Genomic DNA, 66,102 nt, shown 5'->3' with positions numbered 1-66,102 from the left:
CAATGTTTCCTTCTCTTTCTCTCTCCCTTTCACTCTCCCTAAAAATAAATAATTTAAATCTTTTTTTAAAAAAAGATTATTTGAACCCTGGCTGGTGTGGCTCAGTGGATTGAGTGCTGTCCTGCAAACCAAAGGATCGCCAGTTTGATTCCCAGTCAAAGCACATGCCTGGGTTGCTGGCCCAATCCCCAATAAGGGGCACATGAGAGGCAAACACACATTGAAGTTTCTCTCCCACTCTTTCTCCTTCCCCTCCCCTCTGTCTAAAAATAAATAAATAAAATCTTTTTTAAAAAAAGATTGTTTGATGTGTTTCAGAACCTCATTGTCCTAAGGACTTACTGCTTAAGGGAGTGGTTGTGCAAGGGCTTATATGGGAGTCATATGAGGCTATTCTCCAGCCCCCTTCTTTCTCCTCTAACAATATGCCAGGGGAGGAAAGGTCAGGGGAGGGTCCAAACCACATGACCAGTGATATGCTAGGGGAGGAAAGGTCATGCTGGGGGTGAGGTCCCAGCCCAATTTTGCCCATTGCTAAGTACCCAGGGCTTTCCACCCTCATGACCGTTCCTATTCTGCTCATATCTGTCTAACTGCCTAATGTACACACAACACACACACACACACACAGTGGTACCTTGGTACTCATTAATTCACTCCCAAGAGTGGCAGGCAAGTGATGATTGATGTGGGGAACTGTTCCAAGCGTGGGAAATGTGGCTCAGCCCCCACTCGGAAAAGCCAGTGGGGAGCGAGGTTGGCGGGCAGGACCCACGTCCATGGATAGGTTCTCCAGTGGGAAATCAGGCCTGCATTGTACCAAGACTGCTATGAGACTTGCTCTTGCTAAAACTCCCTCACCCTGAATTGAGTCAGCAAATGTTTACTGACTATCTTTAACTTCCTAAAGTCTGTGCTAAATCACCCAAGTATGGAGTGTGAGCAGTTTCCCCCTTGAGCTGTAACATCCTTCTCTTTGAAGTAATTAGCAGTATTCTGTCCTTTGTTGTCCTTAAAAGGTAATCACCTGTGGTGAACTTGTGCATGGTAAATGAGGATCACCCTCGATGTAACATGCCCAGAAAAACAATAAAAGCCTGTCCTGCGGGGATCAGGGGCCCTCTCTCTAACTTGGAGAGCAGCCATACAGCCCGTTTTTCTCCACAGGATTTCTGTAGTCCGTGTGTATTTGCATATTGCAGCCACAACAGCAGATCCTGCGGGCCGGGATCTGCGTCAGATTGAGGAAGCATTTTCTCTTGTGGGGTGGTGGTGTGGTTCATACAAGTGTGATGAGTGGCGAGCAAGCACCAAGTGCTGAAACAGAGTTTTCTTGTAAAAATGCGACAAGTGCCAGGTTTGATGAGTTCTGCAGCCGACAAGTACTGAGCTATCACTGTGTATGTATATGTGTGTACATATATATGTATATAAAACATATATTTGTATATAAAAGGAGAGATTGAATATATAATTCTTTTGTTCCTGGGTCCAGAGGCATGGGAGCAGTAGAGTAAAAATGGCCATGTAGGATCCTTGGTGGTTGGAGACTAGAGGGGATAGATCCCAACCATGGTTTGGGGGACCTGTGAGCTGGGCTGTGTGTCTGAAATGGCCAAGTGGGGGTGGGAGTACGGTCATCTCAGGGAAATCATGACAGCTGGCCTTCCCCAGACTGAGAGTCTCAAGAGAACCAAGCAGAAGCTGCCTCAACCTTTTCTGACTCAGGTTCAGAGGTCAGGCAGCACCTAGAGTTACACATGAGCCACTAAGGCCAGCCCAGATTCAAGGGAAGGGGACAGACCCCCTTCTCAGTGGGGAAAGTGTCAGACTTGAAAACTTATTTATAAATTACAGTGTACCCTCTGGCCACACAGTATTTGCATTTCTTTCACATGGAGAGTTCACTCATCTTTTCCCTTAATCTCAAAAGCCTCACGTATTTTGCACCAGGCTCACTGTCAAGGTTCCAGACCACATCACCTAAATGAGATCCTTGTGTTGGGGAGGCCACTCTGTTGGGGGGAGATAGAGGAACTGTCCAGCACTTCCGGAGAGAGGGAAGCAGGTGCCACCACATGGGAGAGCAATAGATGAGTACTCAGAGCTACACTGTCCTTTCCGGTAGCCACCAGCCACACACAGCTGTTCACTGAAGGAAAACTGAAAGAAACGGAACATTCAGGTCCTCCATTGCACTACCAGATTTTAAGCACTCAACAACCGCACGTGGTTGGTGGCTACTGTATTGGACAGTGCAGGTGTAGAGTGCATGGTCCATCATCGCAGGGAGTTCTGTTGAACAGCACTGCCCTGGGGCCCAGAAATCCTATTCCTGAGTATATATATTCTGGATGCATAGATTCTGAATGTATATGTATATCTTAGGGTATATATTCTTAGGGGGTATATATATATATTTTATACTAAAAGCAAGCCCTGAGTCAAGGGTACAAGTGGTTTATTTGGGAGGTGACCCCAGGAAGCAGAAGTGAGTGGGGAAATTGGGATTGGAAGGGAAAAGAGCCAAAAAATAGTGCAGAATCTGGACTAGAGGGAGGCAGGTGAGGTGCCTAGGGCACTTGCCTGAACCTGAAAGTGAAGGCCTCCTTAAGTTTTGAACCCAGGCACCCTAGCTTTCTTACCCTAGTTCCTGCCTCCAAAGGTTACTGCTGTGAGCAACTAGATCCAGTCATTCACACAGGGACTCTCCAAGGACTTGAGAAATCATGGAGAGCACACCTCAGACTTGACCCACTGAGGGAAAGGGGAGCAGAGTTTGTTTCCTGGCTCCCTACCCGCATCGGATGTGAATTGCCTTTGAGGAATTAATCCTGGCACTTCCGCTCTGTTGTGCATGCAGACAGGAGAAAGAACTCGAAGGAGAAGCAGAACAATACCAGAACACGAGGTGGGGAGCTGTGGACGTGTGTGGGAACTACCTACCATATCTGCATGCAAGTGAAAAAAACGAGCTGAGGGGATGTGGTAGGGGGCACCAGCTGGGGTGCTCTGATATACCCTAGAAAATTCCCCACAGAGAGGACATGTGTGAGCCTTATACTAATGGGGAGCTGAAGGCAACTGAAGTGCGCCTCACCGGGGGACTAGATAAGAACAAATAAAAATTGGGTTGGACAAAAAGTTCATTTGTGGTTTTTCATAAACTGAAAGACACATTTTTTTATTTTCACCTATAACTTTATTGGCTTGCATATTTTGAGTATGTCAGCTGTCACCTGCATAGCATAGCATTGATTGTTCTCAATTAATGTCTCTATTTGATTGCTACCAACTTCAACTTTTCTACCTGACCATGGAGCATCGTCCAGTGAGAAATCTCCAGCATGAATGCTCACAAATCACTTTTGACACATATGATCAGTCACAGATTCTTCTCCATACCCTGCACAAATATTTTTTGCACTTCAGTTGCATTTTTACCTTTCTTGAAATAATAAAGCATAATATGCAGAAAATGTTGCATTTCTTCCACCTTTAATATTAAAATGACTACACAAAAATCCACCAATTTTAATAAATTTTTTAATGCACGCTGATATGACAGTTGTCACAATACAATCTAACAAAATTGTTTCAAATGAAGTTAAAGACAAAAGCTCTACTGGAGCCGTCGTATGGAAAAAAACAAATGAACTTCTTGGCTAACCCAATGAGAGTGCTCTGGGGACACCGTGGGACGCAATGCAGCAGTGGGAGGCAGAGCACTTGGTGCACACAGCTACACAACAGCTCAGAAATGTACTGCTAAGTTTTTCTTTTTTAAGGAAGAAATAGAATGAAATTTATAACACAATCCTATTTATGTAAATTGGAAACACATACATGCACAAAATTGCAAATTATAGAAATACACCTTTGCAGTTATAGATCAAGTGCATTAAAGTGGGTGCCTGTGAGGGGAAAGGGTAGGAGTGGGGATTGAGCAAGCGGGGCTGGGGGCTGCGGGTAGAAACCTAGAGGGTCCCTCATGGGCCTGTTGTGATTCTGTTATATCTGAAGAGTATGATTTATAATTTTCTGTACTTAAGAGCCAAGAAAAAAAGTAATGAAAAATAAGTGCCCATACATCAGAGCAATTTTCTACCTGCTACACAAATATTGTTACCGTGGGGAAAGTGGCGGGGTCTGATAGCAAAGCAACCAGACTCTGTCTGCCTTCTGCAAGCCCTCCTCAGGGTCTTCACCCCAGGCAACCCCTCCCATCCCCAGGAAGCGCTCTTACCCCCCTGTGAATGAGGAGCTCCCTACCCTGTCATGCTGCCCAGAGGGAGGGAAAAGAGAGTTCGCTGTCTGTGACTCACAGGGGTTCCCAGCTTCTGCTTTGACCAGATGGAGAATAGGGGTATGCACAGGGGACTCCATTCAAGGCCCAGCTCTGCCATGAACCAGCTGGGGGATCTTAGGCAAGTCACTTTGCCTTCCTGTTCCTGTTTCCTCACAGGCAAAATAGGGGATGATCCTGAAAATAACTATAGTGGTCCTCTAAGAACGTTGTTTTATTCAATGTCATTTTGTCATAATGTTCATTGATGAAAAACAAAATTGACCCCCTGCTGGGGGCACTGTCTCTGGGGACATTGGTCGTTCTCCCCACGTCTAGGTGGGTGTTCTCCAGCGACTGGATTCCCTCCCACATCCCAAAGATGTGCTTATCAGGTGAGTAGTCGTGTCCACATCGGCCCATCTGAGTGGGAGTGGGTGTGTGTGAGTGGCCCTGCGATGCAGGGCTCCTGTCCTGGATGGGCACCGTCCTCTGCCCCAAGGGGCCAAACTGGCTCTGGCCACTCCATCCTGGATGGAAAAGAGTCTGGAAAGTCATGACCTGGCCCGTTTTTATGAATCTTCCTTCATTTGGAACTTTGGTGATGTTTTTGTGACCAGAAACATGCTGTAGGAACTTAACTCTCATTTATACCAATCAGCCGGTGGTCAAATTGGTTTTGTTATACAGGATACAAGAACCTATTGAGGACATTAAGTGAGGACTTCCTGCGCTCAGGAATGTTCAGAGCATAAAATGAGTTAGTGGAACATGCTTAAACCAGTGGGGGAAGCTCCCTGTCTGGCACTCAGGCATCCTCACCACCATACACCCTCGCCAGTCCCTGTCCTGCTGGATAGCTGCCTATCCTTCTAGTGGGCACAGCCTCAGTGAGGGGCTCCCCAAAGTCCCAGGAACTCTTAAATTGGCTTGGGGATTTCTCAGAGTCCCTCTTGGGACTGATTTCATTTTCCGTTTCCTCCTCTTAGAGCTCTGGGCTCACCTGGCGCTATCCACACCTGTGAGCTCACCTGGCTCAGCAGTGGGCCCCACCCACTCATGCCTTTTGAAATCGCAAATCCATTTGCACATTACACACATCAGCCACCACTGCCCATTTAGCGTGGTTATAAAGTGGAGCCATGCAGCAGGGGAAGCGGTCTCAGGTGGGCCATGGCTGCAGCGTTGTTCCTGGTGATGGTGGCCTCAGGCCTGGGCTTGGCCAGAGCAGGTCCTGTCCCCACCTCCAAGCCCCACTCAACAGGGAGGGGCTGTGACAATGGAAAGTTCGAATATCTGCCACCAGTGGAGTGGGAGGCCTTCAAGACAGCCAAGGATGCTTTCGTGAGTACCTATTGGTTTTCTTTTTTCAATGGAGGTACAACTGATATACAACATTATATTAATTTGAGGTGTACAACGTAATGATTGATAATTGTATATATTGCTAAATAATCATCACAATGTCTAGTTAACATCCATCACTGCACATAGTTACAGAATATTTGTTCTTGGGATGAGAACTTTTTATTTCACTTGAAGCTAACCCTCTTGTTAAATTCCCTTATTAATGGTAATAGTTTGCCATAGATTGTTTTAGTTTTCCCCCATTTATAGGTATTTAAATGCAAATAACTATTTCATTCTTCCTTCCCACTCTTTATACCTTTTATTTATCTTACCTTATTAAACTGACTGTAAGTCCAAGGTGTGTTGAATCGAAGTGTTACTAGTGAACTTCTTCGTCTTATTCCCAAACTGAGGGAGAAAAGTGTCATCTCGCTACACATTCATCTATGATGGGCACCTAGGTTGCTTCCATATCCTGGTTATTGTAAGTAATGCTAAGATGAACGTGGGGGTGCACACATCTTTTCAAATTAATGTTTTGGTTTTCTTCAGATAAATACCAGAAATGGAATTGCTGGATTGTATGGCAGCTTTATTTTTAATTAATTGAGGAAATCCCATACTGTTTTCCAAATGGCTGCACTAATTTACAATTGCACTAACAGTGCACTAGGGGTCCCTTTTCTCCACATCCTCACCAGCACTTGTTGTTTGTTAATTTATTGATGACAGCCATTCTGGCTTGTGTGTGGTGATAGCTCATTGTGGTTTTAATTTGCATTTTCCTGACGATTATTGATGTTGAGCATCTTTTCATATGTCTGTTGGCCATTTGTATGGCATCATTTGGAGAAATGTCTATTCAGACCCGTGTGGCTCAGTTGGTTGGGTGTTGTCCCACAAAGCGAAGGGTCTCTGGTTCAATTCCCAGTCAGAACTCATACCTGGGTTGCGGGTTCAGTCCCTGGTCAGGGTTCAAGCGAGAGGCGACTGATCCGTGTGTCTTGCATCAGTGTTTCCCTCCCTCTCTACTCTCTCCCTTCCTCTCTGTCTAAAAATAAATAAAATCTTGAATTAAAAAAAATATGTCTATTCTGGTCCTCTACCCATTTTTTAATTAGATTGTTGTTGTAGCAGTGGGGGGGCGGGGTATTATAAAGTTGTCTGAGTTTCTTATATATTTTGGATCTTAACCCCTATTGGATGTATCATTTGTAAATAACTCACTCTCAGTAGATTGTCTTTTTGTTCTGTTGATGGTTTCCTTTGCTGTGCAAAACTTTAGTTTGGTGTAGTCCCACTTAATTTTTTCTTTTGTTGCCCTTGCCCAAAGTCAATATAGCCAAAAACATATTGCTACATTGACGTCAAAGAGTTTACTGCTTATGTTTCTTCTAGGAGTTTTATGGTTTCAGGGTTACATTTAAGCCATTAATCCATTTTGAATTTATTTTTGTATATGGCATAAGAAAGTAGTCAAATTTCATTTTTCATTTTCATTCAAATTTCATGTATCTGTCTATTTTTCCCAACACCACTTATTGAAGAGACTGACTTTACCCCATTGTGTATCCTTGCCTCCTCTGTCGTGGAATTATTTACCACACAAGTGAGGATTTATTTCTGGGGTTTCTACTCTATATCATTGATCTCTACATCTGATTTTATGCCAATACCCATTTTCTTTTGATTATTGTAGCTTTGTAACATGGTTGGAAATCGAGGAGCATAAAACCTCTCACTCTGTTCTTTCTCAAGGTTTCTTTGGCTATTTGAGGCATTTTGTGGTTCCATGTAAATTTTAGGATTAGTTGCTCTAGGTCTGAGAAGAAAGCTATTGGTGTTTTAATAGGAATTGTATTGAATCTGTATATTGCTTTAGGTAGTAAGGACATTTAACAATTTAATCCTTTCAATCTCTGAGCATGGCATACCCTTCTATTTATTTGTATCTTCAATCATTTCTCCAATATCTTATAGTTTTCCATATACAGGTCTTCTACCTCTTTGGTTAAATTTATTCATATGTATTTTATGCTTTTTGATGCAATTGTAAATGGGATCGTTTTCTTTTTTTTTTTTTTGACTTTTTTTTTAAATATATTTATTGATTATGCTATTACAGTTGTCCCATTCCCCCCCCACTTCACTCCGTCCTGCCCACCCCCTCCCTCCCACATTCCCCCCCCATAGTTCATGTCCATAGGTCATACTTATAAGTTCTTTGGCTTCTACATTTCCTACACTATTTTTACCCTCCCCCTGTCTATTTTCCACCTATCATCTATGCTACTTATTCTCTGTACCTTCCCCCCCCCACTCCCTTAATGACAACCCTCATGTTCTAGTTGTTTGCTTAGTTTGCTCTCGTTTTTGTTTTATGTGTGGCTGTTAATAACTGTGAGTTTGCTGTCATTTTTACTGTTCCTATTTTTGATCTTCTTTTTCTTAGGTAACTCCCTTTAACATTTCATATAATAAGGGCTTGGTGATGATGAACTTCTTTAACTTGACCTTATCTGAGAAACACTTTATCTTCCCTTCCATTCTAAGTGATAGCTTTGCTGGGTACAGTAATCTTGGATGTAGGTCCTTGCATTTAATCTTGGGTAATGTAATTATGATGTGCCTTGACGTGTTCCTCCTTGGGTCCAGCTTCTTTGGGACTCTCTGAGCTTCCTGGACTTCCTGGAAGTCTATTTCCTTTGCCAGACTGGGGAAGTTCTCCTTCATTATTTGTTCAAATAAGTTTTCAATTTTTTGTTCTTCCTCTTCTCCTTCTGGCACCCCTATAATTCGGATGTTGGAATGTTTCAAGGCGTCCGGGAGGTTCCTAAGCCTCTCCTCATTTTTCCAAGTTCTTGTTTCTTCATTCTTTTCTGGTTGGATGTTTGTTTCTTCCTTCTGGTCCACACCATTGATTTGAGTCCCAGTTTCCTTCTCATCACTATTGGTTCTCTGTACATTTTCCTTTGTTTCTCTTAGCATAGGCTTCATTTTTTCATCTGTTTTTCGAATAGATTCAACCAAGTCTGTGAGCATATTGATAACCAGTGCTTTGAACTGTGCATCCGATAGGTTGGCTATCTCTTCGTCGCTTAGTTGTATTTTTTCTGGAGCTTTGAAGTGTTCTGTCATTTGGGCCATTTTTTTTTTTTTTTTTTTTTTTTTGGTCTTGGCGGGTCTGTTACTTTAAGGGGTGGAGCCTTAGGTGTTCACCAGGGCGGGGTAATGCTGGTCGCAGCACTGTGACGCTGTACGTGGGGGAGGGGCTGAGCGGGAGCAATGGCGCCCGCCTCACTCTCCTCCGGATTTCAATCTTTCACTCCGCTACCCACAATCAAACTGGGCCACTCTGGTGCTGGTTCCCGAGTGGGTGGGCCTGTGCACACTCTAGGCCCCTGTGGGTCTCTCCAACAACCTCTCCTGTGAGGCTGGGAGTCTCTCCTGCTGCCGCCCCAACCCCCACGGGCGTTTTCAATCAGAGGTTTGAGGCTTTATTTCCCTGAGCTGGAGCCCTGGGTTACGCGGTCTGCTTCGCTCCCCACCGTTTGTCCGGTTTATCTGTGGGCAAATGTGGTGCCGCGGGGTGCTACCCGCTGCTCTGCCTGCCCCATTCTCCGCCACTCTGAGTCCGGCCCTCTGGGTTTATCTGTGCAAATGTGGGGCCGCAGGGTCTGCTAGTGCTCAGACTGCCTGCTCCATTTGTCCCACACTCCGCCAGTCTCAGTCCCGCCACAGCCACGCAAGTCCTCTCCACCCCGGTGCCCGTCTCCGCCCCTCCTACCAGTCTGGATGAATGGTTATTTTCTATTTTCTTGGTGTTGGTCCCCCTTGCTGTTCGATTCTCTGTCAGTTCTGGTTGTGCGAGGAGGTGCAGTGTGTCTACCTACGCCGCCATCTTGGTTCTCCCCGGGATCGTTTTCTTAATTACTCATTTTGATCATTCATTGTTGATGTATAGAAATACAACAAATTTTTGTATGTTGTTTCATATCCTGCAACTTTATGAAGTTTACTAATTATTTCTGATAGTTTTTTGGTGGGTTCTTTAGGGTTTTCTATATATAGTATGATGTCATCTGCAAATAATGAGAGTTTTACTTCTTCCTTTCTGATTTGGATGCCTTTCCTTTCTTTCTTTTTTAATTTTATTTTAATTAATTAATGAATTAATTAATTTATCTCCTGTGGCTAGAACTTCAAAACTATGCTGAATAGAAGTGGTGATAATGGGCATCCTGGTCTTGTTCCTGATTTTGGCAGAAAAGCTTGCAGCTTTTCACCACTGAGAATGGTATTGGCTGTAGGTTTATCATGTATAGCCTTGACTTTGTTGAGATATCTTTCTTCTATATCCCCTTTGTTGAGAGATTTTATCAAAAACATCCCTGGGATAATTCCACTTGGTCATGGTGTATGATCCTTAACTATATTGTTGAATTCAGTTTGCTAATATTTTGTTTTGGTTTTTTAAATATATTTATTGATTATGCTATTACAGTTGTCCCATTCCCCCCCCCTCACTCCACTCCATCCTGTCCACCCCCTCCTTCCCACATTCCCCCCCTATAGTTCATTTCCATGGGTCATACTTATAAGTTCTTTGGCTTCTACATTTCCTACACTATTCTTTCCCTCCCCCTGTCTATTTTCCACCTATCATTTATGCTACTTATTCTCTGTACCCTTCCCCCTCTCTCCCCCTCCCACTCCCCTGTTGATAACCCTCCATGTGAGCTCCATTTCTGTGGTTCCGTTCCTGTTCTAGTTGTTTGCTTAGTTTGCTCTTGTTTTTGTTTTAGGTGTGGTTGTTAATAACTGTGAGTTTGCTGTCATTTTTACTGTTCCTATTTTTGATCTTCTTTTTCTTAGGTAAGTCCCTTTAACATTTCCTATAATAAGGGCTTGGTGATGATGAACTCCTTTAACTTGACCTTATCTGAGAAGCACTTTATCTGCCCTTCCATTCTAAATGATAGCTTTGCTGGATAGAGCAATCTTGGATGTAGGTCCTTGCCTTTCATGACTTGGAATACTTCTTGCCAGCCCCTTCTTGCCTGTAAGGTCTCTTTGTAGAAATCAGCTGACAGTCTTATGGGAAGTCCTTTGTAGGTAACTGTGTCCTTTTCTCTTGCTGCTTCTAAGATTCTCTCCTTCTGTGTAATCTTGGGGAATGTAATTATGATGCGCCTTGGTGTGTTCCTCCTTGGGTCCAGCTTCTTTGGGACTCTCTGAGCTTCCTGGACTTCCTGGAAGTCTATTTCCTTTGCCAGACTGGGGAAGTTCTCCTTCATTATTTGTTCAAATAAATTCTCAATTTTTTGTTCTTCCTCTTCTCCTTCTGGCACCCCTATAATTCAGATGTTGGAACGTTTCAAGATGTCCTGGAGGTTCCTAAGCCTCTCCTCATTTTTCCAAATTCTTGTTTCTTCATTCTTTTCTGGTTGGATGTTTCTTTCTTCCTTCTGGTCCACACTGTTGATTTGAGTCCCAGTTTCCTTTGCCTCACTATTGGTTCCCTGTACATTTTCTTTTGTTCCTCTTAGCATAGCCTTCATTTTTTCATCTAGTTTTCGACCAAATTCAACCAATTCTGTGAGCTTATTGATTACCAGTGTTTTGAACTGTGCATCCAATAGGTTGGCTATCTCTTCCTCGCTTAGTTGTATTTTTTCTGGAGCTTTGAAGCGTTCTGTCATTTGGGCCATTTTTTTTTTTTTGTCTTGGTGCTTCTGTTGCTTAAAGGGGCGGAGCTTTAGGTGTTCCCCAGGGCGGAGTAACGGTGGTCGCTGTGCTGTGACGCTATAAGAGGGGGAGGGGCTGAGAGGGAGTAATGGAGCTTGGTCCACTCTCTGCCGGATTTCAGTCACTCCCTCTGCTCTCCACAATCAAACTGGGCCCCTCTGGTGCTGGTTCCCGAGTGGGTGGGCTTGTGCACGCCCTAGGCCCCTGTGGGTCTCTCCAATGACCTCTCCTGTGAGGCTGGGATTTTCTCCTGCTGCTGCCCCAAAGCCCATGGATGTTTTCAATCAGAGGTTTGAGGCTTTATTTCAGTGCGCTGGAGCCCTGGGTCCCGCCATTTGTCCTGCTTTATCTGCGAATGTGGGGCCTCGGGGTATGCTACCCGCCACACTGCCTGCCCCGTTCTCTGCCACTCTGAGTCTGGCCCTCTCGGTTTATCTGTGAAGGAATGTAGGGCCGCAGGGTCTGCTAGTGCTCAGACTGCCTGCCCCGTTGGTCCCATACTCCGCCAGTCTCGGTCCTGCCATGGCTACGCGAGTCCTCTCCGCTCCGGCTGCCCGTCTCCACCCCTCCTACCGGCCTGGATGAATGTTTATTTTTTATCTACTTGGTGTCGGACTTCCTTGCCGTTCGATTTTCTGTCAGTTCTGGTTGTGCGAGGAGGCACAGTGTGTCTACCTACACCGCCATCTTGGTTCTCCTGCCCAGTTTGCTAATATTTTGTTGAGGGTTTTTTGTATCTATGTTCATCAAGAACATTGGTCTGTGATTTTTTTTTTTTGTAATGTCTTTGTCTTATTTTTTTATCAAGACAATGCTGGCCTCACAGAATAAATTTGGAAGTTTTCCTGCCTCCTTAATTTTTTGCAATAGTTTTGAAAGGGTAGGTATTAGTTGTACTTTAAATGTTTAGTAGAATTTAACTGCAAAGAATCTGGTCCCAGAGTTTCATTTGTTGGGAGATTTTTTATTACTGCTTCAATTTTATTGCTACTAATCAGTTTTTTATATTTTGTATCTTCCTGGTTCAGCCTTGGAAGGTTATATACTTGTACAAATGCATCCACCTCTTCTAAAGTGTCATGTAATTATTCATATTATTATCATTTTTAATTTTTTAAATTTATTTTTAAAGAGAGGGGAAAGGAGGGAGAAAGAGAGGAAGAGAAACATCAATGTGTGGTTGCCTCTCATGTGCCCCCTACTGGGAACCTGGCCTGCAACACAGGAATGGGCCCTAACTGGGAATTGAACCCACAACCCTTTGGTTCACAGGCTTGCACTCAGTCCACTGAGCCACACCAGCCAGGGCCTACTGTTGATTTCTTCTAGCATATTTTCCATTTTTGTTATGGTATCCTTCAGCTTTTTTGGGTTCTTTATTATACTTTCTTACTCTTTGTTGAAGTTCTCCCAAGTTCTTCTACTCCACTCAAATTGGTGAGCATCCTTAGGACCATTTCTTTTGATTCTTTATCAGACAAATTACTTACCTCCATTTATCTTAATGTTTTGGGGGTTTATTATTCTTGTTCCTTTATTTGAAAGACATTCTTCTGTCTTCTCATTTGGTTTTAGTTTCTATGTTTAGATGAATTAGACAAAATAATTATCTCTCCCAGTCTTGAAAAAAAAAAGTGTACAAGAAACATTGGCACAGGCTGTTGGTTTTGGCAGGCCAGTTGGAGTCAAGCAGGTGCCTATAGCATCCAGGGAGCTAGCCTGCTGAGATGGAGCTGCTCCAGGTGGGGAGGACAGGTGCACGTAGTAATGCCCTGTTGATCCTGCTTGCTCCCTTTGTTTGGGGAAATAGGATCCACTCAGTGCTCCTTGGAACATGGGGCAATGAGCCTGCAGGTAGGACAAAGAACCCAGATGGAGTTCCCACCTGCCCTATCAGGATGGAGAGAGACATAACTCATGGTGCTCACTGGAACCTCCAATCCTGGAGAGTTCCCACAGCTCCCAGAGAGCTCCCAGTTTCCCAGCCTTCTCCACTCAGTCTCTTTCTCTTGCTTATTGTTCAGAAGCTCTTCCATCGCCATCAGTTGTGTGTCAGGAGTAATTGCTCTATATACAGGTGTATATTTCAACGTGGTCCCAGGAAGGGGAGAGTTCAGCGTTCTCCTGCACTGCCGCTATCTTGGACCTGTGAGCCCCTATTGTTGCAGACTAGGCCCTAACCCTCCTGCTTTGGCCAAGCTGCAGCCCTGCTACTGTGGGCTAACCTCTGTCCTCCTGCTGTGGTGTAGCTTCTGGCTTTTCAGCCAGGACTGGTTACTCTCTTCTCTGCTGTTGATTAAACTCAAGTTCTTCTGCTAGACCTTCATCCTTGCTGCTATGGTCCAGCCTCCTACTGTGTTGTGCTCTAACCTCTGCTCTTGCTCTCTAGGAAAATTCACTAAAAATCCAGAGCTGCAGCTCCTGCGTCTTCCCCAGGCCCTGGACACTGTCTGAGCTGCATGTGAGTTGAAATTCAGGTACCTTTACCCTCTCCCAGACCCTCTCCCTGCCTCCTTAAGTGGCCCCTCACCTCCTGGATCTCACCTGTTCTTCCCTCTCTCTTGTCTCTCCTCACATGACCCTCCACAAGAGTTCCCTTGACTCTGTTCCTCTCCTGCATCCCTTTTATCATCTTTTTGCCTGTTCCTCACACCTCCACTCTTCCCTAATTGCTTCTCATTTCTATCTTCCTTTCTCTCCCAGGTCTTTGCCCCTTGTCCTGGCCAGTTTTTCTCTGTTGACTCTCAATAGTGATTCCTACGCCTCTCTCACCTGTTCTCCTTGCCACTGACTCCCACCTATCTCCCTCATCATCTTCCTTCCACTGATCTCTTCCCAACCTACATTCCTCCTTCATCTACCCTTCTTACCTATGCCTCTAATTGTCCCCCTCTCACCTGCCTCTCTAACCTGTTCTCTTCTAATCTGCCCCTGTCCCTTGTCCCTCAAACCTCTGTGACCTCCATGGGTCATCTTTCTCTTGTCCCCATTTCACTTTTTCACCTGTCCCCTAATCTGTCTCCTCCCCTGTCTTTGTGCCCCACCTCCCCACCTGTACTGTTTCCATATACATCCTTCTTTATGTGTTCCCTCTCACCTAACCCACCACTTGTCCATATCACATGCACCTTTAGCACTTGCCCTCCTTCCCTGTACTCCCTACCTGAGCCTTCTTGCTTAATTTTCTCAGCTTTCCACCTTACCTGCCTCCTCATCTGTACTTTCTTACTCCAGGTATGGGAGTGCCCTGTGGACTTGAAGGCTGAGCTGGCCTTAACACTGAAGGTCCTGGAGACTGTAGCTGACTTATCCCTAGAGGACGTCCTGGACCAGCCCCTTCACACGCTGCACTACAGGCCTGAGGTCCAGGCCTGTGTGAGTGCTTGAGGCACCTAGGCCATGCCTGTGGTGTATGTCCCCAGCTGTCCCAGGCCCTGGTCACATGACACCCTCCTCTGTCCACAGGTTTCAGCTCTGCCCACCTCAGGCTCCAGGCCCCACAGCCTCCTCCAACACTGGCTTAACTAGCTCCAAAAGCCCCAAAGAAAGCAAGATTTTGGAGGGGAGGATGGATGCCTGGGATCTGGGTAAACAAAGGGGCTGATGCTCGGGAAATGGGAAACCATGTTCTCATCTCTCTCACAGGTGTCCCAAGAGTGCCTTGAAGCCACTGTCACATTCAACCTCTTCTGCCTCCTCAGACGGGACCTGAATTGTGTTGCCAGGGGAGATCTGTTGCATCTGAGAACCTGGACCCACCCCCAGCTAATCTGGGAGCCCAAAACTTATTTATGCACTAAGCCCCACCCCTGCCTTAAGTTATTTCCATTCATCCCTTATTAATGGAGATGTCGCCCTGACTCACGTTCAAAAGAAATATTTATTTTTCTACTTTTATACAATATGTTCAAGTAAAATATAAGGAACTGGAACTTCCGTGATTAGTGTGCGTATGAGTGTGTGCCTGTACTGAGTGCAGATGTGTGTGTGGTGCAGGTAAAAGTAGGGACTGGTTGTGCATATTTGTGTGTGCCGAACTTCTGGGACTGTGTGTGTGTATGTATCCAAGTGAGTGTCTACATGAACCTGAATCTACTAAAGTGCATAATGGCATATTTATGCCCACGTCTGTGCAAAAGTGTGTGCATATATGCACAGGTTTATGTGTCTCTCTGTCTCTTCTTGATTGTGAATTGAATATCCCTCTTTTCCATATCTACCTAGGGCAGATAAAGGTCTATACCAATCAGGATGCTTCACCTATAATAAGAATCAAAAACCAAACTCAAATAAGTAGAACAAAAATGAATTTATTATCACACATAAAATGTCAGTTGGCAGGCAAGTTCTAAGACTCCTTCATTCATTCACTCAATAATGTCATTGGGACACCAGGTTCTTTTCATTTGACCGATTCTTGTTCTGGTTACCTCATGGTCTCAAGATAGCAGCCACCCCACCACTCCCCCCCAACCCCAGCCAATCCCACATCCTGCTGGTTTTAGGATCAACCATATGAAATTGCCAATAATTTGCCTTTTCTGACCTACAAAACTGGCGATTTCATATGGTTCAGCCAATTTTTATTTTTGCCACCCCTGTTCTCCAGGCCCAACCCCAAGACACCTGAATACTGAGGGCTAAACCAACCCCTACTTGGACAATCAAAGCATTACATACCTTCAGATGCCACAACCAGTGCAAGGGTGGCTGGCCTGTGACACTGATTGGGCCGATCTGGGCCCTTCCCTGGGATATTTTTTTTTAAATTTAGACTGGAGATTTTGCCATCTTCCCACCGGGATATGGTGCTGGAAAGACTGGGTCTGCACCTGCAAATAAATGTCCATTTTCTCAGCACACGCAGTCGAACGGATAATATGCGCTGAGACAGTGAAATGAGTAGGAGAGTGTCTTGGTGGGGTTGAGTCTGAGGTCCAGTGTCTAAGGCCAAGTGCCTTGTAGCTTTACCCTAAATCGTCACCTTCCTACCTATATGAGCCAACAAATGCCTGCTTTTTATGCCTCTTCTGTTAAGCTATGTTCTGTCACTTGCTACGAAAAGGCTGTGACTAATACGTGCCCCTGAACCTGCAGGCGGGGTCGGGCAGCTCCTCTGGGCTCTCGCAGTCTCCTTTTCTTCTCCCAGCACGGCTGTTTTGTCATCTGTCTGTCCAGGAGGGCTGGGACCGGGTCCGTCTTGGTCAGTGCTGCATCCACAGTACCAGGCACAGACCAGATGCTCAAACACTCCTCCATGCCGTCTCTCACTGGGGTACCTGTTCCTTGGGTTTAAAGCTCTGAATTTTGAAGGAACGAGCATATCTTTGGCATTGATTCTCTGTTAAATGAAGGGCCTGGGGTTACAAGAGAAGGAAGGTGGTGGGTGTCCTCCAAAGGGCTAACCCAGGGACCGTGTGGGTCCCAAATATGTCCATGGATGGGTGTCCTGTTCTGGGATGGCAGTTCCTGATTTTATTTGGAGGGCCGGTGCACCCCACTCCAAAGCTGGGGTTTCCACCAAAATCAGACCATATGTGCTCACTGCTGACAGCCCTCCATTGTCTTCCCATAGCTCTGAGAATAAAATCTTCACTCTTTTTTTTTCTTTTTTCCTTTTTTTCCTGTGGTGCCCACTTTTCCCTAAAATCTTGACTCTTGATCACAGACCACGAGGTTCTGTACAATCTGCTCCTTGCTTGCCTCTCCCACCTGCTCTCCTCCCACTCCTCCCTCACTCCAGTCCACACACTACCTCCAACACACCAGTCACAGTCCTGTCTCACAGCCTTTGCACATGCTATTTCCATTACCAGGAATGCCTTTCCCTGGCTCTTCCCACAGTGGATTTCTTCAGCTCCAACATCACCTTTTTGACCCACCCCCACTAATCTAAAATAGGCCTCTCAGTCATTCTGTCCCATCAACCTCTTTTCACTCCTTCATTCATTTCATGGCACTTATTTACCACCAGACACTCATTACATATTTACTGGCCTATTTACTGTCTCCCCCGAAGAGGCAGGGGTTTCCTGTTTTGTCTATTTTGTTCAGTGCTGTATCCTCTGCACAGGGCTAGATACACAGTACATGCTCAATAAAGCTTTATCGGGTGACTCAGAGACAATATAGTCAGATGATTAGGTGTGCAGAACTTGGAGGCAGTAAACTTTCTAGTCACGGCTCCGCCATTCACTGGCTGTATGATCTTGGGCAGGTTCCTTAACCTCTGAACTGTTTCCTCACCTGGAGAAGGTGGGTGCACACACTACGTCTCAGCTGCAGAGTATAAATGCAATCATGCTAACTATCTGAGTAACTTCATTTTGTGAGTGTTATGTGCCCGGTGCTGGGTTGCATGCTCTCTTTTCATGCATCAGGGAGGGTTTGTGAGCTCAGTGCCTGGCATGTGGGAAGGCCTCAGTGCCAAGGAGGTTGATGACTGAGATAGGTAAGTGTGGCTGGGTCACTGGGTGAGGGAGCCTCCTGGCCTGTGATTCTCTGGTGCCTCTGTCCTTGCTGCTTCCCACCCTGTTTGCCCAGATCATTGCCCTCCCTCCTGCTCTGTTTCTATTTCTGTCTGTCTCTCCTCCCCAGGCCTCAGGGGGCCTCTGGCTGGCATGAAGCCTCTTCCTTCTACTCCAGGATCAGGAAGTTTTCACTGCAGGGCACCCCAACCAGGGTTGGGGAGCCCCTCAATCAATTTTCCTTCTCTAGCCACTACCTTACCTGAAACTCCCCTCCCTACACCATCCTCTGTGCCCCCAGCAGATGCCTCTTCCACTTATGATCCTTCTATTCCAGAAAAAACAACCAGTGAGCTCTTTCCCTCATCCCCTGCCTCCGCAGGCTGGCTGGGACACTCACGCTCAGCCTGAGGTCTTTAGGGCCCTTCCCCAGCCCCAGATGCAACACAGTGTAGGGGTAAGGAACAGATAGACACTGAGCTCAAACTGCCAGCCCCACGATTTCTTCATTGGGGATCTTTGGGCAAGTGACTTCATTCACTTCTCCCCAGTTCAGATTTCTGCCTGTAAAATGGAACCAAAGATATCCACCTTGGACAGTTGCCCAACCTCAGAGATGAGCGGGGCTTAGCACAATGCCTGTGTGTGGAATGAGCATTCACTGACTGCTCAGCAGTAGTGTTCTGTGGTTAAGAGGACAGATTCAGCAGTCAGGCTGCCTGCCTTTTCAAACCCCAATTTTGCCACCTTCTGGTTATGTGACCTTGGGCACGCTACTTGATGTTTCTGGGTGTCAATATCCTCATCTGTAAAGTGGGATAACTGGGAATGTTCTAGGGTTTTTGTGAGGATTAAATGACTTAAGTGCTTGGCACACAGTAAGCACTCACTAAATATTAGCTATTATCATATTATTATTTCCCACCTCTAAGTCTCTCAGATGATAGGAAATTGTCTCCAAGTCTCCCTGGGCTCAGTTAGCCATCCTTTCTTTATCTCAGTCATTATACTGCAATATAGGGTCCCCCACTCCCAAGACACAAGGACACACACAGAGGTCGACAGAGCAGCTTTTGGAAGAGTTTATTTATTCATCCATGCTCCCACTCAATCATTCATTCATTTTCCATGGATGGTGTTGGCTGTTGCCTCTTCCTGGCCAGGTATTAGGAATACTGAGCCACTGCCCCTGTCATCAGGGACTTCAGAATGGAGAGGGAACCAGACATTAAAATCTGAAGCATAGAAACGAGGTGGTGTGCTGGATCCAGAGCTCACTGAGGGGTGCCTGGGAGTGAGGTTAGACAGGTAGACAGTCGCCAGGCCCAATGGTATGTGTCAGATCTTTTAAGCATTGTTGGATTTTCCTGGAGGAGACATAAAGAGTCCTTGCAGGGTTTTATGTTAAGCAAGGGAGCAACTGCTGCAAGGTGTGAGTCCAGAAGTTCAGGCCTCACTAGAGGAGAGTGGACTGGATGAAGGAGCCCAGGTGTGAGAAGATAGTGAGTTCGACCTCAGTGAGGCAGAAATGAGAGTGATGTGCATTTGTACCTTTCGTGGAATAGACACAATATATGCAAAGCAATTACCATCTCACTTGACATGTGGAAGTATCTCAAGAACCGTCAGTATGTAATGTGGTTGTGGTGGTTAAAAATGGAAGCTCTGACGTCAGAGAGATCTTAGAATTTCGATTTCCGCCCAGTCCCCTATTCTTCCCAGTGTCATCTGGACCCTGGAGCTACTGGTGGGCTTGCAGAGGGTATGGTGGCCTGCGTGAGTGCCCCCCACCCTGCCCCTGCCTGGGCTGCACACCCACCCCAAGCTTGCTCTGTGCTCTCCAGCCCCACAGCTTGGCCACCCCTTTCCATTTAGCGATCCGTGGGGCTGAGCCCCAAACCCGTCCAGAAAATGACTGGTGTCCTCTCTCGGTGTTGCCAGATCTGCGCTTTGGTCTGGGGCTGGGAGGCTCCCTGGAGGAGTCGTTGGGAGACTTGGTCCATAGTCCCTTCATTTACTTCCTGTCCCCTTCCACCTCGAGCTTTCTTCCTCAAGGAAGTCCCTCTGGCCACCCTCCCCAAACACAGAGCTGTGAGTGGAGCCAGCCGTGAAGCCTGTGGACATCAGGGGAAGAGCTACGTCAGGGGACATGAGGGAGTGGAGATCTGTCGCAGCACTGGTTCCATCACTGACGGATGAAGGGGAGGTTTTCAGGAGGAAATTCCTGCCTCAGCCCAGCTCCGCCTTCCCAGGTTCCAGGACTCGCCTCAATGCCACGAAGCCAGCATCATCTTCAACCTCCTTCGCCTGCTCACGTGGGGCCTGAGGCTGGTGGCGCACTCGGGGCCTTGTCTCTGACCCCGAGAAGCCTCCGGTGCCCTTTCCTCAAGGCCGGTCTCCAACCACAGGCGCTGACTCTCGGGGGACTCTGCCGCTGCTGGCCAGACCTCGACAGTCGGCGCCCTGTGCTCCAGCAGGAGCAGGTACTTTTCCAAGGACCAGAACGCGTCTCTCGGAAGCGAGGACATTTTGATGGGATGCTTTCCCCTAATGTCTTCAGGGGCCTTGTCTGGCACCAAGAGACTTGAGTCCTGGGTCCACACGGTATGCTGACTACACGTACCATGGACCAGTTTCTACTTCTCTGGTTACAGAAGCTCAGAACGCTGTCTTCCGTGTCAGGTCCCATGCCCTGATCTCAACCTTCAGTGTCCGCTTTGAGATTCTGTGAATCCGTGACTCTGATCTCCCCACTGGGGAGGCCTCAACCCCAAAGGGATTTGGCAGTGGAAAGGCCCAAAGTCCATAGCTGTCTGTAGCATTTTGGATTCTGTTACCCACGTGACTTTTGTATTTGTGAAATCCCTATGTAATTTGCTATTCTGTCTTCTGGTGGTAATTTATTGCCATTATTAAATATCTTTGCATTTACATTGGTTGATTCCTTGTGATCATTTTGAGGGTCACTTTTCAGTTAAAAATACTGAGTCACGGAAATCAGGTGACTTCAGTTTCAATTCTGAGCCACCCTCTTACTTATGGTGTTACTGGGCAAATTACTTCTCTCTGAGCCTCAGCTTCCTCATCCATACAACGGCATTCTTATCCTTTTCTTGCAAATGAGTAACGTACACTGAAGTAGTGTTTGTAAAGCTTCCAGCTGAGGCCATAGGATGGTCTTCATTAATGGTCTCTATTAAATAACCACACACAGTCCTGGCTGGTGTGGCTCAGTGGATCGAGCACTGGCCTATGAACCGACAGGTTACCGGTTCAGTTCCCGGTGGGGGTGCATGCCTGGGTTGTGGGCCAGTTCCCTGTTGGGGACGTGTGACAGCTAACCAACCAATGTTTCTTTCTCATACGGATGTTTCTCTCCCTCTCTCTCCCTTCCTCCCTCCCTGTTCCTCTGAAAATAAATAAAATCTTTAAAACAAAAGTATAACGTTTAAAATAAATAAATAAATAACCACACACGTAAATACACAGGCAATTGCACTTTTTATGTGTCCAAGACTGTGGGCTGGCGATCTTTGCCGCTAACTGCAGGCCTCTTTGCCAAGGTCACCCAGCTGTGAGGGTCAGAGCCAGCTTTGAATCCCATGCTCTCAACCACCTCACGGAACTTCCTTTCTAAGAAAAACAAGTAGGCAGTTTAGGAAGTTGGAGAGCTTCTGTCCATTTCCAGAACTCACTATTGATACAACGGCTCCTCCCCTGGTGTTAAGGCCGCTGCAATTGACAGACACTGACCTGTGCCCTGGAAGGTGTGACTGGGGCACATTTCTGTTCTTGGCTTTGAAACATTTTCAAGTATCAGAGCTCAATATTCCCAAGTGAGGATTCTGTCCACTCTCTCTGGAATAATGAATCATGGACAAAGGGTTTCAGGGGGTAGTCAATGTCAAAATGCAGTGGACACCTTCTGTCCTAAAGGTCATTGTCTCCACTTCCAGAAGATCTAGCTACACAGAAGCTGGACAGTGTCGTGGTTACTGTCTGGAGGGTCAGAGAAAACTTGTTTAAGATTCTGTCCTCACCATTGAATTCTTTCGTGACCTTGGGCAGTTCTCTTAATATCTGAGTCCCTGCATTTCATTATTTTTAGTTAGTTAGATAGTTATTTTTATATTTTGACTATTGCAAGATGCTTTCTATGTAGAACAGGTCGCAACACTAAGCTTCTGTCCCTGCTGCCAATGTTAACCATGTTTAAAATGTAGGGAAAGTCCAGGGTGCCCTTGGCGTTGTCATGCGGGTGGCAAAGGCTTTGTGATGGGGTGAAACATAAGGTACTGAACAAAACAGGGGCGTCTGTTTTCCTTTTGCACTGACTGCTCCCCGCTCGATCTGCACATAAGTGCCTCGCTCACTTCTTTAAGTCTTCATTCAAATGTGATTTCTCAGGCCACCTCATTCAGTGCAACCACTTCTTACACCCTGCCGTCACCCTGCTTTAGTTCTTCTTTCATTTTCCGTTCCTTGATGTAGCATACACCCGTGCTTAACCCCCTTCCCCCTACTCTCTGTCACTCCTTTCTAGTAAAAGTTCCTCAAAGGGTTGTTTTGTAGGGTTTTTTTTCAATACCCTATGTCAGGCATCTTGAGCTGTGCTTGACACTAAGTAGGGGCTGAATAATACTTGGTGAATGAATTAAGGCATTTGTCACAAACTGAGCAGTTTCCCTGAAGCTCTCAGCCACACCCCAATTTCCTAGCATAGCCTCCTATTCCTGCATCCCTCAGTGCCTGGGCAATTAAGATGTTAGTGAGGCTCCCCTCCTCCCCGTTCTTTCTCTCTCGGTACCGAGTGTGGAAGAGAGGGAACAGCTGGTCTCCTTGCTTTCTTTTTGGCTGCTTTCCCTTTCTGACACTCTTCTTCCCCCCCATTACCCCCAGCAGCCTCTCCCTTCCTGTTCTCCCCTCCCCATAATTACCCCTCTTGAAAGTCCCAGGTTCTTTCTGGCACTACCCTAGCCCTGCCTTTCTCCTCCTCTCCCTGCACTGCAGCATCCTGCAGAAAGACAAGTCCCACTGTCCCCTCCCCATCAGGGCATCGTGACTGCCCTTTGTGGGCTGAAGCTGCCCCTATGGTGAGACTCATCTTAGGAACTCACCTCCTGTACGTGAACCTGAATCTGTGTCAGTTTCTCTTTCTCGGGGCTTAGGGCCCCGCACTACATGGGCTTCCCCAGCCTGGGGCCTCCCCCAGTGGGAGGTCTGTTTTCACTTTTCCTACATCAGGAGGGATTGTCTGTCTGTCCAGGATAAAAGCTGTGCCATGGAGCTCAGGCAGGGGTTCCACTGGAGCAGAGCGGGAAGTTCAGAGACGCAGACAGAGCAGCAGACAGACCCAGACAAGAAGACTGAGGTCACGGACACAAAACAAGGCTGAGTGAGAGACCCTGCTGACAGCCTCTCAGTGGACACTTGGATACCCCTCTGCTGACAGAGTCCAGACACAGAGATGAGGATGCAGCTGGGTGAGCCCTCACATTATTGCCCGTGACCCCCGCTTCCCTACACTCTCCACCTTCAGCCCCTGACACTCACCGTGCCCTCATTGGTCTCTCCTTCCATAACACAGACTTGCCTGTGGGTTGCACATTGGCGCTGATGCTGATGACCATGGTGCTGACCAGGACGGGAGCAGTTCCTGTCCCCACGCCCCTCGGTGCCCTGCCGGGTGCAAGGGGCTGCCCCATGGGCCAGTTCAAGTCTCTGGCCCCTCAAGACATGAAGGCCTTCAAGAGGGCCAAGGACGCCTTGGTGAGTCTCTCCGCTGCCCCATCTGCTGTGGGCCAAACTCCACCCTCCCTCTGGCTTACCATGCTCCATTTGGCTCAGGGTGGACCCATACCCTCCCCTCTCTGGGCTACCCTGCACTTTCTCACAGTGGGCTGACTCATGTTCTTCTGCAGTGAAGATGACTCCCCCCTCCTTTTGGAAGTTAACCCCTCTCCTTATGTCATTAGTCTCCCTCCAATCCCACTGCAGGGGTCTAACCTCAGCCCTCCAGCTGAGCCCTGGCCCCTGCCCTTGCTCTCCAGGAAGAGTCGCTCCTGCCGAAGAATAGGAGCTGCAGTTCCCGCCCATTCCCTAGGACCCGGGACCTGAAGCAGCTGCAGGTGAGTTGGGAGAGGCAGACCGAGCCCAGCCCTCACCTGGCCCCACTCCTCTGGCTCCTTAAGTGGTCCCTTCACATTCTCCTCAGTCTCCTGTCTTTTTGCTCTCCTTGACCTGTTCTCATCAGCCCACATTGGCTATGTCCTCTCACCTGTCCTGACCTTATACCTTTACTGTTCCTTCCTCAGCCCTCCTCACTTTTTTTCCCTTACATGCAGCTTTCACCTGTCTGTCTCCCCTCCTCAGGTGTGGGAGCGCCCTGTGGCCTTGGAGGCTGAGCTGGCCCTGACACTGAAGGTGCTGGGGAGCATAGCTAACTCGACCCTGGGGGACATCCTGGACCAGCCCCTTCACATGCTGCGCTACATTCACACCAAGCTTCAGGCCTGTGTGAGTGTTCTGGGCTCCCGGGCCATGTCTGTGGGCTCTGACTCCACCATCCCACCTACATAGGTTCCCCTCTGTGTGAGGCCCTGCCTCACACACCACCCTCCTCTGCTCACAGGTCCCAGCTCAGGCCACAGCAGGACCCAGGCCCCGGGGCCACCTCCACCACTGGCTGCACCGCCTCCAGGAGGCTTCGAAGAAGGTGAGTGACCAGTCAGTGACCCATGTCTGGGGACAACTGGGACCCAGATCATGGATAGTCACTGACATGTCCCATCTTCCCCACAGGAGTCCACTGGCTGCCTTGAAGCCTCTGTCACATTCAACCTCTTCCGCCTCCTCACGCATGACCTGCAATGTGTCGCCAGTGGAGGCCTGTGTATCTGACCCTGAGGCCCACCTGCAACCTTCCCCATCACCTTAGTTTTTATTTTTGCCTCACTCCTTTCTTAAGTTATTGTCAGCCACCCACTATTTATGTATTTATTTGTGCAAATCTTCAAACTCACACCCAATACAGTGTTTATTTTTTTACTTTTTGTCAAAACTGCAAATAAACAATGAAGAAATGATGCTGTTTGTGCGTGGGGTGTGCATGTGTTTGTGGGGATTCAGTCTCCAGGGCTGGTTTGGGAGAGACCTGACCTCTGTAACCACTTTGGTGCTAACCCCGTGGGCCACCAACCAGTCTTATTTCCCCTGAACGCCTCCTTTGACATTCTGTGAGTCTCTGACTCTTGGATATCCCCACCTGAGCAGGTGTCATTTCTGAGGGATTTGGAGAGCACCCATGTCAAAGTTCCCACTGATACCCCTGCGCCACGTCACCACCAGAAGTGGTCCTGAGGAACGTGCCCTTACCCCTCATCTGTCAACGTGCGAAAGTCATACAGTGCACTCACTCTGCCTCATTGGTGCTGCCACTGCACACCTTGGCTGTGGGTACAGCCTATTGCCCCCAGACCACAAACCTGTACAGCAGGCGTAACTGTACTAAATGCTGTAGGCAGTTATAACACAATGATAAGCATTTGTGCATCTAAACACAGAACAGGCGCCATGGAAATGTGGTGTAAGGGATCAAAGTGTCACTTCTGCACGCGACACTCGCGTGTGTGGGACAGGGGACAGGGAGCTGCTCTGGGAGAGTCAGAGTGTGAGTGCTGAGTGAGTGTGAGGCCTCGGACACTCTGTCACTACTATGGACTCTATAAACTCTGTGCATTTAGGCTTCGTACACGTATGAAACGGCACAACATTGCATCAAGCCCTGGAGAAAATAGTGCAGAGACGCAGTAAACACAAGGTGGAAGAGGCTGCTGCCAGCCCAACACACACACTGTCTTACAGCAAACTCTTTATGTAAATAGAAAGAGTGCACTCTAACCTAATGATGAAATGTGTAGTAAACACATAAAACAGCAACATAGTCTTTATTATGAAGTATTACGTACTGCACACCACCGTATGTGCTGTGCTTGTATATGACGGGCTGCACCTTAGGGTGTTTACAGCAGTATCACCGCAATCACGTGGGCAAGGTCCTGAGCTGGGAGGTCACAACAGCTACAGTGTCACTAGGCAATAGAAATTGTCCATCTCCGTTATAATCTGATGAGACCACCGTCATATCTGTGGTCCGTCTTTACCGGAAAGATCATCATGCCACTCGTGACTGTTTTGTGATTATTTGGGATCCTGTTACTTTTGTGTCCTTACAGTTGTAGGACCTGTGTGCTTGTGCTGTTCCTCTGCTTCTCCTGCTGTTCACTCACTTTCATTTCTGTGATGGTGTGACAGCTGGTAGTGCGAGTAACCGTTCTGAGGTAGTGTGAAGTGGTGGAGGTCGGACTTTGAGGTCAGAGCTCAATTTGATGGGACATTTTTCTGCCCATTGACTTTTAGTAGTATACTTGCCTTTTTAAAAAAATATATTTTATTGATTATGCTATTACAGTTGTCCCATTTCCCCGCCTTTATTCCCCTCTGCCCTGCACACTCACTCCCACCCACATTCCTCCCAAAGTTCATGTCCATGGGTCATACACATAAGATCTTTGGTTTCTACATTTCCTATATTATTCTTACCCTCCCCCTGTCTATTTGCTACCTACCATTTATGCTACTTATTCTCTGTACCTTCCCCCTCTCTCGTTCCCCCACTGATAACCCTCCATGTGATCATTTCTGTGATTCTGTTCCTATTCTAGTTTTCTTAGTTCATTTTTGTTTTCTTGTTTTGTTTTGTTTTAAGGTTCAGTTATTAATAGCTGTGAGTTCATTGTCCTTTTACTGTTAGTATTTTTTATCTTCTTTTTCTTAGATAAGTCCCTTTAACATTTTATATAATAAAGGCTGTGCTATGAAGAACTCCTTTAACTTGACCTTATCTGGGGAGCACTTTATCTGCCCTTCCATTCTAAATGGTAGTTTTGTTGGATAGAGCAATCTTGGATGTAGGTCCTTGCCTTTCATGACTTGGAATACTTCTCTTCAGCCCCTTCTTGCCTGCAAGGTTTCTTTTGAGAAATCAGCTGATAGTCTAATGGGAACTCCTTTGTAGGTAACTGTCTCCTTTCCTCTTGCTGCTTTTAAGATTCTCTCCATATCTTTAATCTCAGGTTATGTAATTATGGTGTGCCTTGGTGTGTGCTTCCTTGGCTCCAACCTCTTTGGGACTCTCTGAGCTTCCTGGATGTCCTGAAAATCTATTTCCTTTGCCAGATTGGGGAAGTTCTCCTTCATTACTTTTTTACATAAGGTTTCAATTTCTTGCTCTTCCTCTTCTCCTTCTGGCACCCGTATGATCAGGATGTTGGAACATTTAAAGATGTCTTGGAGGTTCCTAAGCCTTTCCTCATTTTTCTGAATTCTTGTTTCTTCATTCTGTTCTGGTTGAATGTTTCTTTCTTCCTTTGGGTCCAAACTGTTGATCTGAGTCCTGGTTTTCTTCCCGCCACTGTTGGTTCCCTGTAGATTTTTCTTTATTTCACATAATGCAACCTTCATTGCTGCCTGGGTCTTTTTTATGCTGTTGAAGTAAACCAGTGATTTCCTGGAGCATCCTGATAACCAGTGTTTTGAACTCTGCATCTGATAGGTTGGCTATCTCTTTGTTGCTTAGTGTATTTTTTCTGGAGCTTTGAACTGTTTTTTGGGGGGCCTTGTTTTTTGTTTTTTGTCTCTGCCTGGCTGTTACATAGTAAGGGGCAGAGCCTTAGGTGTTCACCAGGGTGGGGCAACCCATGTGGTTGCTTTGTGACGCTGTATGTGGGGCAGGGGTCTGAGAGGGACAGTTCCACTTGGTCGGCTCTCTGCCAGTTTTCAGTCACTTCCCCTGCTACCCACAATCAAATTGGGCCCTTCTGGTACTGATTCCCGTGTGGGTGGGTTTGTGTATGTTCTAGGACCCTGTGGGTCTCTCCAACAAACTCCTGTGAGGCTGGAAGTTTCTCCTGCTGCTGCCTCAACCCCCACAGGTGTTTTCAGTCAGAGATTTTGAGGCTTTTTTCCCCCGCACTGGAACCCTGGGTTGTGGGGTCTGTCTCGCTCCCTACCTGTTCCTCCCAGTTTATCTGCATACGAATGTGGGACTGCCCAGTCTGCAAGCCACCACCTCACCTGGTCCACCAGCCACTGCCTTGCCATGAGTCCTTTTCACCCAGCTGCCCGTCTCTGCCCTTCCTACCAGTCTGGATGAATGTTTCTTCTTTAACTCCTTAGTTGTTGGACTTCCATACAGTTTGATTTTCTGACAGTTCTGGGTGTTTTTGTTTTTAAATTTGTTATTGTCCTTCTTTTGGTTGTGCAAGAAGGCACAGTGTGTCTACCTATGCCTCCATCTTGGCCAGAAGTCCAGACATATGCAATGTACTTGCCTTTTGCTAAACTTTAGTTTTCTCCATTTGAAATAACTTAGTTATAGTACCCTTTGAAAAGTTTGCCTATGCATCCATCCATCCACCTATTCATTCTCTATGGACGGTGTTGTTAGCTGCAATGGCACCAGAATGTTTCTGGCAGTTAGAACATCCTCAGTTTAGCAACCTCAGTATTTGAGTTCTGGCTAAGAAAGGAATGACAGGCAAGACTCAAATACAAGCAACAGTTTATTTACAAAATCACAGAGGTAGAAGGGGTGAGCTGTGGAAAAAGTGAGCCAGCTGGGCTGTGTGGGCTTAGGAAACAAGTTACAGAGACAAAAAAGGGTCTGTGGACCTTAGGCTTAAAAAAAGGCAGAGAGAACACTGCTCTGGAAAAAGAAGGGGAAAGGGGCAGGCATGCTCAAGAAACAGAAAGAGTGTGCACTGGGTCCTTCCTCTTGAGGGTTTTATCGGGAGGTCTCAGGGGAGGATCTCCATAGAATATTCATCAGTTTTCCAGGAGTATCTTTTTAGGGTTGTGGTCTTTGCTGATGTTCGGCACCAGGGCATGGTGTTAGGGTGGTTGATGACATGGGCTGTGAAAGAACTCACAAAGAGAAGAAAGTGTACAAAATAAAGTTTTTATTCACTCTCCAGAAAGGAGAGGGGCGTGGTGTGGAGAGAGGCACCAGCATTGAGGGGTGGGGGCTTTGAGCTTTTATTTGATTATAATTGGATTTTTAAAAAGGTGGGAGGGAGTTGCTGTCGTGTGGCCCCTGGGCTGTTGGGGCATTGTAATACAAGGCTGCAGTTTGTTCCAATGTTATCTGCTACCTGTGGCTGTAGGGAACTGTTACGTTGGAGTCGCTCAAGAACCAGACGGATGCAGTGAGCCAAGGAGCAGGGTTTATTAGCGGGGAATAAGAGGGAAAGTGGAGCCAACCTAGGGAGGTTGGGGAGCCAACCAAGGGAAGTTAAGACTCACTTAATTGTTCCTAGGGCAGGATTTTTAAGCGCAAAAACCCACGAATGGTAACTGGTTGGGGTGTCAGAATCTGATTGGCTAGAGCTGGTTGCTGGGTGCCATTTCTGCTGACTATTGGTCTTGATACATCTTGTCAGGCTCAAGTTAAAGCTGCATCTTGTTATGCCGGATAGGCTCACCCCAGACCCCAGTCTTAGCCAGGCATCTTTTTGTCTTGGGTAGGGCCAGCAGGCAGTTTCCCACCGTACAGTTTATCACCTGGTAATTTTCCATTATCCTAGGCCTACCTAGGTCTGTCAGGAAACGTTAGTTCTGTTCCTGCTTTCTAGTAATTTCCAGTCCTGGGGACACAAGCTCAGAAGAGTAAAATGGCAGTCACGTTTAACAAGGTCATAGGCCTGCCCAGCAATTGGTGCCACGAGAGCAAATGGCCGGCTTTATCATTTCACATGGGGTCATTAGTCAACGCACCTTTCCCACTGTCAGCCATGGGGTTAGCCAGCCTGGCTGCTTTTCTGCACCTGCAGCTGAAACACAACTGAGGCCTAGATGTTATCTCTAGGGCTTAGTGCTTAAGGGAGTGGTCATGAGGGGCTTATAAAGGAGTCATATAAGGCTATTCTCTGGCCCCCTTTTTCTTCCTCTAGTGGGGTCTACCATATGACTAGCATGCCAAGGGAGGAAAGGTCAGGGGAGGGTCTAAGCTGAATGACCATTGATAAGAAAGGTCAGGGGTCAAAACCACATGAACAGCAATATGCTAGGGGAGGAAAGGTTACTACCCAGGGAATTAAGTCCCACTATACAATAATCTGCTGCAGGGCAACCTGGGCTTTCTACTCTGGGGGACTTTCCATATCCTATCATCCTCGGTCTCCTGAGGTCTAACTGCCTACTACAGTATTGCCTGACCCACAGCCCCTGTCATCAGGGGGCTTCAGAATGGAGAGGGAACCAGACATTAAAGTCTGAAGCACAGAAAGGAGGTGGTGTGCTGGATCCAGAGCTCACTGAGGGGTGCCTGGGAGTGAGGTTAGACAAGTAGACAGTCGCCAGGCCCAATGGTATGTGTCAGATCTTTTAAGCATTGTTGGATTTTCCTGGAGGAGACATAAGGAGTCCTTGCAGGGTTTTATGTTAAGCAAGGGAGCAACTGCTGCAAGGTGCGAGTCCAAAAGTTCAGGCCTCACTAGAGGAGAGTGGACTGGATGAGGGAGCCCAGGTGTGAGAAGATAGTGACCTCAGTGAGGCAGAAATGAGAGTGATGTGCATTTGTACCTTTCGTGGAATAGACACAATATATGCAAAGCAATTACCATCTCACTTGATATGTGGAAGTATCTCAAGAACCATAAGTACGCAATGTGGTATGGTGGTTAAAAACGTAAGCTCTGACATCAGAGAGATCTTAGATTTTCGATTTCTGCTTTCTGTGTGACTTTAGGGAAGTCACTTAAACTTTTAGTTTCCAATCAGTAAAATAATTATAATATTCTTCCTCAATGGGTAGCTATGTGAATTAAATGTGTTAAATCAAGTCAAGTGCTAAGGCACAATCCCTGGCATAAAATAGTACTCAATATTCAATCAATTTATCATGATTTAAAAAAGCTCTAATCTGTGAACTGTCAATAAGAGAGGAAGTTTTATCCCTATCTTTAAAATGGATAAAAGAGACACAGTTGTTGCCAGCCAAACATAAATTGTTCATGTGCTTATTTGTGGCAGAGCCACTTCTCCACATCATTCCGATGAGTGTGGGTGTGACTTATGTGACTGTAGCAGCCAGGGTCCCTGCAGGAGACCAGTGTCACCATCAGATGGGGTAAGGGATTTATTTAAGCAGCACTGTAGAGATGTGGGGCCTGGGTAAGGAACACCAGCAAAGCTAAGCAGCCCAGGCCCAGCTAAGAGCCAGAAGCTATTACCCTTCCTAAACCAGAAAGGACACAACAAGGAGTGGCTATTAGTTTCCAGGCAGAGAGATTCTGCCAGTCCACAGCCCAGGAGTAAAGGAGTCAGGAGACTACATACTATGGACGAAAAGAAGGGGTTCTGTGGAAAGTAACCTCACAGGGTGATCTGATTGTAAGTTCTTAAATGGGGAGGTCATGGTGGGCAGTCATGCCCCAGGCCTACAACTTCTTTAGTGAGAGGCTTTTAAGCCAGCTCTGTACATTCTTGTGCATCCAGGTTAACACACCTTTGAGATATCAGAAGTAATACTCCTGGAAGGCATGACCACCCTTAAGAAAGCACAGAATCTTCTAACTAGCCTGTAATACAATCCCCACCTTGCTTTCTCCCACCTTCAGGTATTCTTCCGTACATTCACTCCTTAATTCCAAAAATGCATAAAAGAAACTGCAACTGTCATTCTCTGCAGCATTTGAGATCTTGGTCTTTGGCATAGATCCTCAGTTTGGCTCAGATAAATTCTTGTACAAATTCCGTACGGGTTTGGACATCTTTTCTGTTGACAATACCCAACTGCTCATTCCTCTCCAATGTTCTGCTAACACCTCCCATTGGCTGAACCCAGCTGGAAGAGAGAAGGCAAGGGAGTCCCAGCTGCTTGGTGTCCAGATTACCGGACCTAAGGCAGAGCAGACAGTGACTGCAGAGGGAAAGAGATGGCATATACACAGGGATCCCATGCTGGCTAATGATGGGGAGTCAGGCTTGGGGGTGGTAGGCACTCAAGAAAGGTTTTGTGTTGATACCTGTGGCAGGCTACAGAATGGCTCTCCAAAAGATATCCATGCCCCGATCCCTGGAACACATAAATGTGACCTTATCTGTACAACAGGTCTTTGTAGATGTGCTTAAATTGAAGATTCTGAGGTGAGGTTATTCTGGATTATCAGTGTGGGCCCTGTATGCCATGGCCAGTGTCATTGTAAGAGAAAGATAGAGGGAGATTACATACTCAGGAGAGGAGGAGGCAAAGGCTGCAGTGAGGGGGCCACAGGCCAAGGAGTGCCAACAGCCAGCAGCAGTGGGGAGAGGAGAGGAAAGGCGTCCCCCTAGCGCCTCTAGAGGGAGCATGGCTCTGCCGACCCCTCATTTTGGCCCAGTGATACTGATTTCAGAGTTCTTGCCTCCAGAACTGTGAGAGAATGAATACATTTCCGTTGTTTTATGCCACAGAGTTTGTGGTAATTTGTTACAGTAGCCGTGGCAAATCTATACAGTTCTAGGTAATTTTAGCAGAAAGGGATTTATTATAGAGTGTTCAGTGTCAGGAAGGCTGAACAAATAGGCTGTGTGTTGACCATGTAGGTAAAACTTCAAAAGCCCAACTATAAGCCTGGCTTTTCTCAGGCCCACTTCCTTTCTAGTGATAAAGACTAATTGGAGAACCAAGATGGTGGCGTAGGTAGACACACTGCACCTCCTCGCACAACCAGAACTGACAGAAAATCGAACGGCAAGGAAGTCCGACACCAAGGAAATAAAAAATAAACATTCATCCAGACCGGTAGGAGGGGCGGAGACGGGCAGCCAGGGCGGAGAGGATTCCCGTTGCTTGCCGTGGCGGGACCGAGACTGGCGGAGTGTGGGACAAACGGGGCAGGCAGTCCAACCACTAGCTGACCCTGCGGCCCCACATTCGCGCACAGATAAACCGAGAGGGCCGGACTCATAGTGGTGGAGAACGGGGCAGGCAGAACAGCGGGTAGCACCCAGCGGCCCCACATTCGCGCACAGATAAACCGGACAAATATCGGGGAGTGAAGCAGACCATGCAAGCCAGGCAAACCTCTGATTGATAACGCGCATGGGGGTTGGGGCGGCAGCAGGAGAGACTCCCAGCCTCACAGGAGAGGTCGTTCGAGAGACCCACAGGGGCCTAGAGTGTGCACAAGCCCACCCACTCGGGAACCAGCACCAGAGGGGCTCAGTTTGTGGGTAGCGGAGTGAAAGATTGAAATCCGGTGGAGCGGAGCAGGCGCCATTACTCCCTCACGGCCCCTCCCCCACATACAGCATCACAGCGCAGCGACCCCCGCCGAGGGAACACCTAAGGCTCTGCCCCTTTAAGTAACAGATGCGCCAAGACAAAAAAAAAAAAAAAAAAAAAAAGGCCCAAATGACAGAACACTTCAAAGCTCCAGAAAAAATACAACTAAGCGAGGAAGAGATAGCCAATCTATTGGATGCACAGTTCAAAACACTGGTTATCAAGATGCTCACAGAATTGGTTGAATTTGTTCAAAAAGTAGATGAAAAAATGAAGCCTATGCTAAGAGAAACAAAGGAAAATGTAAAGGGAACCAATGGTGAGGCGAAGGAAACTGGGACTCAAATCAATGGTGTGGACCAGAAGGAAGAAAGAAACATCCAACCAGAAAAGAATGAAGAAACAAGAATTAAAAAAAAAAAAAAAACGCCCTAACTGGTGTGGCTCAGTGGATTGATAGCCAGCCTATGAACCAAAGGGTCACTGGTTCGATTCCCGGTCAGGACACATGGCCTCGGTTGTGGGCCAGGTCCCCAGTAGGGGATGCATGAGAGACAACCACACATTGATGTTTCTCTCCCTCTCTTCCTCCCTCCCTTCCCCTCTGTCTAAAAATAAAATTAAATTAAATCTTTAAAAAAAAAACAAAAACAAAAACAAGGAGAGGCTCAGGAACCTCAAGGACATCTTGTAATGTTCCAATGTCCGAATTATAGGGGTACCAGAAGGAGAAGAGGAAGAACAAAAAATTGAAAACTTATTTGAACAAATAATGAAGGAGAACTTCCCTCATCTGGCAAAGGAAATAGACTTCCAGGAAGTCCAGGATGCTCAGAGAGTCCCGAAGAAGCTGGACCCAAGGAGGAACACACGAAAACACATCATAATTACATTACCTAAGATTACACAGAAGGAGAGAATCTTAGAAGCAGCAAGAGAAAAGGAGACAGTTACCTACAAAGGACTTCCCATAAGACTGTCAGCTGATTTCTCAAAAGAGACCTTATAGGCAAGAAGGGACTGGCAAGAAGTATTCCAAGTCATGAAAGGCAAGGACCTACATCCAAGATTACTGTATCCAGCAAAGCTATCATTTAGAATGGAAGGGAAGATAAAGTGCTTCTCAGATAAGGTTAAGTTAAAGAAGTTCATCATCACCAAGCCCTCATTATAGGAAATGTTAAAGGGAGTTACCTAAGAAAAAGAAGATCAAAAATAGGAACAGTAAAAATGACAGCAAACTCACAGTTATTAACGACCACACCTAAAACAAAAACAAGAGCAAACTAGGCAAACAACTAGAAGAGGAATAGAACCATAGAGATGGAGATCACATGGAGGGTTGTCAATAGGGGAGTGGGAGGGGGAGAGGGGAGGAAGGGTACAGAGAATAAGTAGCATAGACAATAGGTGGAAAATAGACAGGGGGAGGGAAAGAATAGTGTAGGAAATGTAGAAGCCAAAGAACTTATAAGTATGACCCATGGAAATGAACTATAGGGGGGGAATGTGGGAGGGAGGGGGTGGGCAGGATGGAGTGGAGTGAGGGGGGGGGAATGGGACAACTGTAATAGCATAATCAATACATATATTTAAAAAAAAGACTAATTGGAACTTAAAGAAAATACCATTTTTTGTTCTGTACAATGCAAACTCATTCTTATGTGCTCATTATACATGGGATTATTATACCCATCGTATATAATCATTATACCCATGTATAGAGCACATCCTTATTTTTCCCTCAAAAATTTGGGAATAAAGATGTGCGTTATACACAGCAAAATACAGTGTACTCAGTTTGGAGGGTCTCTGGGAGGAGCCGGGGCTTGTGGACGGTCTCCCACTCCAGGTGATCACAAGAACCCTGCACACGAGAACTCTGCAGGAAGGACTCTGTGTTCTAACTCTCCCTCCCCCTTTTCTTCCTCTTCCTTTTATAAGTACCCCTCCTTCGTGGCAGGCAGGCCAGAGTGTGCATGCGGCTGCCATGTCTACATGCACTGGGTCACAACACCTTCTTTCTCCCAAATAAATCCTTGTCAATGACAAAACACCTAGTCAACGTTACTTCTCAGTCAATAGTAGGGTCAGGATCTTGACAGCGCAATTAGGCAATGGCTTCCCCTGCCATGAAGAGGAAGGCAGCACCACCAGGAATTTGTCACAATTATGGGACAACTGCCATCAGGAAACTGCTGTAATCAGAAAGACCTCCATAGAAAAGTCGACCCTTCCACAGCGGTGGAGTCGGGAGCACGGCCTCCACCCCTGGTCCACCATTCTGATGTTGTTTGAGTGCATCCGATTGGAAGAACACAAATGTCAGGCAGACCCCTAACTGCAGGGAGCCCGAAAGGTATAGTTTTTAGCTTTTCAGCACCTGCAAGCAGGAAGGCAGATAACAGGGAAGCTGAAATGCATGCTTGGCACCAACCCACCACACTCAAAACAGGTCTCCCGGTAGTCAGAGGAGACACCATTACTCACCCACATGAATGGCTATCATCGGTAAGACTGAGGGAGCATTTGAGATCTTGCATCCTGGCATGTGCTGCCAGTTTGGCTCAAATAAACTCATAAACATTTTCTACAGGTTCGGACGTTTCTTACACTGTCATTTAGTTGGCAGGATTCTTAATAAGCCCACCCAAGATCCCCCTGTGGACCCGGACCTGGTGTTGGGTATGAGCAAGGGCCCACTGTACCCCACTGGCTCTCTGCTTCTCACTGAGTGAATTCGGGTGACTTTCTCTCAGAATTGCGGGCCTCCTTGCTTTAAGTAGCAGACTATGCCTTCATTTGAGCTGTTCTTAGAAAATCCTCGAGGTGCATAAGGGATGGGAAGAAGAGAGAAAAACAAAGGTTGGAAGTAGCAAGAGCTCAAGTTTAAGAGCAACTGGGCTGAACTCTGCTGGGCCTGGGTTCTTGTGGTCACACTGTGTCCCACTGCCACCCCGTTCAGGGCCTGGCACTGAGTAGGGACTCAGTAGATATTTTTGAATAAATAGATTAAATACTTTCAGGAGACATTTTTGGATGATGACTGGGGTCTTGTTTTTACCCTTAATGTTGTTGGGTTTTCACTCCTAAAATTTCTGATTCAGTAGGACAGGGGCGGGGCGGGGAAGCTGCATTTCTGAGGAGCTCCCAGGGGTGCTGGTGCTGCTGGTTCAGGAGCCCTACTTTGAGGACCACTGTTCCAAACCACACAGTTATTTGGCTGCATTGCAGTGTGGTGAGAGTCCTTAACAAATAACCCCATTCAGTGACACCATTACAGAAATGTAATTAATGAGGTCTGACGAGCCAGTGTGAACGTAAGTACTGATCTGAATATTTTCCTGTATTTCTGTCACAGACAGCATTTTCATTTAAATCAGGCACCACCTGTAATGTTGTTTATGTTCGGGTACGACCTGGATTGAGACTAATACTTTCTTTTTTCTTCTAGAGGCAATTTCATATATATACCCATCTCCTTTTTTGTGGTCTGTTGAAAAATGTCAAAATAGCCCTGGCTGGTGTGGCTCAGTGGATTAAGCGCAGGCCTGAAAACCAAGGCGTTGCCGGTTCGATTCCCAGTCAGGGCACATGCCTGGGTTGCAGGCCAGGTCCCCAGCAGGGGGCACACGAGAGGCAACCACGCATTGATGTTTCACTCCCCCCCTTTCTCCCTCCCTTCCCCCCTCTAAAAATAAATAAATAAAAATTTAAAAAAAAATGAAACAACAGGATACCATTTAAAAAAGAAAAAGAAAAAAGAAAAATGTCAAATCAAGGTTGTGAGATCTGCAGTGAGGATTTTTTTCTTATTATACAAATCAAAATATAGAAATGAATTAAAAACAATAAACCCGAAACCTGCTATTCTTTCCACTGTATTCCCAGAGCCCTTTGCAATACCTCTGTTATAACTCTTCTTACGTTGTGTTCCAATCACTGATCTACTGTCTGACTCTCTCCAGGGTCATGGGCTCCTCAAGGGCAGGCATTCTTCCACTTGAAGAAAAATCGTGTGATAAGAAGTGGTTTGTTTTCTACTATTTGTTCAGTGTGCGTTGATAAACGGCGAGGGAGTGGTGTCTCGATGAAGACGTTGTGTATGTCCTCATGGGGGCATGTCAGTGGGCTCTGGAGTTGAGATACGTGGGGTGTAGAGTGTGAAAGGTTTGGGGCTGAGGGCTCATCGGTGGTGGTGGGACTGTGTTTCTGTTGGAGGGACATTGTCTGGGCTGTTTTGCGGGGACCGTGTATCAAGCATGTGTCTATGCTCAGTGTGTACAGATGCCAGTAAGGTGCGGGGACCATCAGTGGCAGACTGTGTGAAGGATTGTCCCTCACCCCTGCCCATGTGTGTGTCCCTGTGCATTAGGGATGCTGGGATCTGTGGGTTCTCTTTGATGCTGGCTGTGTGCTGCGGCCCAGTGGGCCCTGTGTTCCTGTCCTTGGGTCTGCCTCCCTATCCAGGTCTCCTCGCTGTCCCATGTCACCACCTGTGTGTGAAGCTCATGGCCCCACTGGACAGGTGGAGCTCTAGGTGACTGTGTCCAGGTGGCTGCACTTACCATGTCTCCTCCATCCCTGAGTCCCAGTGCTTGCACAGCTGTGGGATGGGGGAGGTTCCACGTCCTTGAGGTCAGAGAGGCCCCCTGGGAAGTCAGTGGCTGGAGATTAGATTCATGTGGTCCCGGAAGGAAAGGAGGGAGCAGGATGCAGGTCTGGTGTGGGGCAGTGCCAGGCTGAGGCCCGGGGTCTCAGTCATAGAAGGGACAGTCATAGCAGCTCCTATTTATTGAGCACCTACCTTGTGCCAGGCACTACACTTCATGTTTTATATGTTTATATGTATGCTGTTGTCTTACTCCATATTACACACTAAGTACATTACATTTATAAATAACAATTATGTGGAGTATTCATGTTTATGAATATTTCATTATATTAGTTATAAAGTACTTTCTAATATAAAGTGATTTTATATTATCACATTCTATTTCTATTATTGTTTTCTATTATCCCATTGAAAGTAGGAGGAAACTGCAGTTCAGAGAGGTGAGTTCATTTGGCCAAGGTCACAGCAAGCAAGGTCATGGCAAGGTGACAGAGTCAAAATTTGATCCCACTTCCATGTTTCCAGCCCTTGGCTCTTAATCACTGCATTACCCTGGCCAGAGTGGCACAGGCATCTGAGGGGACAAGCAGGGAGTCTGGTGAGCTGAGTGACTAGCTGTGCTGGTGTACACTGATGGAGCCCTACTGTGTGCCAGGCACAGTGCTAAGGGCTTTCATGATAATGACGATGGCCCTCGGTCCTGTGACACTTAGCGAGGGCCCTGCTGTAAGTGCTCTTATGCAGACTGACCCTTTGACTTCTTACCCCAGTGCTAGGCCCTTCTTAATCCTCAGTGCCAGGCCCTGAACGGGGTGGCAGTGGGACACAGTGTGACCACAAGAACCCAGGCCTGGCAGAGTTCAGTCCAGTTGCTCTTAAACTCCAGCTCTTGCTACTTTCAACCTTTGTTTTTCTCTCTTCTTCTCATTCGTTATGCACCTCGAGGATTTTCTAAGAACAGCTCAAATAAAGGCATGGTCTGCTACTTAAAGCACTCTGAAGTGGGCACCACCACTGTCTCCATGGGCCCAGAGGTGGAGGCATGAGCAAAAGCTCACAGAGGAGCTGGGATCTGGTGCCAGGCTGTTATCTCTTACAATCTTCACAACCGTCCTAGAGTGTAGGCAGAAATAGCACCCACTTTACAGATGAGGAAACTGAGGCCCAGACTTGGACTCACCACAGAACCACAGACTTGAACTATTGTCTGTCTGAGCAGCTCATCCAATCTTGACCCTGTTCATGTCTGGAGGGACACCAGAGATGCCAAAGAGACTCTGCAGGGCCTTGGCCAGGCTCCCATATGCCCAGGGCCCTGTCCCACCCTGAGATTTCAGGCCCCTCCCCTTCCCCTCTTGGTCCTTAATGTTTAAGTCATTTCTGCCTGCTGATTGGTAAGCACTCACTGTACGTTACAAGAATTGTCTGATCTCCCCTAGATTCCGTTTTTGTTTGGGTTTTTATTAGGTCGTTCTATGCTATACAAAAGTTTTAAAATTTTATACATTTCTACTAATCCAATTTATTTTATAGATCAAGAGTTCCAACCTCATGTAAAATCTTCTAGCTCCTAGGGAGTGGTAGTAGGGAGTGGCAGCCTACCCCCTCCCCCTCCCCCTCCCCCAGGCTCAGCCTGTCCGGGGTTGGGGGCCTTTGGCATCTTCCTGTTGGTTTCTCAGCACTCTTATTTTTCCAGCTTGCTTCTCCCATCCTCTGCATTTGGCCCTGTGATGCTTTTGAGTGGTTCACCAACAGGTCCATCTCACATTTCACAGATGCTGGTTTGAATCTTGGTCAGGAAGATCACCCCCTCCTGAGAGGAGGGAGCTCCTCCTCTCTCTCCTCCTGCCCCCTTTCCCCTCCAGGGCCTCCCCCTCCTTATCTCCAGCTTCTACTTTCCCAAGGTCTTGTGACCTGCCCAGACTGAAGGCCTGGTGCCCCTCCTCTTTCCCCTCCCTCAGCCTCTCCTTCTGTTGAAAGAGGGCTCTGGGAGAGGAGTGCTCCCTTCCTCCACAATTTTTTAAAGAGTTCTTCCTGCCTATACCTATTAACCCTGTTACCCTGTCTGTTGCAAGTCACTGGTCCTCAAGTCCTGTGTATTGACTTCCTTTATAATGCTGTTTGCCACATAAAATCTTAAGCTGCTACTTTCCTACAGATATGTCCATCTTGTATTTGTGGGCTGTGGCTTTGAGACCTGGGTTAGGAAGGTCTCCCGGCTCCTGGGGGAGCAGTACCCTCCCCTCCTCCCCACTCCCCTCCCAGAGTCCTAATCTCGCAGCTTCTCCCTTCCCACGGGTCAGGAGCATAAAAGCCCGCAGGGAACGCGCTCCGCAGTGCCACCATGTCCCCGCTGTGCCCACTGCTGCTGGTCCTCGCCCTGGTGGCCGTCCCTGGCGTCCGAGGCGCCTGCCCCGCGGCTGCTGACCTCAAGAACCCCGATGGGACGAAGACCTGCGCCAAGCTCTATGACAAGAGCGACCCTTACTATGAGAACTGCTGCGCAGGCGCCGAGCTGGCCATAGAACCGGGCACAGACCTCCCCTTCCTGCCTTCTGGCTGGACGAACGTCATCTCCTCGCTCGTGGTGGCCCCGCGCTGCGAGCTCACCGTGTGGTCCCGCCGCGGCAAGGACGGCAAGTCTCGCAAGTTCACGGCCGGCGCCTACCCGCGCCTTGAAGAGTACCGCCGGGGCATCTTCAGCCACTGGTCCAACGCCATCTCCTCCATCTACTGCAGGTGCGGCCCTGCCCCGCGCTTGTGCGCGCATCCACGTTCAAAGCTCCGAACCCAGCACCAGGCCCAGGCCCAGCCCCACCATGCAGGCCTACGGACTTTTCCAGACCCCTGAGCTCCTGACCCAAATTGGGAGTCCCTGGGCCAGTCCTGGAGGTCCCCCTTCTCACTCATACGCGCTCCCCGAAGCACCCACCTTTTGGATCTCTCAGCCCCTGTTCTGGAATTCCCAGACTCAGAAGCTCACCCCACACCCCCTCCATTCAGGGAGCAACCCCCTCCAACCTTCCTGAACCCCCCAGCTGCCTACCCACCACACCTGCACTCTCCAGGGAAGGCCGCTCACTCTGGAGTTGCCAAACCTAGCTTGGGAATGGGGAGTCATCCACACCCTCACCTTGGAGACCCCAGAACCAAAGCCAGCACCCCCTCCCCAAATCATCAGGTCCCAGAGCTTCCCAGGGTCTCCAAGACTCTAAATCTAACCCAGACCTCAAGATCCAGACCCAATGCTAAGAACACGGTACCTAGCCCTTATGCTCAGACCCTCTGGTAAGGTTCTGGAGTCAAAGACTCAATTTGGAGAACCCTCCGCCCCAGCCCACCCTGCACTCATGTATCCAAACTCACAGACTCTGGGACCCTAAATCTAGCCATAGCACCCTCCAAAACCACCCCACCTGCCCCACTACCCCAAGAGCTCCAGGAGCTCGCAGCCCCTAACTCCCAGGCCAGGACATCTAGCTCTTGAGGTTGGAGCCCAGCCCCAGCTGCCCACCTCATCTCAGGCTTTTAGAACCCCCCACGCCCTGCATCTCAGAGCCCCTGGCGCTCCCTGGTGATAGTTCTTTTTTTTTTTATTCTGTTGCAGGTGTTACTGATGCCTGAGGAGTTCCTCATCTCCAGCCCCACAGAGTGCTGAACCCTTCACCTGGCCTTGTTCCTGGGGCCTGCTGAAGGCCCCAAGCTCCAAATGGAGAGAGCTTCCTGCCTGCTCCCTGACCCTGCCTTCCCTGCAATACAGCCCTTATGTAGTTGTCCCTGCCTGCCATCTGCTTGTGCTTGGGACCCAAGCCCACACAGACAGGGGAGGGATGGGAGGCAGCAGGGTGGTCATGCCAGGAGCAGCCCATACCTGTTGCAATGCTGCGGAGGGGGACACACCCAGAGATCCCGACACGGATTTAGGCGTGCTCAAAGATGCAGCCACAGGACACATGTTTGCAGGCAGCAGTACCATTGTCTGAGAGTTAAACGCTACTATGCTTCCCACACTGTTTGGGAGACAACACTTCCCTAGTGACCCCCAGCTGTCTGGCCTGCCTGGGACTTCCAGACTCAGGATTCATGCGTCAGACAGCAAGTGGCCTTCAAGGACCTGCCGCAGCTGAGGGCCAGGGTGTGCTGTGGGATCTGGCCAGAGCCTAGGACTTATGGGTTGTTAAATATTTTCAAGCCTCTTCTTCCTAACACATGGAAGACATTTTAGTTCAAATTTCTAAATTTCTGCAAATTTGAATTTGCAACCTATTCCCAACCCCACCCCCAGGGTTAAGGGCCCTTGATGAGTACCTGGGTCTGGAGGCCTTTAAAAGAAGCTAAAGGAAAGACATGAAGTCTTGGGGGAAGGAAAGGTAAGGGGATAGCTCTGGGGGGATGATAACTTGGGTTTGGAGAAAGAAGGGGAATTTGGGGAGATTCTGAGAGTTAAGAAATAGAGGGAAAGAGGCAGTGGAGATGCTAAGAGATCATAAACTGGGGATATGTGACAAGATCAGAGGTCCAGGGAGCTGTGGAAGGGAGAGGAGTTGCGAGGTGCTGCAGGATCACGGATTACAGGGTGTGGGAGTGGGACAGGAAAGATCGTGGGCACACGCAGCACCCTTGGCCACATGTATTTATTCATTTAGTCAGCAAGGACTTATTGAGCACCTCCTATCTGTCACGCTCTGACTCAGGAAGAAGGGGCCCCTACCCCCATGGAGTCCAGAGAGTGCAGGGGAAAGCTAGAGTCAGACATTCAGGGATATGTGAAGATGTGGAATGAGAAACCAAGAACCCAGGAGGATCCAGGGGCCCAGGAGATAGTGTGCGATCAGGGAGAAGCTGTGGAGTCTGGAAGGTGTTAAGGGATCAGGGTGGTCCTGAGTATCAGGGAAGGGAGAAGCTAAGGGTCAGGGAGGTGTCCAGGGGTGGATGGATGAGACAAGGGGTCAGAATAGGCCCAGAGCCAGCCAGTCACTCCCTGAACTGCACAGACACAGAGGAGTCAGTCACCCTCGTCCTCCGCAGCCCACCAGGCTCCAGCCGGTTCTTTGCCTTGTGCAGGAAGTGGACAAAGCGCACACCAGGGCCATACTGGCGGAACACGTGGGACACCTGTGGCAGCACCGGGGTCAGAAAGAAGTCCTTACTAGGGACACAGGAACTAGGGACTAGGGACACTGCTCTCCTCCCTCCTCCCTCTGTGAGGTCTTGGGCCCCATCTGGGTGGCAGCTGGGGTAGGGAGTCTCACCTGGACCCAGCAGCTGGGGCGGCCCCTCCCAGAGGTCCGGGGAGCCACGTGGTGCTGGGCGATGGTGGTGTGGCGGTCGGCAGCCAGCAGCCAGACGTGCAGCTCATAGACACACGTGTCCAGCCGGCTGTCCTCAAACCTGGGGGTGGGGTCCAGGCCTTCAGCCACCACTGCTGCCCTGACACCCCAACCCCAACCTCTGGCCCCAGTCCCCATTTAAGACACTCACTGACACCCACTCTGCGTGCCCAGGCTGGGTGGTGCTGGCGACACAGCAGTGACCAAGACAGCCCCACGCCCTGCTCCCATGGGATTCATAGTTCAGTGGGGGTGGCAGACCAGACCTGTCACTAGGCAGTGACAAGAGAGAATAGCCAGGGCCAGGACGGGGCCTGGCCAGGGGAGGCTTCCTGGTGGCGCCATGTTAACCTGACTCTTAAAGAATAAGGAAGATAAGGAGGAATTTGTCCCAAGAAAGACAAGCATCTGTGGAGGAACGAATAAGCCTCAGGCCTGGCACATTTCAAAACCCAAAGTGTCAGAGAGAAGGGGCTATGGGCAGTGCTGGATCCTGCAGGGGCAGGAGGGTCCTGGTGGGGAGCTCAGGCCAAAGCGGGGAGGGGGCAAGGCTTGCGCTTTGGGGAGCCCCTGTGTGTAACCTGGTGGTCAGAGACACGTACCAGTCCATGACCGTGATGTCCGGCTGCTCATCATCAAGCAGCTCCTCCCACAAGCCCTCGGCCAGGAGATCCACACACTGCTGCTTCACTGTCCAGCTGTGAGAGGGGGCACAGGGGAGGCAGGCTGTGGGACCAGCTGGCATTCTTGGGCCCAGCTGGGCCTGACTCTGGGGAGCAGGAAGCCCTGGTCATCGCACCCTCATATTAGGGGCACCCACGTATAGGTGCTGAGTGTCTACTCAGCACCTGACAGTCTCAGGTCTCACCATGTCCTCAGAGGGTGATGCACTCTGAACTCTGTGTTGGAGATGGGGAAACCTAGGCTCAAGAAGGGACATGACTTGCCTGAGGCCCCACAGCAAGGAAGGCTGGAAGAGGGAGTAAAGTGCAGGCCCCCGGGTCCTGGCCACTCACCTGCAGTTGTGCTGCAGCTTCTCAGTCCTGATGTGCCACCCGCGGAAGTTGCCTGCCAGGTGGAGGAGCAAAGGGTGAGAACGGAGCCGCATCTCCAGACGGCCCCTCCCCTGGGGCCCAGCCAGTGAGCACTCACCCAGAGTCTCCAGGGGCTGCTGTGTGGGACCAGTAGGGGGTGCTGGCTCATAAATGTTGATGCCTGAAATGAGTAGGTGATAGAGCCTCAGGCCTGCTGGGGCTGGCCCTCTCCACTCTCCTCCAGGGCCCCCTTCCCCCAGGGCTGCTCTGGCAGGGCAGGAAGCCGTGCCCCACCCACCAGGCCAGACCAGCCTGGCAGGGATGAGAGTGAGTCAGGGCCCAGGGAGAGCCCTGAGAACGTCCTGGGGCAGAGGGACGATGTGCATTCTGGTGAGACAGACAGAGGGACAGAGGGGCACCAGGAAAAACAGACTTACAATATGAGCAGGGAGAGGGAAGGAGAGAGAGCAGGAGGGAAGGAGTGATTCAAGCAGACAAAGAGACTCAGGGAGTGAAAGAGGCAGAGGCAAGGTGGGACAGAGAGCCCCAAAGCGACAGAGAGAGGCACAGATGACAAAAATAGAGACAGAAACGGAAAGACATGGAAACAGACGGAAAGAAAAAGAGACAGACGGTCTGGGTAAGTAACTCCGGGGAAGAAGCTACAGCGGCCAGTCTCTTCCAGCTCCGCTCCGCCCTCGCCTGGTGCGCACCTTCGGGGTTGGGCGAGCGCAGCAGGTTGCGGTAGAGCGGCCGCCGCAGAAAGAGCAGCGTCCAGGTGAGGCCCGGCGGCAGCTCCAGGATCCTGCCCGACGGCCCCCACTCCTCAAGCAGCAGCTGCCGCGCGTGGGCCTCGGACGGCTGCTCCGGTGGGGACAGCCCGGGGCTCTCAGGGCCCACGGGCGACAGCGGCGTTGGCAGTGGAGGCGGCGACGATGGCGACGGTGGCGACAGCGGCTCCTGGGGGCTCGCGTGCTCCTTGGCCTCCATCCCGCCGCGGCGCTCGCGTCTGTCCTGCACCTCCTCCATCCGTCGGGTCTGGGAGACTGTCCAGGCTCCTCCGCAGGGCTGGGGTTAACTGGGGCAGGAGAGGGTGGGGCTCTCCGGCTGGCATTTAAGAGAGGGTGTGTTGGGGGAAGGATCTTGGCTCCCAGGCCCACCTCCCTTGGACCCAGGAGTCCGGGCCCCCAGGCCCACCTCCCTCAGGCCCAGGAGTCTGGGCCCCCAGGCCCACCTCCCTCAGGCCCAGGAGTCCGGGTCCCCAGCCCCTTTTCCCTCAAACCCAGTATCCAGGCTCCCCGCCCCTACTTGTCTCAGAAGACAGTGGGCCAGATCCCAAGCCCTCCTTAGTTTCCCAAGCCTCCTGTTCCAATTCCCCGGGCCAGTCGGAGACCCACACTGGCCCTGGGATTGGGATTTGACTAATGGGCGAATGCCAGGGCTCCTTGCTCTCTAATGAGGCTCATCTGCCTCATTAAGATCCGGCATGGCAGGAGGTTAATTAATGAAGACCCCTTCTTCCTGCCCCCCCTCAGAATAGGGGGGAGGACAGAGAGGGAATATCCTGCTTCTGCTGCTTTCTCTTCTGTCCTCACCTGGGACACACCCTTGGGACCCCAACATTTCCTGTTCAGGAAACCAAGGTCAGGGTGGAGGGCAGAAAGAGACCTGGAGCCAGAGAGGGGAGTCACCAAAATGGGGTCTCTGGGGAGACACTGTGCAGCAGAGAGGGGAGCAGCAACCCCACCTGGGTTTTCAGGGTGCCTGCACTCCTTCCTGGGGCTGGGGCACGCCACACAGTCTGCCAAAGCCTCCTCCCTCAGAGTTCACAGGAAGTTTGGGGTGAGGAATGGGGAAATGGTGGGGGCAGGAGGTTGGGGTGAGGAGGAAGTGGGGTGGCAGAGAAACCTGTAGGGCAAGATGCCCACAGCCACATCCTGCCCAGGCCACATCCCACCCCAGGCAAGCACAGGCAGAGGTCCACACAGAGGACCAGTATCGCCGCCAGCGAGTGCTTGCTGCTTGCTAGGCGCCGGTCTAAGTGCTTACAAGTTCACTTCGTCCTCTAAGACCACAGGAGAGAGGTGCTACTATCATAAAGGAAAGATAACAGCAACCATGGTCGGGAGGGGGGGGGGGGGGCTGTGTACGGAAGATACGTTTCAGCCCCTACCTCGCCTGTGCACCAACCCTCTGTGGGGTGCTGTTGTCATCCCCATTCCACAGTTGGGGAAACAGAGGTCACCCTCGCAGGCTTTGTCCCTTGTTGCCCCATTAACCACATGCTTCCACGGGTGCTTCCTGCCCCAGATCTGAGGAGAGACACCTGCTGTAGACATTGGGAGTTGCGCTCACGCCCTAATGATGATGCTCGTGCAGCTGAGGGCCGGCTGTGTGTCAGGCGTTGATCTAAACTCTTTGGGTGAGGTAATGAATTCAGTCTCCACATCCTCCCTGGGAAATAGAATCTATTGTTAAGCCCCTTTTGCAGATGAGGAAACTGAGGCACAGTGGCACAGTCTAGTAACTCACGACGTGTCGAGTTGGATACACAGAGCCTCAGATGAGACTCTGAGACACAGGGACACAGCTTCAAACGGCACCCAGGGAGGGACACTGGCGCACACAGGAGCAGACAGGAGGTAATTGTGATATTTGCTGTCTGTCTTTAACTCACTGAACCTCTCAACGACCCCTGGAGGCAGAAACTGATAGTTGTACCTCCATTCACAGATCAGAGGCTGAGAGGTGACGTGAGTCCTGGGAAAGCTGGGAATTAGCGAGGGTCCTGGAGGGCAGGGAGGACCCATGGGAGGAGCAAACCAACTAATGCATACCAGAGCCTAGCCCCACTGCACTGGGAAGTTCCCACATGAGTTCTGGGCCAATACTTGAAGAGTGCATGACAACCTGAACAACCAGAGACACTCCAGGCCACCAGAAGCACCCAAACTCACACCTGCATCTGGCAGCTTGCCCACCTGTCTTCATTGGAGGAAGAGAAGGAGGAGGAGGAGGAAGGGGCAGAGCCAGAACAGGAGTGTGGCAAGTGGAGTCAGAGCTGTCCCAGGTGGGAATCCAGAGCAGGGCATGGCCAGGAGCCAGACACCTAAAAATAGCAGCAGGGGAGAGTCTTCAGAGTGGAAATCAACACCCCTCCTCCACCTGCCCCTGGTTACACACCCACACAGTGGCAGCCAGGAGGGTCCTACAAAAGCCCAACCCAACCACTCACTCCCCCACTTAAACCCACCATGGCTGCCCAGTGTCCTCAGCAAGTGCCAGATCTCTGGCTGGCATTTGAGGCCCTGGATTCCTAGTCCCGGCCTCTGTGACCTGTCCTCTCCCATGAAGATCTTTCCACCTGGCATGCCCTGCCCTCTCTTCCACATCCTCATGCTCAGAGGTTCCCAAGCATCAAGGCACATCACATTCCCCCAGGAAGCTTATTTAAAACGTGCATTTTCAAGCCCTCTTCCCAAGAGTCTGATTCAGTCCCTCTGCCCCCCCACAATCTAAAATTTAAGAAGCATGGCACTCCTACGTTTCTATGAGAAACATTTTTACCTAAATCTGGGGAATCCAGGAGGACAACCGGGGGCCCTGCAGAGCCCAGTGGCTCTCAACATTAGATCTCAAAGGGCCCTTTTCCAAAGAGGCCGAGGTCTGGTCGGGCAGCATGGCACCTTCCCCCACCCCCACCCCCACCCCCGCCCTTCACGTGTTGTGGAGCAAACAGTGAAAACACGAGTGGAGCTACAGCCGCTTTGGGAAACAACTTGACAATTTCTTATGAAACTGACCATCTGCCCGACACCCGGGCGACCCCACTCCTAGGGTTTAGCCTCCAGAAACGAAAGGCAAGGTCCCCACAAAGACCCACACACAACACTTTCAAAATACAGCCGACCCTTGAACAACATGGGTTTGAACTGCAGGGGTGACTTGCAGGCAGGTTTTCTTCAAGCAGTACTGGAAATGTATTTTCCTTATGATTTTTGTAATAACATCGTCTTTCTCTAGCTTTACTGTGGCACTACGGTACACAAGTATAACACATGTATCATACAAAACATGCTAATCAAACATTTGTGTTACTAGTAAAGCTTCCAGTCAGCGGTAGGCTACGAGTGGTTCAGTTTTCAGGGAGTCAAAGGTTATACGTGGATTTTTGACTGTGTGGGGGCGGAAGCGCCCCTCACCCCCACATTGTTCAAGGGGCAGCGGTGGCTCCAAGTCAGAACACATGTGTCCATCAGCAGGTGAATGGATAAGGCAGCCGGCCCCCACCCGTGCCATGGAGCACCCTGAGTGGGGAGAAAGGCAGAGCCATGGGAACACGAGCCACATGGGCAAAACGAAAACCGTCATGTGTGGTGACAAGGGCCAGGCAAAAAAGGAGCGTGGACCATGTGATTCCATTTCTGTCGAATTCTGGAAAAGGCAACAGATTCACCTGGAATCAGAGAGCAGGTGGAGGGCAGCCCAGGCTGGGGGACGGGTGGCAGAGACGCACCACGGTGGACTTCCCGGGGTGGGGGAAGTTCCTGCCTCGACCGTGGGGGTTGGACGCGGGTGCAGACGCTGCCAAGACTCATCAGACTGCCATTTAGCATGGGTACGTTTCATTGTGCGTGAGTTATACCTCAGCGAGGAACAAAACAAAAAGACTGCCGTTACTCTACGTGCTAAAAAGAAAATATCTACAAGTCTAGTAAGTGAAAACAGCTAGCTGTAGAACAGCGGGCCTTACCTGCTACCACTTGTGTAAAGTTGTTTGTCAGAATCCTCTGGAAGGAGACCCGAGAAAATCTCGGGGCAGAGGCAGGGTGGTGGCCTGGACACACAAGGGGAAAGAGACTTTTCAGTCTATGTGTTTTGCACCTTTTGGACTTTGTATCATTTATGTGTATTATCTCTTTTTAAAATATGTAATAATTTTTATAAAGGAAACACGAATCCTAAGCTTCTTATTACCCTTCCTACCTCTTATTCCTCCAACCAATACTTGCTAAACATCAACGTGGGGGAGGGATGGCCTCAAGTCAACAATGAACTTCTTAATTTACAAACAGGACTAAGCGCTTCTGAGGTGAAGAACAGGCTGTGGAGACAGAGAAGAGGAACTGGTGGGAAGCCTCTTTTAACAGGTGGTCATGGAGGGCTTCTTGGAGATGACATTTGAACAGAGACCTGAAAAAGGCCAAAAGGAGCTAGCAGTGCAAAGGGCTAGGGGAGGAGCATGTCCAGGCAGAGGGAACAGCAAGTGCAAAGGCCCTGAGGCAGGACCAAGCTTGGTGTGTTGGGGGAACAGCAGGGAGGCCAATGTGTCTGGGGAGGAGGGAAGGAAGGGGGCTGATGCCAGAGAGAGGACTGGAGCACCTCTGAGGCACTTTTCTATGGGTAACAATTTCTAAGTGAGCTCTGGGGAAGGTTTCAGCTGGGAAGTGAGGAGATACCACTAATCTCTGTCTGAGTGAGAGCAGGAAGCGGGTAGGGAGACAGCAAAGAGGGAGAGGAGTGGACAGGACCAGGGTGGGACCATGGAGTGGCTGGCAGAGGACAGATTCAAGACTTATTCTGAAGACAGAGCGGAAAGGCTTGAGGGTTTGAAGGTGGCACTATTTGCCCAGAGGGAAGGCAGAGGCCAGGACGAGTGGGGAGGGGCAGGAAATCCAGCATTCCATCGCAGATGCGTTAAGTCCCAGACATCCAAAGGGGCGATGCCAGGGGGCGGGTGGGTCGGGGATGAGACAGGAATCTGGAGGCACCCCCACATGGACAGCCGAGTAGCTGAAGAGGGGAATAAAATCAACAATACAGGCATATCTCAGAGAATATGCAGGTTCCTTTTCAAACCACCTCAATAAAGCAAGTATCACAATACAGCGAGCCTCGATTTTTTCTTACCAGTGAAGGGTCTTGCCTTCAATTTATAAAAAACACAACATCTGTAAAGCACCTAAAAGCAAAGTGCAATGAAACGTGGTAAGCCTGTAACCGCGACCAGGGAATGCTTAGTGTGTGCTGGGCACTGTTTGATGTGCCCTGTGCATATGAACCAAATGTACCTTCTAAGGGAGGTATTACTAGTTGAGGAAACTGAGGCACAGAGAAGTGAGGTGACTTGCTCAAGGTCACACAGCCAGGAAGTGACAGAGCTGGGATCTGAACCCTGACAGTTTGACCCCAGAGTCTGCATCAGCAGGGTGGGTGGCCAGGGTTAGGGTCCAAGCTCCTTGTGCTAGAATCTGACTTTCAGGATAACGCTTCCCACCAGCGTCTGTCCATTGCTCCTCTCCTTAAACCTCTCCTGGCTCCTCAGCAGCCTCAGCTCAGACTCTAGTGTGCAGTCCACTTTCTAAGTCATTGAGTTGGTCTGAATCCACCTCAACACTTCCCTGCCCCTCTCTCTGCATCCCAGCAGCTCCAAATTCCATTCATGAGGAGAGTCAGAGCTCCCGCCTGGCTCCATGACAGGGAAGCTGGTAGGCTCCCTCTCCGGTTGCAGGTGCGGAGTCGTGCTGGTGTCTGTTGCTCTGTCTGCCCCATCAGAGAGTATCCTTGTGTCCTGTGGCTGCCACAACAGATTAGCACAAATTTGGTGGCAGAAAATAACAGCTTATTCACTCACAGTTCTGGAGGCCAGAAGTCTGACATCAAGGTGTTGTCAAGGACTCCCTCCCTCCCAAGGCTCTAGGGAGGAATCCTTCCTCTCCAACCCCAGCTTCTGGCAGCTGCCGGTACTCCTTGGCTTGTGGCCACATCACTCCAATCTCTGCTTCTGTGGTCACATTGCCCCCTCTTTGCTCTCAAATTTCCCTCTGCCTCACTCTTTTAAGGACATGTTATTGAATTTAGGGCCCACCCAAGTAATCCAGGGTGACCGCTTCACCTCAAGGTCCCCAACTCATTATATCTACAGAGACCCTTTTTCCAGATGAGGTGCCATTCAAAGGTTCTGGGGATTAGGATGTGGACATGTCTTTTTGGGGAGCACCATTCAACCCACAGTGGACAGTGATGCCTCAGAGGGCACGAGCAAAGTGTGGGAGGCCAGGGAGCCTGGCTCAGTGGTTCTCAAATTTGAGTGCAAGTCAGAATCGTCTGAAAGCCTTGTTAAATGCAGACTGCTGGGCTCCATGCCCCCACCCCCAGCCCCAGTTTCTGATTCTGTAGTTCTGGGGTCAGGCTGGTGACTTTGATGCTGCTGACTTGGGGTCCCTCACTAAGAACCACTGTCCTCATGGTTAAGAGCATAAGGCTGCCTGAGCAGCAGTTCCCACCCATACCTAGCATGTCCTTGGGAAGAGGACTTCCCTGTCCTCTCTCCACTGCACTCATGGTGTCCCAGAGTTTTGCTGGCCCTTGACCTACAAATTCCTCCCACCTCAGGGCCTTCGCACATGCTGCCCCGTCTGCCCACAAGGCTGCTTTCATCTCCATTCAAATGTCACCTCATCATAATGCACACATCTGTCTGGCTTTTTTCTACCTAATAATATATCCTGGTGATTATTCCGTTGGTACATCAACAGCAATCTGGGCCTTCCCTTGCTATTCCCTGTTGCCACACCCCATTTTCTTAAACTTAGTATGATGTGTAAATATCTACGAGTGTGTGATTATGTTCACTTGGTCATGAACTGTGTCACCCTGTGAGAATGTCAGCCTCCCCAAGGCAGGGACTTGGGCAGGTTTGTTTATTATTTGTTCCCAGCTCAGGGCTTACATAGACTGATTGCTCTCTTTGCTGACGGTGAGGGCAAGAAGGCTCAGCCCCAGGCAGGAAACCATGATTTTCATTGCAAAGCCAGTATCATGCCAAACAGTATCAGTGCATCCCAAAGCCTAATCCCACTGATAGAGAAAAAGTGGGGGGAGGTGTCCTGGAGAGCAGGCACAGGGGCTTAAAGATGCCAGGACTGGGGGAGATGGTAAAACCCAGCCAGGTAAGGAGGGGGCTGAGGGTGAGAGAAAGATGAGTGTTGTCTCCCACAATATAAACCATAGAGGGGAGTGGGAGTGCAGAAGCCAGCTTCACCCTGCAGGGGGCAACAGAGAGGCAGGAATGAGTGGGGCAGAAGGAAATGAGAAGGGGCAGAAGGAGAGGAGGAGAAGGGTGGAAGGGAGGAAGTCAGAGATGGAAAGAGAGACAAAGATAGAGAGGAGAGGTAGAGATCTAGATAGGTTGAAGCACAGAGACAGAAAGACAGAGAGACTTACAGACAATGGGATGGGGTTGACCAGAGTCAGGAAGGGATCCAGAGGGCCAGAGGTACCTAGAAAGTGTTACCTGGGGCAGAGGGAAGGTGTGAGTCCAGTAGCAGGCAGGGGAGGAGGCAAAGCAACGCATGCCGGAGAAATGTGCCCGTTGCCAAATATAAAGTTCGTGCAGATCTCTGCTTGGCATTGATTGGAAGAGCGGATCACTGCCAGCTTCCTGAACGGCCATCAACTGGGACATTCAGTAAATCATGGTATTAATAAATCATGTTTCATATGCTCCATGGAATAGTACCCAGCCATTAACAGGTTGCTTTTTGTGCAACAGCCAGGACCAACTACCAAGATACAATATTAGGTAGAAAAAAGCAAGGCACAAAAGGAGGTATACTATGCTAAGAGTTGTGCAAAGTAGGACATGTATCTGTATATGCCTGTGGGTGTTGCCTGGTATACACATGCATTTCTGGAAGGAGGTACAGAAGCTTGTCCCTGGGAAGGGGGTGGAGAGGCCGGAACAGGGAGGGGAGGAGGGAGGTGAGCTTTGCAATTTTGCCTTTGGAATCTTGTCCATTTTGTGCCTTGTGCTTGGGTTACCTGTTCAAATACTAGATAAGATTAAAAGATGGAATAAAAAAGAGATAGAGACAGAGAGAGTCAGAGATAAAGGAATAGGGAAGAGAGGGAGGGAAGAAAGGGAGAGTTTAACTTTGTTTAACCCAGGAGGCCCCAAATTTCTGATGCCTCTGTTCTTCCAGGAAAAGGCTCCAAGCTGTCCCCTCCTCCCCAAATCAGAGGCCAGGACCCTATTTGCTGCCTCATCTCATCCCCCAGTCCTGATGCCTCTTAGCCCCAAGTTTTCTCCTTGAGCAACCATCTCTCTCCCAGAATTCCCTTTTGGGGGCATGTCCCTAGTCCAGTTGTCAGACCACCCAGGAAGACAGAGGTTGACACTCTTCAGTTCAGACCTGTGGTCCTTCACTCGCGGAGGTGGAGGGGGCCCTATGCCATTCCTCAGGAGGCTGTGGCATTGTGATCGTGTGCAGAGACTCCCAGGCCAAGTGTCAGGTTCAAACTCAGCCTCTACCCTTTTCTTGTTGTGTGACCTGGTTGGGACTTTGTGCCTCTGTTCCTCAGTCTTCCAGCTATAAAATGGGGTGAGGGAGGTGCCTCCTCAGGGCTGCTGGGAGGGTTGTCCTCGTTTCCTGAGGCTGCCTAAGAAATTGCCACAAACTTCGATGCTTAAAACAGCATAAATGTATTTTCTCAGTTCTAGAAGCCAAAGTCTGAGATCAAAGTGTCAGCAGGTCCACGCTCACCCTGAAGCCTGTGGGAGAAGCTTCTTTGCCTCCCTCAGCTTCTGGCGGCACCGGGGTGTGTGGCTCTTGGTGTGTGGCTCACCACCCCAACCTCTGCCTCAGCTTCACCCGCTGTCTCCTCCGTGTGTCTCCAATCTCCCTCTGCTGTTCTCTTACAAGGGAAGGATACTTTGTCACTGGATTTAGGTCCCACCCAGATAGACCAGAATGATCTTATCTCAAGATCCTTAACTTCATCACATCTGCAAAGACCCTTTTTCCAAATAAAGTCACAGTCACAAGTTTGCAGGGACAGATCTTGGTGGTGGGGAGCACTATTCAACTCACTACAGGTTAAGTGAGGTCAAATTAGCAGCTCAGCAATGCCCCCAACACAGCAAGATCTTTTTTTTTCTTTAATTTTTTATATTGCTTTTTAGAAAGAGAGGGTGAGAAGGGAAGAGAGAGAGAGAGAGAGAGAAGCATCAATTTTTTTGTTCCACTTATTTATGGGTTCATTGGTTGGTTTTTGTATGTGCCCTGACCAGGGATCAAACCTGCAACCTTGGAGTATCGGGACTACGCTCTAACCAAAATGAGCTACCTGGCCAGGGATACAGTAAGGTCTTGATGAATGTTAACTATGATCTTGATTTCGCTTGGCCTACATGATATTGTTAAATATTTTAATTGCCTATCTTTAAGACTGAAGAACTTTCCCATGAAGGTGACGATTTCTGGAGGAAAATCAGGACATTTAGCATTGTGGGGCCAAATTCCCACAAGGCCACAGTGGCCTGAGAAGTGACTGCCCTTCAAAAACGCAGTCATGCAGCTAGTTCCCCACTTCCTGTCCGCTGCCTGGCCGGGGGGCATCAGAGTTTGAGCCTCTGGGACCGTCTAGCCTGCTCACTGTTGCAGCCTCGTCACCCAGCTCCAGGCCTGGCACAGGAGGCCATCAAGGGACAGAAGACTTCAGGCCTGGCCCTCCCAGGCTCTGGCAACCAGGGCAGGCCCTTCCCCTCCGTGGACCTGTCTCCACATCTGTGAAATGAAGGAAGGTGTGAGATGATTCCCTGGGCCCTTCTTGAGACCTTGTGGGGTGTTGGCAGGAGGCAGGCATGACTTTTGAGGTTGATGATGAAAAACTGACATTCTCCCATTCTCAGTCTGGGCTGCCTATTAGAATCTGCTGGGTATTTTCATGTTAAATACCTGTGACTCGGCCCCAACCCACACATAAGGTCGTTGCCCTTTACTTACAGATCTTCAGCGCGGCCTTCGTTGGAGGCCTTTCCTTCTGAGCCCGAGCTCATTTGCTCATTCTCTCCCTTTAGCTTCCTCTCCCTCCTCCCACTGGGAGCCATTCTGATATGTAAATGAGCCTCTTCATTGGTCTTGCAAAATGAGTGTTTTATGTACACAATTTGTAATTTATACACCTAGCCCCGTATTATAGCTCTTAATTTTACTTTTTCATCACTGGTGGGGCTCCCATTCCCCACGGGCACACTTGGTCCCTGTCCCGCTGGGTGTGCAGGAGCCCTTTCTTGGCGTGGGCCTCCTCAGTGCACCCACTGCTCCCTGGGTTGGGGGACAACACACAGGCTGCCTCCAGCTCCCATCCCATCCATCCTACTGCAGTGAACACCCTCAGGCACCCTCCCACATGGTCCGGAGGGAGAGTTCCTTTGGTAAGTCATCCAGGAGATGAATTCCTGGAAAATACTAATGTGCAATACAATTGACCCTAGAACAATGTGGGGGTTAGGAGTGTTGGCCTCCTCATTCCTGCAGTTGAAAATCCATGACTTCCTCAAAACTTACTCTGTTCCTTGGTACCCAGAGGGAACTGATTCCGACCCCTGACAAACACCAAACTCCACAGATGCTCAAGTTCCCTATACAAAATGACTCAGGTCAATGCACGGTGGGCCCTCCACACGCTCGGACTCTCAGCCAGGGACCGAAAACAGTACGGGCAAAAAGTCCACGAGTAAGCGAGCTCTTGCAATTCAACCCCTGCTGTCTGAGGGCCAGCTCAGTGGTAGAATTCGCATTTCTCCGATTAGTGAGTCTGAGCGCCCCTGCACACTCTAGTGCCCGTTTTTCTATAGGGTTGTGCTTTTTCTTGTTAAAAAAAAAAAACTTATTGGTGTTAGATTTTGGAAATATTTTCTCCCATTCTGAACCTGTTACATTTGTTCATGTCCTTCCTTAAACAACTTCTGATATAATTGAATTTATTTTTCTTCATAATCTGTTCTTTTGAAGCTTTAAGAATTCCTTCTCTGCCTCTAGGCCTAATCAAATGTTTTGTTCTATCAACTTTATAGTTTACCATTAGGAGGAAATGAGCACAATTCTGTAGTAATAGAATATTTAGCTAGACACGATAGACTACATTTCCCAACCTCCACTGCTGAGTGTGGTCACATGATAAGCTCTGACCAATGAGGACATGGCACAACCCCAGGGGTCCTGTCCTTTAACAGGAATGCCCTCTAGCAGTCCTTCCTTCTGGTGGTGGCAAGTGCCCTTGGGCCAGGTGGGAGAGGCCACAGTGCCAGGGTGGAGGAGTGTGAGATGGAAGGAGGCTACTGACTAAGCAGGGCTGAATCCCACACTCCTTAGCCAATGGTAGGTCTCGGTGGCTCTCAAACTTTATTGGGCCTCAGAATCCCAGGGCTTGTTACAATACAGATTGCCAGGCCCTACCCAGAGTGTGACTTAGCCTGGGGTGGGTACAGCCCAGGAATCTGCATTCCCATTAGTTCCCAGGGATGCTGCAGTCCAGGAACCACACTTTGAGAACCACCGGTCTGACTTATTCAACCTGACAGTCACACATCCCTGACCCCCTCTCCTGGGCCTTTGCTGTGGCTGAGTTAGCACTCGCTCCTTGCGAAGCACCAATTCTGGACAGCAACGTCTGGACAAAGTGAGACCCCTGTGCCACAACCAGGCGGAGGCAGATGATGCCCATTGCTCTGCCACACTTGCCCTTCTGAGAACTTCCTTGTCACAGGGGCTGGAAGCCAGCTGGGATAGGTAAGGTCCTGGCAAGAGCAGGATTCCAGTGAGGATAGAGGGTGGGAAACTGGGCAGTCATTCTGCTAAGCGCAGCAGGGACACCAGCGGACTCTGGTTGTGCACTGACCCCTTTTGTCCCTCCAGCCCCACAGTGGAGGCTCCTTCCTGCCTTTAATGACTTCTGCCCTCTGCAGCCCCTCTAGCCTCTCCAGGGCCTTGGTAATCAACCCTCTGCATTAAATGGCATTTGAACCTAGAGGGCTTTCTGACTGATACTGTGGGAAAGAGTCAGCATGAGGGTCAGTGGCGGCAGGAGGCAGGGGGCCTGGAGGAGCTCCCCAAAGCCATTCTTTAAAACCGCAGTGAACTGACTGAACACACAGTAACAGCCAAGCTGCGTGGGGCTCTCCCTCTGCAACCCAACAGGCAGACACCAGTGTCTCTGAGTGGGCCTCTCCACAGGACAGTGGCACCTCCAGGCGCCAGCAAGATCAGAGCAGTGCATGCAGTGGCCCCAGTGGTTCGCTCTGCACAGTCCTCCTCTGGTTTGGGGATCTTGGGCATTTCAGCTTCCTGACTGAGTCAGGTAATGATCCTTTTTCTGTTTTCTGGAATAACTTGTGCAAGGTGGGAATACCTGATCCTTCCAAGTCTGCTATAACTCATTTGTGAAAGCATTCAATTTCAAAGTATTTTTTTTAAAATACATGTGTGGGGGGGTTATTTTGGTCTTTTTTCCCTATCTCTCCTTATGCCAATTTTGCATACTTTCCCCACACACACGGCAGTTGCCACCCGCGCTGGAATGTGTAAATCTGTGATGGTCTATCTAGACCATGCATGCACTCGGCCAGGCTGTCACAGAAAAAGCACCCCAATTCTCGGGGGAGCTCAGGGCCGGCAGAGAGGGGGCTGTGGGGACAGTCACATGACAGTGGGGGACAGTGGGAAGTGTGGACCGTGCCGGAATCTGCCTTCACCACACGCTTTCACCCACGAACCAGGTGGAGGCGGCTGGTGCCAGTAACACCTGGAGGGCTCTGGAGAGGGGCCCCCTCCTGCGCTCCCAGCTGTCCCCAGGAAGCTGCTCCTGCCCCTGACACCTCTCAGCCTGCTGGAGAGGACACACACAGTCCCACATTGGCCTGGAGTGCTCAGTGCCCACAGTGTGAAAGCACCCTGTCACCTCGATGCCAGCTGGATGCCTTCTCCCCTCCATGGGACCCAGGCTCAGCCCCCAGCAGTCTCTCTGAAGCTGGGAGGCCCAGGTCCAGCCTCCTTACCCAAGCCCCAAAGCCCATCTGCCTGTTGACCAATTTACTAACATCAACTCACCATGGGTCAGTTCCCACCCACTGAACACACTCAAGACAACCTTTTAAAACAAGTTGTCAGAAATCACAGATTTAGCCCTGGCTGGTGTGGCTCAGCGGGTTGAGTGCTGGTCTATGAACCAAAGGGTCGCCAGTTCAGCGCACATGCCTGGGTTTGTGGGCCAGGTCAGCTGGGGGTGCATGAGAGGCAACCACACATTGATGTTTCTCTCCCTGTTTCTCTCTCCCTTCCCTTCTCTCTAGAAATAAATTAAAAAATTGTTTAAAAAAGGGGTCATTATGGCAAATGGACTAGCAGGCTGCCCATTCCCAGGCCTGGGAAGGGTGTGCAGTATCGGTCCTGCCCCCACGAGCGGGGGCTTTGCTGCTGCTCTTCCACCTGCAACTCCCCACCCCACCCCCCGAGACATGGCCCTTGCCCTAAATTGGGCTGGAACCCCGGAGTACAACCCTCTCCTGACCCTAGAGCCCCTCCCCCAGGGTGGCCTGGGCAGGGAGGGGCCTCCACACACACCACACACAGATCAAGAAAATGTTTTAATTGTAAAACTAACTTGAGGAAAGGGAGGATGGGGCTGCGCCGAGGGAGCAGGAACCTGATTCTTCAAGTAGTGGTCCTGTCCCCGGAGCCACCCTGCAGGACAGGGACTGTCTGTCCCCAGCTGGGAGCAGAGGCTAGAGTGTTATAAAATGACAATATAAATAGACTTCTAGAAAAGAGACTGTCCGGGCGCAGTAGTCATTTTCTGCAGAGGCTGGGGCTGGGAGGGAAGCCCTGACCCGTGTCCCCATCCGGCCACGGAAAGGGGGTGCAGGGCTGAGGGAAAAGGCCACTCTTCAGACATTCATGACGGCCCCCCGCCGTGGCTCAGTGGGGGAGGGGCTGTATGTGAGGCAAGGTCTCAGAGACACCCACTCACAGGCTGGAGGACAGAGGAGCTGAACCTTCCGCTCCGTGCACACCCATGCATACACACACGCACACACCCCTCTCTCATAGTGTTCTCTCCACGCCCAGCAGCTCCCGCTGTAGATTTCCAGTGACGGGAGGGCCGCCTGTCCTTCCCAGAGACAGGAAAACACAGGGAGGCCTGTCCCAGAGGGTGGGGGTGTGGGGCCCTGGGAGTCTCACATGCTCCCATGAGTCCCTGTGTTTTTAGTCACAAAATCAAAACCGGAGTTCAGTAGTAGGGTCCCACATACCACCCCCAGTAAGGAAGGCAGTGGCACACGAAGTGTCTCCCAGGCTGGGAGGAACAGGAGCCAGCTCCCTACGAGCCTCTGGCAGGGCAGTGGTGACCCAAAGGGCTCTTTGGTTCAGGGACAGGGCGGCAAGCCTCATCTGGTGCGGTTCTGCCGCATGAGGGGCACGATGCTGGAGGGGGGGCCCGCTTTCGCCAGGAATGGGTGTTTCAGTAGCTCAGCCGCTGTGGCCCGCTGCGCCGGGTCACGCACCAACAGGCGGTCCAGGAAGCCCTTCAGGGATGGTGATACCTGTGGGAGAGGCAGGGGGGAGGGTCCCCACTCTGAGTGCCAGCTCCACTGCCCTCTTACCACTGTGAGGGCTCTGGTCTCCTCCCGTCACCTTCCCATCACATGGGCTGACATCTACAGCCCAGGTCAGGAGGGAAGAGGTGCCAGGTGTCTAGAGCTTGGCCCCGGGGATTCATTTCCTCCCTATTTAAGAGGTTTGGTGAGAAGCTGGCAGCAGCTGGGACCTGGAGGCACCCTCTTCTCACCAGGTAACCCCTCTACCTGGAAGGCCCCTCTCTGGACCTGGCTGTGTTGTGCACCTTCAGCCAGGCCAGCCTGAGCACCTCTGTGGGACAAGGAGGGATCGGGGATGTACGTTTAAACAGACGCTCAAGACCTGGGGGCACGGGGGCAGCACCCAGTAAATGCCGTCCCAGGAGATATCAACGCCCAGTCCTGTCCGTGCCCACTGCTCAGCTTGAGTGTGAGGCCAGGTGGCCCCCAGCCACCCTGCAGGCTTGTGTGACCTTCCTCATACCACCTGCCTGCCAGCTGGGCCCACCTTGTGCAGATTCTTCAGTCGGGGTGGCAGGTTGTCCCGAATCATCTTCATGGCTTTGAGGGGTGGCTCATTAAAGTAGGGGGGCTCTCCATCCACCATCTCGATTACCATCACCCCCAGCGACCAGATGTCCACCTGCAGCGGAGGAATGGACGGCAGGTGGAGCTATGATGGGCGGGCCAGGACTTGGGGGAAGCCTGGGGAGGGATGTCCCCCAGTTCTGCTTTTGCCTCTCTGTACCCCGAGCCCCTGGACCCAGACACTGGCTCTGATGCCCAGGACCCCTCACCCAGGGAGCCACCTGAAGGGTTCTACCCATCTAGCCTTTATCCCCCTTCTTTTTGCCAAGCACCCCCAGTTTGTTCTGGTGGACACCCCCTTTCACTCTCAGTCAAGGGCAGGTGGCAGACAGGCGGCATGACCAGGTTGGTTGTGACACAGTAATTAGGTCAGGAACGGGCATGTGATGCAAGCTGAACCAATCAGAGTCAACCCTGAGACTATAACCCAAATACCCTATGGTGCCATAGACGGGAAGACACATCCCAGCTGCTGGGGTCATCTCTGCTGCCATAAGGGGTTGAGCCTGTCTGAGCGAATACTACAGCCACTCGGCCCGAAGGGAGAGAACATGCGAACAGCCAGGCCTGAAGCCTGCCACCCGCTAATAGCAGTTTTGGGGTCCCACAGCTTTCAGGTTTTGCTAAAACCATTTGAGCTGGGTTTGTCACTCATAGGCTGTCCTGACTGGGATGTTCCCTCAGAATCTCACACCAGTGTGACTCCACTCCAGCCTGAGGCCCACCCCTGACCATGATGTGCTTCTCAGGGTGCCTGACTCACAGCCAGGCACTGGGTCAGGTCACGCTGACTGTGGAGGGATCCTCAGGGCCACAGGCACCAGCTCAAAGGCCTCTGGGCCACGCAAGTGATGGCAGTGAGAGGAGCAGGTCAGCACAGGCAACAGGAAGGAGTGGGGTTACAGCCAAGAAGAAAGTGCCGTCCCTTCTACAGCCCAGGGGCCCATGCGTGCTGCCCACTGTTGCCATGTGAGAATTCGGCCACCATGCGGCCACATATCTTGGTTTTCCGACAGAGCATAGAAATCTGGATTTTTATGACAGACTTCTCTTTTTAAAATGCTCACAAAGCACCTCCAGGCCAACCAGCCAGAACCTGGCCACTTTGCGGCCTCTGCACCAGCTGTCAAGCAGGGCTGTGACCCTTCTGCTCAGCATTCTGTTCTCATTGCCAGGCAGCGGGCCTGGCTCAGAACTGCTACCCAATCAAGAATGAATGAATGAGTGAATGAATGAATGCATGCATGCCTTCTCTTCTGCCAGAGTTGTCCCTGGAGACCCGTTCTCCAGCCTGAGACCCACTTCACCCCAACACTCCAGCTGTTCTGAACTGCCACAGCACGAACCGCTGTCTGAACTGACAGCGCAACACCCAGCCCCCTCCGGCTCACCTCTGGCCCGTAGGGAAGGCGGGAGATGAGCTCTGGGGCCATCCAGTAAGGTGTGCCGACCAGTGACTTCCTCCGTGGCACCTCCTTGCTCACCTGGGCACAGAATCCAAAGTCTGACAGCTTTACCTGGGGCAGGGCACAGGCAGAGGGTGAGAGGGGCTGGCAGGGGGAGGGTGACCAGAGGCATCCACCTATTTAACTCCTTGGCCTCCGACATGGTGGGTCTCTGCTGTGTAGCCCAGAGGTTAGAGCCAGACCATGCGTGGCTCTGACATCTCTGGCAGGGAGTCCTCAGGTGTGCCACCGCCCCAAGATCACATGATCTGCCCTCCAGACAGGGCCTGCACTAGGGCTGCTGGGGGAAGTAGCCTGAGTCCTACAGTTACCACAGCTGGAGCAGGGGCTGAGACCAGGGCTGGCTCCCAAAGCTCATGCCCTGCACCTCTGCCAGCCTGGAGTGTGAGGACACTCGGCCTGCCCTGCCACAATCCGGCCCATAGAAACAAGGACCAATGTCTTTTGTGGAACCACAGGCCCCTTTCAGACCCTTGAAGATATCTGTGGGTCTTCTCACCCCCAGAAAGCATGCCCAGCGAGTGTGTACAAGTTCAAGTGGGTCCCAAATGTCCCTAAAACACATCTGTAGACGGCTTTGGGGTTCACAGACCCTAAATTGAGACTTCCCATGAAAATGAGCTCCATACCACCACCACCTGGATTAACTTTCCTGAAGGAGGGCGGGCACAGCACCGAGTACTGGGTGAAAGTCCGGGGACCCTCCCCCAGAAAGTCCACTTGTGGGATATAAATACAGGTTACTTTGGGCACTTTGAGGCTCATCCACAGACCTGAGATTCAGAACCTCAGTCCAGAAGACGGGAGGCAGGACCTGGGTCCACTGCCCACCCCAGGTACTTGGTCTCAGTGTGGGGGAAGCACGTGGCCAAACTGTGGCAGCCACCCAAACATGTCTCCCCTTTCTGAGCCTTGGGCAAGATTACAGTCGCCAGCACCCTATGCTGAGGGCACAGCCCCCGCCAGCCCGGGCCCGCAGTGGCTTCACAAACAGAGCCCCTCATGGTCCTGACCCTGCGCTGTTGCACCAGAACAAGCTGACTGACCCTCATGCCACTCAGCTGGAGCGGCAGCCTACGGTGACAGCGAGAGGGGGCCTGGGGAGGGCGGAGGAAGCCCAAGTCACCCAAATCCTCACCCTGCCATCATGGGTCAGCAGGATGGAGTCACTCTTGATGTCCCGGTGGATGACGCCCTGGGCGTGGAGCACAGACAAGGCCTGCAGCACGGCTAGGCACACCGAGGCAATCTGTTCCTCGTTCATCCTGTGTGGGGAGGAGTAAGCACTGGGGCAAACGGCACCACCCCAGGGGCCTGAGGGGAACCCAGGTCCATCTGGAAGTCTGAGGGGGACATGGCCCTACTAGCTCTGCCACCCCAAGGGGTCTGATGGGGACTTAGCCTTGACATGGGAGAGGTCTGAGGGGACCCAGTTCCACTTTGCGGGGCCTGAGGAGATAGCAGGCTGGGTGCCAGCCAGGGTCCAGCTGCCTGGCAGTACCTGGTGTGGGTGACGATGTCGGTGAGCGCACCTCCCTCCAGGAACTCCATCACCACCCAGAGCTCGTCCCCCACCAGGTAGCTGTTGTACATCTCCACCACGTTCTCGTGCTGGTAGTCCCGCATGATCACCACCTGGTGCGGGAGGCTGGGTCAGCATGGCAGGGGAGGGCCGCCAGCCCCTAACTTCAGACCTGGCCGTCAGTCACCACATTGCGGGCCTGGTCTACGTGTCACTCTTGCTCATTGGGATCACCCTGGACTGCCCTCCCTACTGCCAAAGGCAACAGACCACAAAGGCAGCTTCGGGCCGGAAGCCTCCATTCTGAGGGTCCTCTAACCCATACCCAGGATCCCTGTCTGTGACCAGTCCTGAGCTGGTGGTCTCTGAGTGGCCCTGAAGACCAGGTTGGTATTGGGAGAGGAAGGAAGAGAGCGTCTGAGCGCAGGGTTGAGATCAGGACAAGCAGGTAGTAGCCCAGGATAGAAAAGGCACTGGGTGGGGGCAGGGAGGATTTCACAGCAAGAAGTCCTAGCCAGCCAAAACCTAGGGTGGGCGGGGACATGTGCTTACAGGGCCACACTCAACAGGAGCCCATGGTGCAAGTGGCACTGTAATACTGGGGGCCAAGGGGTTATGGGGCACAGCCGAGTGCTCGGTGATCCTGCACCAGAGTGCAGAGGCTGCTCCCACACCGAGCCCCCTCTGGAGGGAGCCAGATGTCTGCCTTTGTAACAAGCTTCCTGGCAGAGAGGCCACCAAGAAAGAGCCAAACTCCAAGGCTGGATAGAGCCATGGACCTAGATGGGGGGTGTGTTTCGAGCACTAGGCAAAGGGCCAGGCCTTTACCATGGGAGCACTGGGGACCTCACAAGGGTCAGGAAGGCCAGGGGAGTGGTGGCATGGTAGGCCAGCCGCCATCTGGAGCCCTTTGGCTGCTGTGTGGGGAATAGCAAGGGGGAGCCGAGGCCAGGACAGGGCCCAGTGAGAGAAGAGAGGGCTACGGGGCTGGGGGCAGGGGGACTGGAGCCAGGGAGGGCCGGAGTTCTGGCCTGGGGACAGGGTTGGTGGGGCTTCTCTGAGACTAGTGACCAGAGGGCAGGCAGAGGTTTGGGGAGATACTCTGGGGTCAATTTGGGACTTAGTGGGTGTGCGGGGCCTGGAAGACACTTCGAGGGCCGAACTCAGCTGGGGCTCTGGGAGGGGCCAGGAAAGACAGCGACTTGCTGAGGGTATTGTGGGGACAGAGGAGTAGGTGTGAGGAGTGAGGAGGAGAACCCAGCTCTGGGAAGCCCAGGCTTGCACCCTCTCCTGTCCTCTCATCCTTAGAGCCTCCACCCCGCTGGGGGAGGCATACCCAGAGGGGGTGAAAGCAGCACATGGAGACCAGGAAGCCCACCTCGTTGAAGAGCAGCTCTCGCCTCTGCTGCTTGCGCAGGTCCATCTTCTTGACGGCCACCAGACGGCCCGAGCTGCGCACAGTGGCGATGCACACAACCCCCGTGGAGCCCTCGCCGATTTTGATGAAGTTGTCCAGGTAGGAGCGGGGGTCCCCAGGGTCTACCACCAACTGCAGAGCAGCCCGGAACTGCTCATGGGACACGCGCTGGGGCTCCCGCTGTGGAGAGCGGGGCCCGGGAGGCCCAGGGGCAGGGGGGCCGGCGGGGGCAGCGAGGGTCCGGGCTGGAGGGGCCAGCTGGGGCTCGGAGGCATGGGGGCCCAGCACTCCGGGGCTGGGGGTGCCACGGGCTCGGGTGGGAGGCCGGGAGGAGGAGGACTGGGGGACAGCCAGGCCCCCCACTGATGGCCCATTGGGGGCCATGTTGTGAGGCTCCCCCTGAAACAGAAAAAAGACGAGGCTGTCAGTGGAGGGGCCAGGGGCCAGCTCTGCTCTCCTGAGCAGGACAGAGCCTGGCTGTGGCACAGATACACGGTGGTCAGGATGCAGATGGACAGGGGCTGGGCACAGGTTGGTGTTGGTGGGTGGGGACAGGGAAAGCTTTGGGAAAGGGGACCGGGGGATCCTGGGGCAGGGGGATCAGTTACCTGGGTGCCCCGGGATAGGTGATCCGTATCAGCCCGCGGGTACGTGTTAAAGGGCCGGCCAGCTGCCACTTTCGCCCCACTGGCCACACCAGCAGGCTGCGGGGTGCTGACGTCAGGCCCAGAAAGGGGACGCTTGTCCCGGGAGGACTCCTGGGGCCCCCCTGAGCCCTCCCTGGAAGTCTTGGGCTTCTTCTCTGGCCCCACCCGCCGCCGGTCACCACTGCTGCCTCCCCCTTCGCTGAGACCAGCAACCCAGCCTTGGCCGCCTGCCTTCTCTGGGCCCCCTCTGGCCGTGGCGGCCTGCTCCGAGGGCATCCCATTTTCCTGGCGGGCACGGGTGGGTGGCGGCGGTGGGCTGTCTCTCCTCAGGGAATTGGAGCGTGTCACCGACATGTTCTCAAACTCGTCCAGTAGCAGCGTGAGGGCCCCATCCTTGGCACCTTTGCTGCCCCGCACGATGGTCTGGGGTCCAGGGTCCGGGGCAATGGTGGGATAGGGGCCAGGCAAGGAAGAGGGCGACAAAGGACATGTAACCAACACACAAAGACAGGACAACACAACACACAGAGACAAGACAGACAAATGAAGAAATGCCATGGGGTGATGATGGGGCTGAGCAGGTGGGGGCAGTACCAGAGGCCCCGCAGCCCCTCCCCAGCATAGAGAAGTCGGTGTGGGGGGGTGCGTAGCTGGAGGAGTAACTGCCCCTCAGCCGGGCTGTCACCTCCCCACCCCCCACCTGGAGACTGGACGCCCCAGAGGCACCCTGCTGTCTTCTGCTTGCTCTCCTGGCTGGGAGCAGGGGGCTTGGGGGGGGGGGGGGGTGCTGGATGAGTTTCCTGCCCTGGGGGTGAAGGGGAAAGAGGGCAGAGGCCATGCCACTCCATAATCCGCCCTGGCGAGCTGCAAATTACAGGATCTGGGGCCAG

At 50.5% G+C, this 66,102-nt stretch overlaps 5 protein-coding genes across 10 annotated transcripts in view; 3 read left to right on the top strand and 2 right to left on the bottom strand.

Moving 5' to 3' along the window:
- The first annotated feature begins 5,458 nt into the window (after positions 1-5,458).
- Positions 5,459-20,208, top strand: LOC128779654 (interferon lambda-1-like). Its single transcript, XM_071220076.1, is given in 6 exon segments — positions 5,459-5,629; positions 13,773-13,844; positions 14,618-14,758; positions 14,849-14,930; positions 15,027-15,117; positions 20,103-20,208. Coding segments are annotated over 6 exon segments (663 nt in total).
- Positions 20,209-23,478: 3,270 nt separating this feature from the next.
- On the top strand, positions 23,479-24,750 carry LOC112320030 (interferon lambda-3-like). Its single transcript, XM_024577418.3, has 5 exons — positions 23,479-23,619; positions 23,901-23,978; positions 24,223-24,366; positions 24,482-24,565; positions 24,652-24,750. The coding sequence occupies exons 1-5, from the start codon at positions 23,479-23,481 to the stop codon at positions 24,748-24,750; spliced, it is 546 nt and encodes a 181-aa protein (XP_024433186.3).
- A 15,359-nt stretch (positions 24,751-40,109) lies between these two features.
- SYCN (syncollin) lies at positions 40,110-41,564 on the top strand. Its single transcript, XM_024577450.4, has 2 exons — positions 40,110-40,529; positions 41,398-41,564. The coding sequence occupies exons 1-2, from the start codon at positions 40,135-40,137 to the stop codon at positions 41,405-41,407; spliced, it is 405 nt and encodes a 134-aa protein (XP_024433218.1). The 5' UTR covers positions 40,110-40,134; the 3' UTR covers positions 41,408-41,564.
- NCCRP1 (NCCRP1, F-box associated domain containing) lies at positions 41,534-45,251 on the bottom strand. Its single transcript, XM_053916162.2, has 6 exons — positions 44,868-45,251; positions 44,273-44,335; positions 44,137-44,188; positions 43,723-43,818; positions 43,043-43,181; positions 41,534-42,905 (listed from the first exon to the last, which is right to left on the bottom strand). The coding sequence occupies exons 1-6, from the start codon at positions 45,181-45,183 to the stop codon at positions 42,765-42,767; spliced, it is 807 nt and encodes a 268-aa protein (XP_053772137.1). The 5' UTR covers positions 45,184-45,251; the 3' UTR covers positions 41,534-42,764.
- Positions 45,252-58,569: 13,318 nt separating this feature from the next.
- The window catches only part of PAK4 (p21 (RAC1) activated kinase 4), a 45,149-nt gene continuing 37,616 nt past the window's right edge, over positions 58,570-66,102 (bottom strand). For 5 of the 6 annotated variants that reach the window (XM_053915336.1, XM_053915340.1, XM_053915338.2 and 2 more), the window contains 7 exons: positions 65,174-65,635; positions 64,527-64,964; positions 63,128-63,261; positions 62,765-62,891; positions 61,552-61,677; positions 60,081-60,215; positions 58,570-59,539 (listed from right to left, as the gene is read on the bottom strand). In XM_053915336.1, the coding sequence (XP_053771311.1) occupies positions 59,384-59,539; positions 60,081-60,215; positions 61,552-61,677; positions 62,765-62,891; positions 63,128-63,261; positions 64,527-64,964; positions 65,174-65,635 (1,578 nt within the window). In that variant the 3' untranslated portion in view covers positions 58,570-59,383. The remainder of the gene's footprint in view (positions 59,540-60,080; positions 60,216-61,551; positions 61,678-62,764; positions 62,892-63,127; positions 63,262-64,526; positions 64,965-65,173; positions 65,636-66,102) is intronic. The other variant, XM_053915341.1, reaches the window with a different exon arrangement.

This window comes from Desmodus rotundus, chromosome 12 (genome assembly GCF_022682495.2).
Source record: "Desmodus rotundus isolate HL8 chromosome 12, HLdesRot8A.1, whole genome shotgun sequence".
In the NCBI taxonomy this organism is placed as follows: Eukaryota; Metazoa; Chordata; class Mammalia; order Chiroptera; family Phyllostomidae; genus Desmodus; species Desmodus rotundus.
The sequence above is the reverse complement of the archived record's forward strand: the minus strand, read 5'-3'. Positions and strand labels throughout refer to the sequence as shown.

Excerpts from the sequence above, each read along its gene's own strand:
- LOC112320030 (XM_024577418.3), top strand. The coding sequence starts at position 23,479 with ATGGTGCTGACCAGGACGGGAGCAGTTCCTGTCCCCACGCCCCTCGGT. Across the intron at positions 23,979-24,222 it reads GGGACCTGAAGCAGCTGCAG|GTGTGGGAGCGCCCTGTGGC; the intron begins GTGAGTTGGGAG and ends TCCCCTCCTCAG. Across the intron at positions 24,367-24,481 it reads ACACCAAGCTTCAGGCCTGT|GTCCCAGCTCAGGCCACAGC; the intron begins GTGAGTGTTCTG and ends CTCTGCTCACAG.
- SYCN (XM_024577450.4), top strand. The coding sequence starts at position 40,135 with ATGTCCCCGCTGTGCCCACTGCTGCTGGTCCTCGCCCTGGTGGCCGTC.
- NCCRP1 (XM_053916162.2), bottom strand. The coding sequence starts at position 45,183 with ATGGAGGAGGTGCAGGACAGACGCGAGCGCCGCGGCGGGATGGAGGCC. Across the intron at positions 44,189-44,272 it reads GCAGCCCCTGGAGACTCTGG|GCAACTTCCGCGGGTGGCAC; the intron begins GTGAGTGCTCAC and ends TCCACCTGGCAG. Across the intron at positions 42,906-43,042 it reads GCCCCAGCTGCTGGGTCCAG|GTGTCCCACGTGTTCCGCCA; the intron begins GTGAGACTCCCT and ends GTGCTGCCACAG.